At 32.6% G+C, this 72,089-nt stretch overlaps 6 protein-coding genes and 1 pseudogene across 6 annotated transcripts in view; 3 read left to right on the top strand and 4 right to left on the bottom strand.

Annotated features, from left to right (window-relative positions):
• Window positions 1–26,521: 26,521 nt before the first annotated feature.
• On the top strand, window positions 26,522–27,771 carry LOC123204777 (bidirectional sugar transporter SWEET5-like). Its single transcript, XM_044621576.1, has 6 exons — window positions 26,522–26,567; window positions 26,673–26,709; window positions 26,804–27,020; window positions 27,115–27,276; window positions 27,359–27,478; window positions 27,563–27,771. The coding sequence occupies exons 1-6, from the start codon at window positions 26,522–26,524 to the stop codon at window positions 27,695–27,697; spliced, it is 717 nt and encodes a 238-aa protein (XP_044477511.1). The 3' UTR covers window positions 27,698–27,771.
• A 14,501-nt stretch (window positions 27,772–42,272) lies between these two features.
• LOC123204137 (protein NUCLEAR FUSION DEFECTIVE 2-like) lies at window positions 42,273–43,566 on the top strand. The gene is made up of 3 exons (XM_044620707.1): window positions 42,273–42,458; window positions 42,553–42,644; window positions 42,961–43,566. Exons 1-3 carry the CDS (start codon window positions 42,393–42,395, stop codon window positions 43,364–43,366), a joined length of 564 nt encoding a protein of 187 aa, XP_044476642.1. The 5' UTR covers window positions 42,273–42,392; the 3' UTR covers window positions 43,367–43,566.
• A 1,981-nt stretch (window positions 43,567–45,547) lies between these two features.
• LOC123204674 lies at window positions 45,548–46,384 on the top strand. The gene has a single exon (XM_044621456.1). It carries the CDS (start codon window positions 45,618–45,620, stop codon window positions 46,101–46,103), a length of 486 nt encoding a protein of 161 aa, XP_044477391.1. The 5' UTR covers window positions 45,548–45,617; the 3' UTR covers window positions 46,104–46,384.
• Window positions 46,385–48,499: 2,115 nt separating this feature from the next.
• On the bottom strand, window positions 48,500–51,088 carry LOC123204814 (annotated as a pseudogene).
• Window positions 51,089–54,694: 3,606 nt separating this feature from the next.
• LOC123204065 (ubiquitin-conjugating enzyme E2-23 kDa-like) lies at window positions 54,695–58,606 on the bottom strand. Its single transcript, XM_044620612.1, has 7 exons — window positions 58,453–58,606; window positions 57,374–57,448; window positions 56,817–56,896; window positions 56,069–56,183; window positions 55,774–55,826; window positions 55,432–55,560; window positions 54,695–55,051 (listed from the first exon to the last, which is right to left on the bottom strand). Exons 2-7 carry the CDS (start codon window positions 57,415–57,417, stop codon window positions 54,918–54,920), a joined length of 555 nt encoding a protein of 184 aa, XP_044476547.1. The 5' UTR covers window positions 57,418–57,448; window positions 58,453–58,606; the 3' UTR covers window positions 54,695–54,917.
• Window positions 58,607–62,021: 3,415 nt separating this feature from the next.
• LOC123204111 (RING-H2 finger protein ATL48-like) lies at window positions 62,022–63,933 on the bottom strand. The gene is made up of 2 exons (XM_044620669.1): window positions 63,769–63,933; window positions 62,022–62,417 (listed from the first exon to the last, which is right to left on the bottom strand). Exons 1-2 carry the CDS (start codon window positions 63,842–63,844, stop codon window positions 62,245–62,247), a joined length of 249 nt encoding a protein of 82 aa, XP_044476604.1. The 5' UTR covers window positions 63,845–63,933; the 3' UTR covers window positions 62,022–62,244.
• A 7,998-nt stretch (window positions 63,934–71,931) lies between these two features.
• LOC123203902 (protease Do-like 9) overlaps window positions 71,932–72,089 on the bottom strand; it is a 4,787-nt gene continuing 4,629 nt past the window's right edge. Inside the window, exon 9 of the mRNA XM_044620376.1 lies at window positions 71,932–72,089. This exon is cut by the window's right edge and continues 333 nt beyond it. The gene's annotated coding sequence lies outside the window, so the exon portion shown is untranslated.

Raw genomic sequence — 72,089 nt, 5'->3', positions numbered from 1 at the left:
ATAATCAATTTATGTCTTAATTTTTTTACTTTTAAACATGACAATTCTTTAGTCGCATTCGGATGTACGAATTGATATGTTGACGTATAATTCTCCCAAATCAAAATCTAGGTGTACGCCACCAAAATCGATTAAAGTTTGATGTCTTTTCTTGTATATCATGTGGAACTTTATTTTAAAATCTATTTACAGAAATGGAAAAGGAATTCTTAGAAAATTAAAATTGAGGGCCACAATAAAGAATTTATACGCTAATTTTTTAAGTGACTTGAGGCTTGTTTTTTTTAAGGAATTCTTAGAAAATTAAAATTGAGGGCCACATCACGTTCAAGTGTAACTGTGGTAGTCCCACAGGGTACCCTTTGGACATTCATTAGCTTCCCCAGTAGGTAGATTTCCCCAGCCAAACATAGTTTACTATCTAGCCTGTATTAACATATAATATGCTAATATCTCTCTATAAGCTTATTCTCAAGCAACTTTTGGAACACTTAAAGTCTTGAAAAAATCTATAAACCCAAAGTATAATTTATTTTAGGACCTTAGGAATAATCCTAAGTAGTTGAGGTGTGTACAAGAATTGGTAGGTTTGAGTTTATTTAGTTTGATAACTCAAATTCATATCATCTAACGTAAAATTCAAAATTGGGCTATGATAAGATTTTATCATATCCCCATTAATGTCATAACCCATGATTTTGGGTGAATACAAAAAATCATGGGAAAATTGATTACATGATATACACATTAATGCATTAACCAAAAATACAACTCCCGTGAGTTGTGTATGCACATCATAGATGGGACAATTTCCACCCACACAGTATACATCTGAGAAACCTATGGGTTTCAAATGTATGTAGAAAAGTTGTCCGAGACATGTACAAGTCCTAGGCAAGTCATGTTTTGCGTATTTATATGTATGCCTCTAGCATTAAAAAACACAATATATTATATACAGACAACCTACCCATCGAGAGAGATTTTCCTTGGCTTTCACCACAAAACTATCCTCAAGTTCTAGCAAGCCTTGAGCATAGTCTTGCTTTCATTATTGTTACTTCATGTGGATACCAAGGAGCAAGCCTATGCTTGGCTCTAAAAGCATGACTCTTTCCATCAGAGAAAAATGAAGGAGCTATTTATACAGGTACATCCTAGAAACACCTTATATGTGTTTTAATTATATTATAAGGATGATCCGAAAAGGGGTTTAGTGGTATGTTTGTGTTATTTAATTAATTTTTAAATTGGTATTCCGCTGTTTAAGGCTATAAAATTCTTACAGTGGTATCAAAATCGCCCTCAAGGGATTAAATCACAAAACATATACCTATGAATTATTTAATTTAGTTGCATATTTGTTGATGTCGAATTGCATGTTTTAATAATTATAACTGACTATCATAAAATTTTTGTTGCAATTTTATGATTGATTTTATTTTACTTTAAATTGTTGGTTGATGTTTTATTCTTGCAACATGTTTGAGGCCAACTAAAGGCCAATTTATACTTCTTCACCTTTATGATATGTTTGTAACTAATACGAGATATGAGTTTATCAGGTGTCAAAAGGACTCTATAGGTGTAATATGTCTAAGAGAGAGATAGTGGAGCTTCATATAGTCAAGATAATTGGCTATATAGAATGGTTGTCATCACCAGGATAATTATAGACGATAACTTAGTTGTTGACTTTTTCTTACAATCCATTTTGAACTCATATGGAATGTTCATTACAAACTACCTTATGAGTGGAAAGAAAAAGTTTCTCCCTAAGCTCCTAAGGTTGCTTAGGATTGTTGAAGAGGAGTAAAAACGTTTGCTAATATGCTTAATGTAGATGTTAAGGCACACAAAGCTAAAAATAAGGCCAAGGCAAGCCTAAAGCCCAAAAATAGGCTTTTACTATGGTGCAGCATACAGATGGCATTGGAAAGGGTAAAGTTGTTTGCTTCCATTACAGTAAGGTCGAACATTGGGGAAATATTACAAGGCCTGCCTTAAGAGTAAGAAGAAGTCAACTAATTCAGGTATATTTGTTATTGAGATTAATTTCTCAACATTTATATCTTAGGTTGTAGACATAAGATGTTCTCACATATGTTCTCATATGCAAGAATTAAGGCAAAGTACATAACTTGCCAAAAGAGAAATGGATTTACGTGTTAGAAATAGAGCCAGAGTTAATGTATTAGCCATAGAAAATTATTTTATCAATTTGCCTTCTAAGTTTTTTTCTTTTGGAAATAAAGGATTGTTTTCATGTTCTTATCATTTCCAGGAACTTAATTTTTGTGTATGCTTTAGATAGATTTGGATATTGCTCCTCAATTGTTGGTAGTATTATAACTATCAGCTTAAATAATATTTATGGCTAGTTTGGTAAATGGTCTTTATGTTCTTGATTTAGATGATAAAATATTTAGTATCAAATATAAAATAACTAAACGTTATGATCTAAACACCACATATCTGTGGCATTGCAGGCTCGGTCATTTAGGATCAAAATACATTTTGAAACTTTATAAAGTAAGGTTTTACAATTATTTGACCTAGAGTCTTATGATGAATACGAATCATGTCATATGGGAAAGATGACCAAGTCGACCTTCAGTAGACACTGTGAAAAAACAATAGAACTATTAGACATCATTCATACTATTGTATGTAGACCCTTAATTGTGCAAGTCAGGAATGGGTATTATTAACTTTGTCTATTTAATAATGATCTCAGTAAATATGGCTATGTGTATACAATAAAAAACAAGTTTGAATGTTTTGAAAAATTCAAAGAATTCAAAAGCGAAGTGAAAAACAAACTAGATTTAGTATAAAGATCCTTTGACGTAATCAATAGAGTGAATACTTGTCTATTGAGTTTAAAGACTACCTAAAGAAACATGGAATAGTATCACAGTTCACCCTATTGGTACATCATAATATAATGGTGTATCCGAACAAAGGAATATGACTTCAATAGACATGGTCAGATCTAAGATGAGTTTTACTAATCTGCCTATGTCATTATAGGGTAATGCACTAGAAACAGTCGTGTACATACTAAATCGAATCCAGTCTAAGTCTGTAGGCAAAACTTCTTATAAGCTGTGGAGTTAGCAAAAACCCAATTTAGAATACCTAAAGGTTTAAGGCAGTAAATTTTATTTCAAGAAATTGACTTCAAATAAGTTAAGTTCAAAATTTGAAAGATGTATTTTTGTGGTGTATCCTAAGGATTCCAAGAGATACTATTTCTATCACCTAGACAAGTAAAATGTCTTCATTGCTCAAAACAGAGTTTTTTTTGGAAAAGCATCTTATCTCCAAAAGAACAAATTAGAGAAAGATTAAACTCAATGAAAATTTGACACCACAAGATATCACAAACATAAAACATGAAAGCGTGCCACTACAAGTGGTTAAACACTGTAAGGAGGTTGCTTTGTAACTAACTCAGTATACACATAAGTTGTATAGGTCCAGTCAAGCACATTACGAGCCTGAAAAGTTTGGCTACCTCTTGACTCACACAAAGATGTACTAGTCATTCAAGATTAAAAACCTAGGACTTACCACGACGTTATCACAGATCTTGAGTCCATTAAATGGCTTAAAGCCATGAAATCTGAAATAAACTCCATGTACCAAAACCAAGTAAGGATTATGGTACATCCACTTGAAAGGATAAAACCCGCAAGGTGTAAATGGGTCTTCATAAAGTAAATCAACAAGGAAGGTAACGTCTATACTTACAAGGCATGACTAGTCATAAAAAGTTTCCCTTATAAGCATAACATAAACTATGATGAAACTTTTTCGCCAGTTGTGATGCTAAAGTCTATTCGAATTATGCTTGTGATAGTCGTATACCATGACTATAAAATCTAGTAAATAGATGTCAAAATTGTTTTCCTTAATAGAAACTTAGTAGATGTGTATGTGTCACAACCCAATAGTTTTATTCTTGATGGACAAGTAAACAAGGTATGCAAGTTACAAAGATCCATTTATAGACTCAAACAAGCCTTTAGGAGTTGGAATATTCATTTTGATGAAGCTGTGAGAGAATTCAAATTCATCAAAAAGGAAGATGAGCCATGTGTATACAAGAAGGTCAATGAAAGCAAAGTAGTATTTATGATATTATGTGTAAATTAATTATTATGAATGACATCCTGAATTTGCAATCAATAAAAACTTAGTTATCCAAGTGTTTTTCCATGAAAGATATAAGAGAAATGGCCTTGGAATAAAGATCTACTTAGATAAATCACATAGGTTGCTTGGACTAAGTCAAAACACGTACATTGATAAAATACTAAAGAGATTCAATATGAAAGAATCCAAGAGAAGATATCTTCTAATGAGTCATGGCACATATCTCTCTTATGAAATGTGTCCCAAAACATATAAAGAGAGAGATAAAATGAAGTTGATCTAATACACTTTTATAATAAGATCGATCATGTATGTCATATTATGTATGAATACTGATGTCTCATTCGCTTTAACTATTTGTAGTAGATATCAATTAGATCCAAGAAAGTGTCATTGGACAACTATCAAAAACATTTTAAAGTATCATAAAATGACTAAGGATATATTCTTGGTTTATAGGAGACAGTTTGAGCTTATTATACAAGGATACAATAATGCCAATTTCTAAATAGATTATGATGACTACAAATGGGATTTGTATTTTTCCTAAATGATAGAGTAGTCAATTGGAAAAGCTCCAAAAAAAATACTACAACTGATTCTATAGTTGAGTTTGAGTACATTGTTTTATCAAATATGGCAAAAAAAGCAGTGTGGATCAAAAAGTTTGTTATCAAATTTGGCATAGCCCTATTTAGAGAAAAACCCTATAAAACTTCGTTGCGACAACAACAAAGCAATAGTATAAGCAAAAGAGCCACAGTCTCAACAATGGTTCAAACACATACTTAAGGGATACCACTTGATTGATAAAATCATTTAACATGGAGATATACAAATAGAAAAAGTAGATACTTATAACAATTTGACTAATCTATTGACGAAGTCTCTGTCATTATGGAAGTATGATAAGCATGTAGCTTTCTATGGTATTAGATATGTATCTTATTAGTTATCACAACTGATATTTAATGAAACCTTAGAAATTTAATTAATGAAATGACATTTATATTATTTGTTTTTTATTTAAAATAATTAATTGTCCTAAGAATAATTGATCCGTGACAAGAGTATCAATACTTGACACTTGATCATAAGAACCCTATACTCACATAAAGTCGTTGTTCTTAAACTATACTAACACTGGTATTACCATGATAAAAGGCATGAGAAATAGTGATAAAGTTATCATAGTATTCAACAACCTTATCATGAGATGGTAATAGTTCTCATGTGTCAAAAATGTTTGTTGACAACTTGATGCAACACATAGGTACACATTGTAAAAGTGTCTACTAAATTGACTCACTAAGAGTATTTCATATGAATGGTTGTTCTAGTGTCTATGAAAAATATCTTCTTTTTGAATTAAGGTACATATAATCCTTAGACTTGAGGTTACCAAAACGTCTTATACAAAGATTGATATAGTTTGACTCTAACCCAATGTAGTCCAGTCAAAGGATTGCCAGAAATGCGCTGATTGACCATATTGAGATTTGTATGAAGATTATAGCATATCAATAAAAAATTCGTCACTCTTGAGCACAAGCATTGATATTTCAGTTAGGTCTTACTAACAAATATCAATAACCAATTAAATCTGTAGCCACATAGAGATTAAGATGATGTTTAATTCAATAATATTTGGTCATTGATAAAAGTCAATCTATGTAATTCGAGTAGCCTTGAAGGAGACACTTAATCTATACATCAGCCTCAAGAAGATGTCTATAATAACATGATCGGATTGTATAAACAACCGTATCACTGATAGGCTAAAAAGTTATACGTTTACCCTCTACTAATTGAGAGGTCATGAAGGCAATCTTGATTATGTCCAAACTAATATTGAGTAGAAAGCCTAACACGAATCTGAATACTATTGAATTAGTGAGGAGTCTATGGGTTACATACAAAAAGAGTTGATGAACTATAGAGGAGTAAGGATTGTCCAAGTTGGATTCTATCTGGATTCTAGATAAAGAATTTAGACCTTTTGAAAAGTCTATGACCCCAAAATCTATTTTGTTGTACTTTGGGACCTTAATGTAATATTTAGGAGTAGTTGGGGTGTATGCAAGAATAGGCAAAATTGAGTTTATCTACCTGGATTAACTCAAATCCACATCACCTAATTTGAAATTCAAAATTAGCCTAATGATAGGATTTTATCATATCCCCACTAATGTCATAATCCTATGATTTTAGGTTGAATGCCAAAAATCATGGGGAAATTAATTAATGGATATACACATTAATATGTTGACCAAATATACAACTCTTTTAAGTATGTAAGTACATGCACAAGTAGGACAATTCCCATTAAAACAATGTACGCTTATGAAACCTATGGGTTTTGGGTGTACAAAAAAAAGATGCCTCAGACATGTACAAGTCCCATGAAGGATTTTGAGAAAGGATACTAGTGCCCTTAAGGCATACTTGAAGGTCTTGTACTTACCATTTGTCTTAAAGCAACATGAATAAGCATTTGTCCTATACCGAATGACCATTCAAGCTTACAAAAGTGCATCACGTGAACAAGGAGTTTTCATCTTCCCAAAGGATGAACAAATGTCTATGTGTGTATGAACGGTCGTTCATCGATGTATAGAAATACTATACCTCACTGGTTTCTATAAATTCTGACCAAACCAGAGTAATTCCAACATGTATGAAAACTTGCTAATCATCATAATTCATTCCTAAATAAATTCTACATAGAAATCACTAAACAACATCCACTTAATCAAATCATGAAATTTGTCATTCAATTGCCATATTTCAATCAACATACACATCTACATATGCACATAGGTACTTTCAATGTTATCTAAGTCTATATAGTGTTAATCATCTCAAATAATCATGCCAACATGCTTTATATTTGTCTGAACAATAATAGTACTCAAATTCACATAAATCAAATAACCCATCCAACTAATTAAACAAAAGAGCAGCCAATTATTTGTCCTCCGACAACAAAGCAAGTTTTTGCATGGCTTGGGGACTCCGATGTTTAAAATCTCCCTAGTTTATTGTGTGGTTCTCTGAAATTGTAAGTATAAAACAAGCCAAGTAGCCAATGTCTATTTTTATTTTGCAAATATAATTACATGAACGGTCATTCCTTCCTTAAGAATGGTCATGCTTACCATTTCCCATTTAATGGAAAATCCTAAAATCACCGCGACATTGGTCTTTATCTAATTTCAAATTTGACGAACGGATGAACAAGCGTCTTCCCAATCATGAATAACCGTTCACCTTTACACTTAGACAATTTCCAAATGTTTAACATGAAATGACTATTCTACCCTTCCTAGGGAACGAATAGGGATCCACCTTTGTAATATACAATAGTTCATGAACTTCAACAACATATAATCAACTAAATTCACATAAATTTAAAGGAAAATAATAAATTACCCTTAAACGTACCCGTAGGTGTTACATGTGGTTTGTAAATATCTCTGACATTCAATATTTATAAGGTTGCATCAAACACAATGAACTATAATCCTTTTATAAGGCTTAATACACTAAAAATGTAATAAACCATAACAAATAGGGCTTTACAGGTATTGAAAGAATACCACACATTGCTAGAATACAAGAAAGCTCCGTCACACACCTGCATGCATTGAAAAAATGCTCTAACATGCTAACACACTCCAAAAAATGTCTTGACATGCTAACACGTGTCTGAAAATGTTGTGACACATTTCCACATGCCAAACACAAAATATGCCACCATGTGTCAAAAAAACACTCTGATGTGCATACACATATCAACAATAATTAGGGTTGGATTTGAGCCAAGGCGAGCTTGAGCTTGGCTCTATTTATAATAACTGAGCTTGAGCTCGCGCTCAGGCTCATCAAGCTTGCTGTAAATAAGCTCAAGCTTGACTCCTTTTGAGCTCGAGCTTTAACTAACTCATTATTAAAACAATATTGTTTTAATATATATCGATCAAAACGACGTTGTTTTATATCAAAATTTTTAATTTATGAGTTTGACGAGCAGTTCGAGCTCGAACTCATTTGGGACTAGCTCATTTCGGGCTAATTCAAATTGAGCTCAATTTGAATACAGTCTTACCAATAATACCCATGCGCCCTCACAGACAGATATCACATGCAAATTAAATTGACCCAAATAACATTTGACTAGGTTGAGTCAAACTTGTTAACCACCCAAGTTGGAAAGTGGTTAGCTCAACTAGATATTCACTGAGTTGGTTTAGCTTGTTTAACTATATATTGGTTGACCCATTGACTAGTGAACTTGTTAACCATTAATGTGTTAGGTTATTGGATTTTTTCAATCTGATTTCAACCTGTGATGCACCTAGAGCCCTACATTTGATTTGTCATCAAGTTCGATAATTTTGATCACTGATCCTAAAATCACAAGGCAAATGACTAATATGAAAAGTCAACTCTCCCCAGTGGATTTTTTGGTATCTACTTATTTTATGAAAAGATCAACGAAGACAATATCATGATTCCAATTACAATTCAGTTCAATTTCAATCTGACTTAGGTAGGATTTATAATTCTAAAATCCTAAAAATTGGTTTTATGATGTTATATCATGGTTTTAAACCAATATTCAAAAGGATTGAACCCTAATTAACATAAAACTATAAAAACCCTAAGAACCAAAATTGAACCAATTACTTCAAAAATTCAATCACAAAATTAAGTTCTATAACCTACATTTACAAGCTCTGATGCCACATGTGAACTAAATAAAATGCCTAAAGCAATTTAAACTGTATATCTCTAATCAATTTCAATAATTTCATACAAAAGGTTATAAAGTACTATATTAGAATTTATAGGGTTTAAGACAAGCTTGATTAAGTCATTTAATGTAGAAATTGATTTGATACAACAACATTTTCGATCAACTATCAATCTGTGGAACTAGTCTTCCTTCCCACTAATACTTACAAAACATGATAACTCTTTTATGGGTTCGTATATCTTTTTTTTTTTTGTGAGTATATATTACTAAGACCAAAAGAGAAAACCTAAGCTCATTTTTTTAAACTATCTCCACATATGCAAGATAGGGAACAAGATAGCAATCTATACAAAAAAATTTCCTATCACTTTATAAACACCTCAAGAGCACACTATACATCAAGCCTCCAGACGATCACACATAGAACTACAAAAAAGATAGGAAGCACAAAACAAGGCACCAAATTCCCAAAGAAATTAAGGTAGTTGAGACATGTCTAGCCAGAGCACACCAGAATTAGAACTGAATTAAAACAAGAAAATTCCCAAACAAAACAACAATAGCATACCAAATTCCAGATATCATACTAGATAGCACTAAAACACCAAGGGTCAGTTAGAAAATTTCAGGTAAGGCAGTAATAGTAGTTTGGCAGAAAAGTAGCATCAAAACTTGGCAAGAGAAAGTTCTAAGTAAAGTAGTTGTAGTAGCAAATCTGAATCAAATCTATACATAGACAGCACCTAGACTCAGCAGGAAAAACACCAGGCCTTGTAATAGTAGCCAAAAAGAACTCACCTAGTAGTAAGGATAACTAGTAGAACATACTGCCCCAAAGATACTGTTGGAGATGTGTACACGTGTCTTAGTCTGCAGAACTAGTCTTTAAGAATATTTTATTTGTTGCTTGATTTTAGGAGTTTGTTACGATGTAGTTGTTTATGCTTAGAAGTCTTGTGAACGTGGTTGTTATGTTTTATCTCTATATATTCAGTAATGAAAGAAGTCATGAGAATCTGTTCTCTTTTATAAATCACTATCTAAACTACAAATTGGTATCAAAGCAATGTCTTGAGAGACCTGTAAGATTGAGTGATACAAACACAAACTTTCATAATGGAGGCCGATAACCAGTCATCTTTCAATCATGTTGCTCCACCAATTTTTTATGGCCAAAATTATCAAGCATGGGCTATTAAGATGACAGTTTACCTCGATGCACTGGATCTTTGGGAGGCTGTAGAAGAAGATTATGACATTCCACCGCAACCAGCAAATCCAACGATGGCACAAATGAAGAATCATAAGGAGAGAAAGACAAAGAAGTTAAAGGCCAAAACATGTCTTTTCTCTACCGTTTCAAGCACCATATTCACTAGGATCATCAACCTAGAATCAGCTAAAGACATATGAGACTACCTCAAAAAGGAGTATCAGGGCAATGAAAGAACCAAGAATATGCAAGTGTTCAACTTGATCAGAGAATTCGAGATGGTAAAGATGAAGAGGTCAGCAATGATTAAAGACTACTTTGACAAGCTGTTGGGCATTGTTAACAAAGTAAGGCTATTGGGTAAGGACTTTTCTAATGAGAGAATTGTTCAAAAAATTCTTGTTACTTTGCCTGAAAAATATGAGTCCAAAATTTCTTCTTTGGAGGAGTCTAAAAATCTGTCAAGCATATTCTTGGCAGAGTTAGTTAATGCTTTGTAGGCTCAAGAGCAAAGAAGAATTATGAGAAAGGAAGAAACTATGGAGGGTGCTTTCAAAGCCAAATCAGAAAGTTTTGAAGGAGGCAAAGATAAGAAATGCAAGGAGAAGAAGAAGAACAACCAGTCCAACAATGACAATAAAAATGTTGCAAGTTCACCCTGCCCACATTGCAAGAAGTCGAACCATATGCCAAACAAGTGTTGGTGGAGGCCTAATATCAAGTGCAGAAAGTGTGGCAATATGGGACATATAGAGAAAGTCTACAAAACGCAACAACCTGAAACAGCAAAAGTGTCCATAAAACAACAAGAGGAAGAACAACTCTTTGTGGCAACATGTTATGCCACAAACAATAGCTCAAGTGATTCTTGGTTAATAGACAGCGGTTGTACCAACCACATGACCAATGATCAAGCTCTTTTCACCAGGATTGATAAGACTCTCATTTCAAAAGTAAAAATTGGAAAAGATGAGTTTATCTCAGTCAAGGGAAAGGGAACAGTGGCCATTGAAAGCATAACAGGTTTAAAGCACATTATTGATGTCTTATATATGTCTGACGTTGATCAAAATTTGTTTAGTATTGGATAGCTAGTTGAAAAAGGCTTCAAAGTCATTTTTGAAGACAAATGGTGTTTAATCAAGGATGCAAAGGGCAAATATATGTTCAAAGTGAAGATGAGAGCCAAGAGTTTTACCTTGAATTTGTTGGAGAATAAGCAAACAGCACTTGCAAGTCATGTAAGCAACGTAGAATTATGGCACAAAAGACTTGGGCACTTTCACCATGCTGGACTTCTATACATTTAGAAAAACAACTTTGTGAAAGGTGTACTATTGTTGGAGGATAAGCTAGCAGATTGTGTGGCTTGTCAATATGGAAAGCAAGTTAGAAAACCATTTCCTAAAACAGCCTGGAGAGCATCATGCAAGCTGCAACTTGTACACAGCGATGTTGGAGGACCTCAGGCAACTTCATCCTTAAATGGTAGTAAATATTATAGTCTTTATAGATGATTATACCAGATTTTGCTAGATTTATTTTCTTAAATCCAAATCTGAGGTTGCTAATGTATTTTGGAAGTTTAAAGCTTGGGTGGAGAATCAAAGTAATTGCAGGTTGCGCACAATAAGGTCAGACAATGGAAAAGAATATGCAAATGGAACTTTTGATAAGTTTTGTGAGGGCGCAGGTATTGAGCACTAGCTTACAACACTTTACATTCCACAATAGAATGGTGTGAGTAAGAGAAAAAATCAGAGCGTCATAAAGATGACGAGGTGTATGCTTCATGAAAAGAAGTTACCAAAGAATCTTTAGGCAGAAACCGTAAGTACTATAGTTTTCCTATTAAATAGACTGCCAACTAAAGCTGTGCAAGAAAAAACACCGTTTGAAGCCTGGTTCGGTTACAAACCAGATTTACAAAATCTGAAAATTTTTTGTTGTCTCTCTTTTTCTTATGTGCCACGGGTGAAACGAGACAAACTTTATAAGAAAGCAGAAGAAGGTATTTTTATTGGATATAGCAGCACTTCTAAAGCTTACAGAATTTTCCAACCACAAAATGGAAAAATTATTGTAAGCCGAGATGCCAAGTTTATGGAAGACAAATAATGGAGTTGGGAAGAATCATCAAAAAAGCAGTTGCCAGTAAACTCACAGTACCTTGATGACAGTGAAGATGATGACCTAGTTCGTGGCACAAGATCTATATCTGATATCTATGAAAGAAGCAATGTTGCTGTGTTTGAACCTGCAGAATTTAAAGAAGTTGAAAAGGATGACAAATGGATTGAAGCCATGAGAGAAGAGCTTCGTATGATTGAGAAGAATGGCACTTGGGAATGGGTAGACAGACCTAAAAACAGAAAAATCATTGGAGTGAAATGGGTTTACAGAACCAAATTCAATGCTGATGGTTCTGTGAACAAACACAAAGCCAGATTAGTCGTGAAGGGGTATAGTCAAGTTTATGGGGTAGATTTTTCAGAAACTTTCTCTCCTGTTGCACACTTGGACACTATCAAGATGTTGTTAGCCTTGGTTGCACAAAAAGGTTGGAAACTTTACCACTTAGATGTAAAATCAGCTTTTTTGAATGGTTATCTTCAAAAAGAAATCTATGTTGAACAGCCAAAGGGATTTCTCGTTAAGGGAAAGGAGGAGAAAGTTTATAGATTGAGAAAGGCTTTATATGGCCTTAAGCAGGCTCCCAGGGCCTAGTACAGCAGAGTTGACGATTATCTTCAAAGCCTTGGATTTATTAAAAGTCCAAGTAAAACCACTTTATATGTGAAGAAATTAGATACTAACTTAATTATAGTGTCTGTTTATGTTGATGACCTACTTGTTACAAGAAGCAATGAGAAGCTAGTGGATGAATTTAAAGCTAAGATGTTCAAAGCTTTTGAGATGATTGATCTCGGTTTATTGACCTATTTTCTTGGCATGAAGGTGAAGCAAGGCGATAATGGAGTATTCATATGTCAAAAGAAGTTTGCAAAGGAAATTCTGAAGAAATTTCATATGGAAGATTGCAAAGACATCAGCACACCAATGAATCAAAAGGAGAAGTTTAGCAAAGAAGATGGAGCTGAAAAAGTTGATGAAGTGCTATATAAGAGTTTGATTGGTTGCTTGATGTATCTAACAGCCATAAGACCAGACATAATGTTCGCAGTAAGTTTGCTGTCAAGGTTTATGAATTGTGCTAGTGAAGTGCATTTTGTAGCTGCTAAATGTATTTTAAGATATGTCAAGGGCACAACAGATTATGGCATCAAGTATTCTTGTTGTCTTGATTTCCAGCTCTAAGGATTTTCTGACAGTGATTGGGAAGGTTCTGTTGAGGACATGAGAAACACAACTAGTTTTTGTTTCAGTTTTGGTTCAGGTATCTTCTCATAGAGTTCAAAAAAACAGGACGTGGTTGCTCAAAGTACAGCAGAGGCAGAATTTATTGCAGCTAATGCTACAGTGAACCAAGCAATTTGGATCAGGAAAATACTTGCAGACTTGCACATGAAGCAGATTGAGCCAACAGAAATTTTTGTAGACAATCAAGCTGCCATTGCAATTTCAAAAGATCCTGTCTTTCATGGAAAAACAAAGCATTTCAACATCAAGCTATATCACTTGAGAGAAAAGCAGAAATCTGGTGAAATCAAGTTGATTTATTATAAGACAGAGGAGCAGATTACAGACTTGCTTACCAAAGCCCTTCCAAAAGCAAGATTTAAAGATTTAAGAAACAAATTATGTGTCTGCAAATACTAAGGCCCAAAGTGTACACGTGTCATAGTCTGCAGAACTGGTCTTTAGGAATATTTTATTTGTTGCTTGATTTTAGGAGTTTGTTACGATGTAGTTGTTTATGCTTAGAAGTCTTGTGAACGTGGTTGTTATGTTTTATCTCTATATATTTAGTAATGAAAGAAGTCATGGGAATCTATTCTCTTTTATAAATCACTATCTAAACTACAGATACAAACCACCAATTGGAAGAAAGGAGAATAGAAAAGTAAAATCTTCCAACACAAAAAAAAAACTAGAGAAAACTGAAGGCCCAAAGAAGTAGTAGCAGCAACAACTAAGAATAAAGGTTTTGCACGTCTTTAAGGACATAAACTAGAGACAGCAAGGCCGGATGGAACCTTTAGAAGGTAGAGGCTAGTGAGCTCAACGCGAGGCAAGTGCTCTCAAGAAGAAGCAGACACAAACCGGGAAACCAATACAAGAGGTTACATCATAGCCGCAAATTGAAATAGCCTATAATCCATCCAGTTATAACCTACAAAAGAATAAACAGTTAGTAAACCCTAGTCTCCTTCATCCAACCCTAGTTCACACCTGTAAGACAAGAGGGAAAGTTCTAGACAGCCTTTTTACAAAGAAAGGAACTCCAATTTCACCTTTATTAAATGAATATAGGAATACAATGATAGTTCACTAGCAAGCCTTTATATAGATTTGTGAGACTGGAAAATAGGAACAAATAAAATGTTATCTTATCTCAGCTATTTATTCCTAAAGACAAGGATAACTCGTAAGACTAGGAACAGAATGAAAAATAAATTTGTTGAATAATTCTAAATAGGACATGTAATAAACTAATTTGTGAATTAGTCAACAAAACCTTCTTTCAACTAAAAATACATCTTGGAAGCTTCCAATTTCTTGTCGTCCTTTCATTTTCAGTCAACATTTTAATCTTCATGAAGTTGAAAGCTTATTCTCTCACCAACTCTTTTGTTGTCTTTATAATAACATTCACATCTTTCTCCTTATTCAAAAAACATCTCTTATCATAATACATAATTTGTAGCATTCAAACATAATCGCCCAATTTTATGCTTCAACTTCCCCTCCTCCCTATTCGTTGCTAAGAAAGAAACATACTCCTTCCACTGTCTTGAGACATAGTCCATCTCATAGTTGACAAGAAACTTCTTCCATACTTTTGTAGTGAGATAACAAGTAAAGAAAATGTAGTCCAAGGTTTCATTTGCTTTTTTACAAAAGCAACAAAAAGTATTAATAGTCATCCCCATTTTTTCTAGTCTATATTTAGTGTAAAGTCTACCTTTTATAGCCAACTAAGTTATAAATGAATGTTTAGGAATACGCTTTTTGAACCAAATGAGATGATGTCAAGTTACGTTCCTCCCTTTCCTTCTTAATACTTCCCAAGCTGATCTAATATTGAAGAAATCTTGCTTATTTGAATTCCATATGATTCTATCTTCACCCTCCCTTCAAGTCTAGGAAAGGTGGTGTTTTTATCTCTACCAAATCTATTGAGTTTGTCGTTGGCCATTTCCACTCTCCATTTTTAGTAATCTCCTTCAACTTAGCCTTTTTCATAGACTCCAATCTAATATTGATGGGGTTTGTTTATTGCTTTTATATTTTAGAGAGAGAACATATGTAACATCCCTCCTTAGAAGTACTACCCACCGAAGGAGGAATGTTACGAATTAATATTCGTAGCGTCTATTTTTTTTTTTTTGAAAAATACTTTAAAATAAACGCATCATTAAAAGTGTTTAGGAAGTATTCCAAGAAAACTAAAAATCTGGAAGCGAACAAAAGATGTATATACTCATATGAAGACTCATCTGAAAGTATCTGAAAACAGGGAGTAATCATATGTAACTGTACCATAATCTCAAAAGTCAAAAGTCCATAAGAACATGCTACTGTATGCATGTAATATAAACCAGAGATAACCTGCTCCAGCCGGATCTACCTACGCTGACCTGACCCTGCCTCGCAGCTACCTCGATCACCTGTACCTGCAGTCAGGAAAGAAAAGGGAGTGAGTGATAAGAACACTCAGTAAGGGGAAAAATTAAGTAAATTATCCTTTTTTCCTGTTCTAACTCACTTTTGGGACTCAACCCCACATCCTAACCTCTATAAGAGATTGAGGGGGTAATTTAGTTCACTCTTTACTATTTGGGTCATACTTTGTCCCATCTGGTGTCTATTTAATACTTTCTGGAAGCTAACTATAGGGATTTGGCACTTTTTTTTTTTTTAAGCTCAAGCTCTTTTTCTTTCACTACACTATTTCTGACTCTGAATTAAGCTCTACTGCGAGCATGCTCTACTGCGAGCGGACCCTACTGGGGGTCTATGTCCTACTACGGACGTGTCCTACTGCGGACGTGCCCTACTGCGGGCGGTGTAGTGTAAAGTGCCCCCTCATAGTTTATAGCATACATACGGGTCTTATATTTTACTAAATTTGCTTCCATTTAATTTTATTCATAACTCACCAGACATTACTCTTGGGACGACCCCTAAATTTTGAGTCCCAAATTCTTTTTCTTATTTTTCTTTCTTTTTCTTTCCTTCTTTTCTTTCCTTTCCTTTCCTTTCCTTTCTTTCCTTTCTTCTTCCTTTTTTTTCTTTCTTTCTTTCTTTCTTTCCTTCTTTCCTTCTTTCTTTCCTGCCCAGAATTGCAAAATACTGTTCACAGAACAGTCATTTAACAGGGCAACCTTCTTTTTCATACAATTTAACATCCCAAACGGTTTCTAATTTATACAAGCTATATATCATTGGAAAGAGGATTCAAAGATCTTTCCAACGACCTATAATAGCACTCATAACTCAATAGATAAGGCAGTCAAAACGTGAGCTAAACTCAGTGATAAAATTACGAAATACTGTTCACAGAACAGACATTTAGCAGGGCAGCATACTTTTTATACAATTTAACAGCCCAAATGGTTTCTAATTCATACAAACTATATATCGTTGAAAAGAAGATTCAAAGATCTTTCCAACAAGCTATAATATCACTCATAATTCATTCAATCAGGCAGTCAAAACAGCAGATAAATTCAGTGGCAAAAACTGCCTCCCCTGTTTTTCTTTAGTAAAACAGTCCTTTCGGTTTATACAATCTTTAACAGTCCAAATGATCTCTAATTCATACAAGCTATATATCATTGGAAAGAGGATTCAAAGATCTTTCCAACAAGATATAATAGCACTCATAATTCATTCAATAAGGCAGCCAAAACATGGGACGAACTCAGTGGCAAAAACTGTAAATATTCTGTAACTTTCTGCCATGAACAAAATCACATGCATAGACATCCCAAATGGCAAAACAACATTCCTCAACATCAAAATCAACATATATAATATAGATCTAAGGAACCAAAACCCTAAAACATATCACATATCAAGAAGGGTACCCCTTACCTTATTTCAAGTCAAACCTTTGCAAGTTGGTTTTCTCCTCTTTGTTTTGCTTCCTTTATCATCAAGACAACTTTAAATCAATACCAAAACACTCTAACATATTCACATAACATGCATATAAACATAGATGAAAGAAGAAGGAAGGAGATCTTTGGTTACCAAAGCTTCCAAGTGCTTCCTTTTCCTTTCTTCTTATTTTATCTTCTAATATTCCTTCAACTTCTTCCTTTGGCTTCAAGAAAGCAAAGAAAAGAACATGAAAGGAGGCTGCTGGAGTTTTTTTACGGGAGAAGATGTAAATGATGGAAAAGTCTTCTCTTTCTCTTTATATCTAAAGCCTTATCCCTTTCTCTTTTTCTCTTTTCCCTTTTTGCCCTTTTTTGCATTTATATATATATATATATTTATTTATGCATATATATATATATATATATATAAAGCACACCCCTACATATATATATTTAAAATGAGAAAAATCTCAAAATAGGGTCAAAAGACATAATTACCCCTGGAATATACCTGAGGGTATTACAACTCTTCCCCCCTCACAAAAATTCCGTCCTCGGAATTCACAAAAACAACTCTGGATGTTTCTCCTTCATGGTTTGCTCCATTTCCCAGGTAGCCTCCTCTGTCTTCTGGTTTGTCCATAAGACTTTTACTAAAGGAATCTGTCGGTTCCTTAGTTGTTTAATTCTTCTGTCAAGTATCTGAATCGGTTTTTCTTCGTAACTAAGGTCTTCTGATAACTTAATATCTTCTGTATTCACAACCTGGGAATGATCACCAAGACATTTTCTTAACGATGAGACATGAAATACATCATGAATCCGGTCCATACTCGTTGGTAAGGCTAATCTGTAAGCCACTTTACCAACTCTCTCAAGTATCTCATATGGACCAATAAATCTGGGAGCTAGCTTTCCCTTCTTTCCAAATCTCATCAAATGCTTGAATGGAGCAACCTTTACAAATACAAATTCACCTACATTGAATTCCAAGTCTCGGCGTCGATGATCTGCATAGCTTTTCTGTCGATCCTGAGCCTGTTTTATTCTCTGCCTGATCAGTTGGACATCATCAATCATTTTCTGGGTCAATTCGGGCCCAAGGGAGCGGGATAACACATCTCTCTCTCCTATCTCATCCCAGTGAAGAGGAGAACGACACCTCCTACCATATAATGCCTCATAAGGTGCCATCTGAATAGTCGTCTGGTAGCTATTATTGTAAGCAAACTCCACCAAGGGCAACATTTCTACCCACGTGGCTTTATGATCTAGGCAACAAGCTCTCAACATGTCTTCCAAAATCTGATTAACCCTCTCCGTCTGACCATCTGTCTGAGGATGATAGGCTGTACTAAATGCCAAATTAGTACCCAAGGATCTTTGGAGACTCTTCCAGAAAGCTGATACAAATCTTGTATCACGATCAGATACTATGGTCCTGGGTACACCATGTAATCTAATAATCTCCCTAACATATAATCTCCCCAACTGATCTGTGGTAGCAGTATCTTTGATGGACAGGAAATGAGCTGACTTAGTCAATCTATCAACAATCACCCAGATAGCATTACATCCATTCTGAGCTCTAGGGAGTCCACTAATGAAGTCCATGGAGATATGCTCCCATTTCCATTCTGGAATAGGTAGAGGCTGAAGTAACCCTGCAGGTCTCTGGTGTTCGGCCTTAATTTGCTGACAGGTGAGACATCTAATAACAAACTCACCTATATCCTTTTTCATGCCTGACCACCAAAAATGTCTTTTTAAATCTTGATACATCTTTACACCCCCAGGGTGGGCAGTGTAAAGAGAACTATGAGCCTCTGTAAGAATTTTCTGTCTCAAATCAGTTATCTGGGGAACATATACTCGATCTCTGAATTTGAGAATTTTATTCGATACTTGAAAATCTGTCTCAAGACCCTCTTGAACCTTTTGAAGTTTCTGTTGACACCATTCATCTTGTGTCTGAGCCTCTCGAATCTCATCTAGGAGAGTGGATTGAATCTCTAACCTGGTGAGGGCCCCAATCACAAGCTCAATCTGTTCTCGGTCCATCTCTCTCTGAATTTCTCTCTGGACCGTCAATTGTGATATCATTACATTTCTACTGAGGGCATCTGCAACTACATTAGCCTTGCCTGGATGGTACTTAATATCACAGTCATAGTCTTTTACTAACTCGAGCCATCGCCTCTGTCTCATATTTAACTCCTTCTGAGTGAAGAAATATCTGAGACTCTTATGGTCAGTATAAATATTACATTTTACCCCATACAAATAGTGTCTCCAGATTTTTAAAGCAAAAACCACCGCTGCTAACTCCAAATCATGAGTGGGGTATCGAGTTTCAAATTCTTTCAATTGTCTTGAGGCATATGCTATCACCTTGCCTCGCTGCATCAACACTGCTCCTAAACCACCGTGTGAGGCATCCGTGTATAAATCATACTCAACTCCCTCCTCTGGAAGTGCTAATACAGGAGCAGTAGTCAATCTTCTTTTCAATTCTTGGAAGCTTGTCTCACAGGCATCTGACCACTGAAATGGCATTGCTTTCTTCGTGAGGGTTGTAAGAGGTCTAGCTAATCTGGCAAATCCTTCCACAAACCTTCGATAATACCCTGCCAAACCCAGGAAACTACGAACCTCTTTGACTGTCTTTGGTCTCTGCCATTCAACTATTGCCTCAATCTTACTGGGATCCACTGATATACCCTCTGCTGAAATCACATGCCCCAAAAAGGTAACTCTATCTAGCCAAAATTCACATTTCGAGAATTTGGCATACAGTTGTTTTTCTCTCAATCTCTGGAGGGTAAACCTCAAGTGTTGTTCATGCTCCTCTCGACTGCAAGAATATACTAAGATATCATCAATGAATACCACAATAAATTTATCCAGGCAGTCATGAAATACCCTATTCATCAAATCCATAAATACTGCAGGGGCATTTGTCAATCCGAATGGCATCACTACAAACTCAAAGTGGCCATACCTCGTTCGGAAAGCTGTCTTGGGTATATCCTTCTCTATCACTCTCACCTGGTGATAACCAGATCTCAAATCTATCTTGGAGAAGACCACAGATCCCTTCAACTGATCAAATAAATCATCAATCCTGGGTAACGGGTACTTGTTCTTAACTGTGGCCTTATTTAGCTCTCTGTAATCGATGCACATTCTCATAGACCCGTCTTTCTTTTTCACAAATAGGATGGGAGCTCCCCAAGGAGAATGGCTCGGTCTGATAAAACCATGATCTAATAACTCTTGAAGCTGCTTTTTCAATTCTTGTAACTCGGCAGGGGCCATTCGATAGGGTGCTCTTGAAATAGGTGCTGTGCCAAGTGCCAACTCTATGCTAAACTCAATCTCTCTCTCGGGAGCTAATCCCGGTAGCTCACTTGGAAACACATCTGGAAACTCACGTACCACTGGTGTTTCCTCAATAGTTGGGCCTGACTCAACTTTGCTCACTATATGAGCCAAATATCCTGTACACCCTTTTTTCAACATTTTACTAGCTTTTAACATACTGATCATCAGACTCCGGATATGACCTTCACCGAACTCGAATTGATCTCCAGAGTCTAGGTTAAATCTCACTTTCTTCTTTTTACAATCAATTTCAGCTCCGTATCTCCCCAAAAAGTCCATCCCTAAAATCATGTCAAAATCTGGCATTTCGAACACAATCAGGTCCACTAGTAACTGTCGACCCTGAATCATAATACTCTGTCCTAGTAGCATCATCTCACTAATGACTGACCCCCCATCCGGCAACTCAATCATAATCCTCTGGGCTATTCTAACAGGTTGCAACTTTAACCTCTCAAGTAAACTCTTGGCTATAAAACAATGAGTAGCCCCACAATCAATTAAAACATAAATAGGAGTATCAAGATAGAGAATCTGACCCGTGACTGCTGATGGGTTAGCCTCTGCTGGGCCCTAGGTGATCGTATAAACTCTGGCTGTGGCCCCTCCTATAGGCTGTTGCTGCTCTACTCTCACTGGGGCAGCTATACAAAAACGAGCAATATGTCCAGGCTGACGACATCTGAAACAAACTGCCTGACCTGTCAAACACTCTCCTCTATGGTGCTTCCCACATTTCTGGCAAGCTGGTATCTCAGGTACTCTTTGTTTCTTTCCACTCTTCCAGTTCTTTTTTATGCCTCTGAACTGGAGAGGTCGTTTACCCTTCATGTCTCGCTCTGGCGGAGGGCCTCTTTGTGCTGAAGCTAAATCACTACTCACCGGGGGAGCTGGCATGGTAGTAGGAGGTGTAACCTTTTGCCCTGTAGTCTGACCAAACCTCCTCCTAACAAAAACCTCTGCCCTCAAAGCTCTATCAAGGGCCTCTGCATAAGTTCTGGGTGGCTGCGCCCCGGTCATAACGTCTCGAGCTATCTCTGGATCCAGCCCGTACACAAACTTCTGCATACGCCCCATTTCTGTGCTAGCTATCTCAGGGGCATACTGGGACAATTGATTGAACTTTGTGAAATATTCTTTTACAGAGTCTGTCCCTTGCACTAGACTGATAAACTCCTGGGCTCTGATACAAGTAACATCGGCGCCCCTGTACTCTGCCTCGAATCGGCGCCTAAACTCTGTCCATGTCATTTCTGAGACGTTGACCGTCTCCCTGACTAAGTTCCACCATATTCTTGCCCCTGACTTGAAAAGATAAGTGGCATATCTTACTCTTTCTTGGTCAGTCATGTCAAACAAGGCCATGGCACTCTCTACTGATTCCAACCACTCTTCAGCTGCTAATGGGTCTCTTGCACCATCAAATTTTTGAGGTTGGTGCATACTAGGGAGGTTAAAAATAGGATGCAACTAAGTCCTCACTGGGGCTGTTGTAGATGCTGAAGTAACCTCTCTCATATCATGCCCCTGGATTGGCGGCGTATGAGCCGTCTCACTTCCCTGTGTAGGAGCACCTTTATGCTCTCTCATCATCTCTCTGAAAATCTCTCGCACATCATGTGCACTGAGTGCCCCCTGGGGTACCTGAGGGGCTGCTCCTTCATTTTGGCCCCTCTAAGAGGGATCTACTGGTGGTTGACTCATAGCTCCTTAAAATGAACACATTAGTTTCATAAAACTCAACAGGTATAAATGAAAACTTAACTTACAGTGATCGGCTGCGAGGGTGGTCAGCGTGGCTGAAGGGTATTTCATCTCTGTGTTACTTTGATTACTCCATTTTGTTTTAGAAAACATCTTTTGGGTTCCAAAATCATGCTCTGATACCAACTGTAACATCCCTCCTTAGAAGTACTACCCACCGAAGGAGGAATGTTACGAATTAATATTCGTAGCGTCTATTTTTTTTTTTTTGAAAAATACTTTAAAATAAACGCATCATTAAAAGTGTTTAGGAAGTATTCCAAGAAAACTAAAAATCTGGAAGCGAACAAAAGATGTATATACTCATATGAAGACTCATCTGAAAGTATCTGAAAACAGGGAGTAATCATATGTAACTGTACCATAATCTCAAAAGTCAAAAGTCCATAAGAACATGCTACTGTATGCATGTAATATAAACCAGAGATAACCTGCTCCAGCCGGATCTACCTACGCTGACCTGACCCTGCCTCGCAGCTACCTCGATCACCTGTACCTGCAGTCAGGAAAGAAAAGGGAGTGAGTGATAAGAACACTCAGTAAGGGGAAAAATTAAGTAAATTATCCTTTTTTCCTGTTCTAACTCACTTTTGGGACTCAACCCCACATCCTAACCTCTATAAGAGATTGAGGGGGTAATTTAGTTCACTCTTTACTATTTGGGTCATACTTTGTCCCATCTGGTGTCTATTTAATACTTTCTGGAAGCTAACTATAGGGATTTGGCACTTTTTTTTTTTTTTAAGCTCAAGCTCTTTTTCTTTCACTACACTATTTCTGACTCTGAATTAAGCTCTACTGCGAGCATGCTCTACTGCGAGCGGACCCTACTGGGGGTCTATGTCCTACTACGGACGTGTCCTACTGCGGACGTGCCCTACTGCGGGCGGTGTAGTGTAAAGTGCCCCCTCATAGTTTATAGCATACATACGGGTCTTATATTTTACTAAATTTGCTTCCATTTAATTTTATTCATAACTCACCAGACATTACTCTTGGGACGACCCCTAAATTTTGAGTCCCAAATTCTTTTTCTTATTTTTCTTTCTTTTTCTTTCCTTCTTTTCTTTCCTTTCCTTTCCTTTCCTTTCTTTCCTTTCTTCTTCCTTTTTTTCTTTCTTTCTTTCTTTCTTTCCTTCTTTCCTTCTTTCTTTCCTGCCCAGAATTGCAAAATACTGTTCACAGAACAGTCATTTAACAGGGCAACCTTCTTTTTCATACAATTTAACATCCCAAACGGTTTCTAATTTATACAAGCTATATATCATTGGAAAGAGGATTCAAAGATCTTTCCAACGACCTATAATAGCACTCATAACTCAATAGATAAGGCAGTCAAAACGTGAGCTAAACTCAGTGATAAAATTACGAAATACTGTTCACAGAACAGACATTTAGCAGGGCAGCATACTTTTTATACAATTTAACAGCCCAAATGGTTTCTAATTCATACAAACTATATATCGTTGAAAAGAAGATTCAAAGATCTTTCCAACAAGCTATAATATCACTCATAATTCATTCAATCAGGCAGTCAAAACAGCAGATAAATTCAGTGGCAAAAACTGCCTCCCCTGTTTTTCTTTAGTAAAACAGTCCTTTCGGTTTATACAATCTTTAACAGTCCAAATGATCTCTAATTCATACAAGCTATATATCATTGGAAAGAGGATTCAAAGATCTTTCCAACAAGATATAATAGCACTCATAATTCATTCAATAAGGCAGCCAAAACATGGGACGAACTCAGTGGCAAAAACTGTAAATATTCTGTAACTTTCTGCCATGAACAAAATCACATGCATAGACATCCCAAATGGCAAAACAACATTCCTCAACATCAAAATCAACATATATAATATAGATCTAAGGAACCAAAACCCTAAAACATATCACATATCAAGAAGGGTACCCCTTACCTTATTTCAAGTCAAACCTTTGCAAGTTGGTTTTCTCCTCTTTGTTTTGCTTCCTTTATCATCAAGACAACTTTAAATCAATACCAAAACACTCTAACATATTCACATAACATGCATATAAACATAGATGAAAGAAGAAGGAAGGAGATCTTTGGTTACCAAAGCTTCCAAGTGCTTCCTTTTCCTTTCTTCTTATTTTATCTTCTAATATTCCTTCAACTTCTTCCTTTGGCTTCAAGAAAGCAAAGAAAAGAACATGAAAGGAGGCTGCTGGAGTTTTTTTACGGGAGAAGATGTAAATGATGGAAAAGTCTTCTCTTTCTCTTTATATCTAAAGCCTTATCCCTTTCTCTTTTTCTCTTTTCCCTTTTTGCCCTTTTTTGCATTTATATATATATATATATTTATTTATGCATATATATATATATATATATATAAAGCACACCCCTACATATATATATTTAAAATGAGAAAAATCTCAAAATAGGGTCAAAAGACATAATTACCCCTGGAATATATACCTGAGGGTATTACAACATAGTCATTTATTTAAAATAAGTTTATTAGACTCTTCCATTAAAAGTCCTATAGACTTCTGTAATCCACACTTATAACACAAACTAAATAATTATATATGAAATGTAGCAGACTTTTACAATATGATCAATTAATGCCCATGAAAAACTTATTATGGACTACACATTTAACTGATTTTTATTTTAATCAAATTAAACTATAATCAATGTGTCTCCACATAAAATTCCAGCATGATTGTAAAATTGAAGTTGATTAAGTTACTTAACTACAAAGGTCCAAACTTAGGGTTGATAATTTTCATATAGAGCCCTTCAAAAGCAGCTATTTTAATTAATTAGTTAGTTTTGTTGTTGTTGTTGCTGTTGTTGTATGGCATTTCTTAAACATTTGTCGTTGGTTTGAATATTGCTATAATTAAGACAACTCAAATTTGAGACTTTTTTTATTGTAAATTAGGTAGTTATAAGAAAGGTTGGCAATAATTTTGGTTGTCAATATCAGGGTCTACAATAAGTCCTTAATCATTTAAGGGTCTATTTATCATGTTGCTTTACTCAAATGAATTATATGAAAATTTGAGGATTTATCTATGATGTTGCTTTATTCAGATGAATTATATGAAAATTTTAGTTAACTAATTTCAAATGAGAAGAATTATATATGTTCAATATTTGAGCAATGCTATGTATACACATTCAATAAAACTATACACTTTGTGTATATAATTTGGGTATATAGATATTGTGTCATTATGTGATTAAGTATTACTTTATTTTTAAATTTAAAATTATTCAGTTACATGATAATATATCTTCTACATACTTAAATTACATATCAAAAGTGTTTACGCATAATTTTATTGTCTAAATTTACAGGTTAAATATTGATTGAGTATTAATTTTCAGCACGGATTTATATCACATTTCTCTTATATATAAATGTTGTTGTTTTAATGAAGGGAGAGACAAAGGTGAATATAGTGATTTACATTATGGTTTGTATTTCTCAGAAAATTATTCACAGCAACTGGAATTCTGAATTGAGATATGTATAAAGCTTTACAGTCAATTAAAGATTTCAATAACAGTGTAAAATTTGCTTACCTAAAAAAGATATTTAGAATAATAAGTGACTTTTAATTTTATACGGTGTCATCAATTTTTTTAAAAAATATTAATGAAGCACACTAAGTTTGTAAAAGAATTGTGGATTTATGCATGGACATTCGATATGTAAAAGGGCGTAGAATTGAGTGATTATAAGAGAGAGCGTAAAAACTTGGTAGCCATAATATTTACATATAAACTGAGACAAACAAAATCGCCAAATGCGTGTAGCCAAGTTTTTAGCTAAGCGCAAATGGCTATATAATTCGGCAATTGGTCTTCTGGTTTTTCGCTGTCCATTGTGTTTAAAACTGAATCCATAGCCATAATCTTTTAAAAAGCGCAAGAGCTTGAACATTGTCAATACAGACTTCATTTTCAGTAATTTTTTATTTCCTTGTACCAGTACTAAACATTAATCGTCTTCTTTTTCTTCTGTACTCGAAAATATGGCGATCGATAGAGGGACCCTTACAACCCTTGCAGGCATTTGCGGTTAGTCCTCCAGACCCTTGTAACTTTGCATGCATGCATGTGAATAAAGACTCGTTGATATATCGTCTTTGATCTGATGGGTTTGATTTCTTATAAATTTTTCAGGAAACATCATCTCTTTCGGCTTGTTTCTTTCCCCACTGTAAACTTTCTCCACTTTAAAGAGAAGTTAATTAATCTGTATTTTGGTTAATTAAATTCGATTAATTAAATATGTTTATGAATTAATATTGCAGCCCAACACTGATCAGAATATGCAAGCAAAAAGCAGTTCATGCGTTCAAGCCTGATCCATACTTGGCTACCACTCTGAATTGCATCATGTGGTTGTTCTACGGGCTACCCCTTGTCACAAAGGACAACCTGTTGGTTATTACCATCAATGCTGCAGGTCTTATAATGGAGTTGGGCTATGTCACCATCTTCTTCATCTATTCTCCCTGGGCAAAGCGCGTAAGGAATTATATATTCATTCATTCATTCGTATTATGATTTATAAATACACTATTTCTTTCAATGTACGATTAACAAATTTGTATAATTTCAGAGGAGAATTACGTATGTTCTTATCTTTGAGGTGGTGTTCGCGGCCGTTGTGGTTTTCGTCACCCTGTTTTTCTTCCATTCTCTTAAAGATAGAGCCATGATTGTGGGCATTGTGTGCATCGTCTTCAATGTAATTATGTACACTTCTCCTCTAACTGTCATGGTAAGTCAGTCAATCTTTCATCGCCAAATCTGATTATAATTTTTGTCCATTATTGTACTAACCGTGTTTCATTTTCTTGCAGAAAATGGTGATCAAGACAAAGAGCGTCAAGTACATGCCTTTTACTCTCTCATTAGCTAACTTTGTCAATGGCTGCATCTGGAGTCTTTATGCAATTCTTAAACGTGATACATATGTCTTGGTAAGATAACATTCAACAAGAAGAAGAAGTATTAAGTTGAAATCAGATATAATACTTTGTCTAATCCAGTACTCGTCTTTGTAGATACCCAATGCTTTAGGAACATTATCTGGTGTAGTGCAGCTAGTGATGTACGCAGTTTACTATAAAACAACAAATTGGGACGAGGATGATGAAGAAGATACACCACAAGAAGTCCAACTCTCCAATAAAGCTTGAACAACACTCCATTGGCAGCTTCCAGCTTTCTAAATTTTGCTAGATTTATACGCTCTGGTTTTGGGTGGGAATATGCATGCAATAAATGGATTTGATTTAGAAGAATTTTTGCTATCTAAGGTGATACATAGAATGGTCAATATAGTGCTCCTAACCGCTATTTGTTTTGGCTGGTTGATGCATTAGTTTTTGTGCACTAGTATTTTTTTTCTTACTTTTAGGCAAACTAGTTTAATTATTTTATGATGTGATTTTTCATGTTATGTTATATTGAAGGTGTTGAGTAAATTGAAAGATAAAAGTTTGTATCTAAGCCAATAAGAGTTGTAGGCCAGTGCCACTTATTTTCAAGAATTAATGAGGTTTAAAAACTTATTTCTTTTCTTTTAAATCCTTTCTACCCCAACAAGAGTTTGTCATGGACAAAGTGAGAATCTACTGGGGTTTGTCAATAATCTCAAACTGGTTCATTGAAACACATAATGATGGGAAGATGAACGTCTCTGTTAGTCTTAGAAGAGCACAATCATTCATCCTTGAACATAATGATGCCTTGTGTTCTGTGAGGATAATTTTCTTCTTCTGCATGAACAGATTGGGACAGCACAATTTTGGTGGGTTCTAGTCGTGGGACATGTCCACTCGACTATTCTTCAAAATGCTTTTAATGCATTCATATGAAAACAATAAAAATCATTCAATTTTTTGAGTTCATTTTCAAGATCAAACTGTTACATTTGAGTTCATCTTTCTTTGCGGAGTGATTTCAATGATATTTTGATTCTTTTAACAGTCAAATTAGAACCCAAATGTTCTAGTTTCAGGGGTTATACTTCATTCCTGTTGTGATTTGAGGAATATAATGTTTTTAAGGTATTTTACGTCAAAGCCGGATATGAAGCCACCGGATCAAACAACATACAAACACACAAACAAATGCTCGGAAGTCGGAACCAACTGATAATTATGGTTAATATTTATTCTTGTGTGTCACAAAGACCAACTGGTTATCTCAAAAGTAAACAAGAAAACTCCTCACTGTCGTCAATGACCCAAACAGATGTCTCCCGACAGATTTGCTATTTATCTGAAATTAGCACTTTCTAAGACTTTTGTCTCCAGAACTCAAAAAGTCAAAATTAAGCAAGAAACATTATTATTTCTAAATACTAAAATTAATTTAATTTTTAAATTAAATTATGTTAATAATTTATTGTTATTGCGTTGATTAGGTTAGTAAACAATTTCCGGGTTTTATGAATAATTCATCTAATGTTATGATGTTTATGGGAATTATTCTAAGTTAGTAAACAATTTTTAGGTTTCAGGATTACAGAAATAAGACAAAACAACATGAAAATACAAAGAAACCTGATAAATTTTCCGGTGTCAATTTTTTCCCTGTGGGTAACAAGGTTACTTCTATCTTATTAATTAAAGTTGGGTTATTGATATTAAATGTTTATGTTAAGAGTGTTTAAACAATAATTATAAAAGTAAGTTGTTGAATGATCTTGCATGAAGGGTAAGAGTCTTCATATCGTATTAAATTAATAGATCAAATAATGTCTCACAATAGTTATAAAAAAATGTTTTTAGAGAAAATAATATTTTATGAAAGATACAATGTTTTCATCATGGTTTTACAAGTTTTGCATGCATTGCATATAAAAAGTCATGAAGTTATGAGTCCACATGTGTACTCTAAATAACAAAATTTATATGTTAAAGTAGTAGTAGTATGTTGGTGCATTTCTATCAAAACAATACAACAACACACAAACTCAATTCTGAACATTACTATTCATTTGACATAGTAGCATTTTGTCTCTCAATTTTAACCAATCAAATTACCTTCAAATCTTACAAATTATATATTATTGGAAAAAGCATTTAAAGAGCTTTCAACGGTATAAATGTCAACCACAACTCAATCAACAACGCATTCAAAACTAGCTTCAAAGTTTGTTGACAAAAACTGAAAATTGCAAAACACACATTGTAAACAGTAATATGAGGCATACAACACACATTCAAGTCTTCACACTTTGGATTTCAAGGGAAACATAAAATGTAACCAAAACATAAAAGAAAGTTCTATCAACCTTGGGGTCTTCCACCACTAATATCAAGAATGATTGGATAAAGGAAATAAGATAAAAACCAACAAAGTTTTTCTTCAAATTTTCATTCAAAATGCTAACCAACCCTTTTACAAAGTATGACCACCTTTTATATAGGGAAGAAGTGGTGGCAAAATGGACTTTCCAATGCAAAATCTATTAATTTTTTTATACAAAAATCCCTTGAATTAAGCTAAGTCATGTATTCTAAACCAAGTTCATACATAATAATTAACTAAAGACAAAAGTGATTTGTTTTTTCCTTAACTTTAGGAATTATGTCTCCTAACTAAATAACTAAATTCTAACTTAGTTCCAATGTAACTAAAACCCAATTTTGGGCTCTTTGGGCTTCTCAAAATGATGCTTGGATGTTTAGGCCATTGATGGACTTCAACAGTTGCACTTTTGGATCAATTGGAGTAAACTATTCACTTGGACCTTGGGTGCATGTAATGAGATTATATCCAAAAGTGGTTTTGGGCCAAAAATGAAAAAGGTTGACATCCTTGGGCTGGTGTATTATTGGAAATTCATGCTCTTTAGCTTCTTGTATGGTAAGTAGGCTTGGAGTAGGTTTGGAGGCCCAAAGTGAAGAGGTGGTTGAATATGCATCATATGCCATCAAAGTTTTGGTTAAGCCAGGTACAACAACAAGAACATAAAATTTGTTTAATAGGCAATCCATCAAGAGATAAAGTTACAAATTTAAAGGAAAAACTGATTTTATAACTTAAAAATAAGGATATTTCATGTTTGATTTCGGGTCTTAAGAATGAGATACTCCAAAAGAAAGTTTGCATTAGAGATTGATAGGATTAGAGTTTCTTTATTTGAAGGGTTTGTTGAAAGTAGGGGTATGCATGGTTTGGTTTGATGTGGTTTAAGAACTTTTCAAATCAAATTGAAAAAATACAATTTGGTCTAGTTTATATTACAATTTAAACTATAATTATCAATATCCTATAATATGATACAAGTGAAAAACATATGTATAATAAGATGTATTGAATTAATATGATACAGTAAAAATATTCAATGATGCAATAAATATTGTCGATACAAATCAATACGTTTTTCTAGAGAAAATGATGGTGTAATAGGGGTATTTATGAAACATTTTTAAATATAAAGGATGTTTTTGATATTTTCCAAAATGATAACGTGTAAATTTTATTTTTTTATTATTTTATTTTTAAAAGACACATCATATAATACAATATGTGGTATATGATATAAAAAATCAGTTTTTTGATATAAAATATAATACATTATTCGACTACTATAATTAAACCTTTTAAAATCATATATGTGTGTGTGTGTAAAATTTAATAAAATTAATTTGATTATAGCTTTCTAAAACATAATATAAACATGTAAAATAAATATAAAATATATATACAATATACATTTAAAAAAATAACCAAATAAAAATTAATAAAAAAACAAATTATACACTTAATTGTTTATTGAAAAATTTTGTCAAACATATATATATTTATTTGTTTGTTTAAAAAATAACTATTTGGTTCAGTTTAAAAATCGTCCAAACCATAACCCAAATTGGAAAAAATGATCTCAAAAATTTTCAACCCAAACTAAATCATTTTACAAACTAAACTGTAATTTTTAAGTAATTTGATTCAGTTTTACGGTTTAAACTGAATTATGCACACTCCTAATTGAAAAGTTAGGGATGATGTGTGAACTAAATAAATTGTTTAAAACAATTTAAACTGTGGATCTCTAATCAATTCCAATAATCTCATGCATAAGGTCATAAAACACAACATTAGAATTCATAGGGTTTTAGACAAACTTATTAAATCATTTGATGTAGAAATTGACTTGATATACAACACCACTTTCGATCAACTATTGATTTGTGGAATTGGTCTTCCTTTTCAATAACACTCACAAAATTCAACAACTTTTGGATAAGGTTTGTATATTGTTTATGTCTTTTGGACAAAGAATCTAACTGTAATACCCTTATATACGGTCCAGGAATCATAATCTCCTTTCTATATGTTTATATTTGAATTTGAATTGAATTGGGCAAAAAAAGGAAACAAATTGTGTGTTTGGCCTAATGTATGACCGTGACCTATGGAAGGTCACACCCACACGTTGTGTTATAGGTGTACGCTCGTACCTCATGAGAGCTACAACTATTCACCTTTGAATTTAAAGACTCCTAAATTTTGTACAATTCCAAATCGAAGAGGGATTGCCAAATATATATAAACCTCTTTCCCTTTTATTGAAACCTTAACATTTGCCACTGCTCTTCTCCCAAAACATTAAGAGAGACATTTCTTATGAGAGGAGACACATCCAACCACTATAGAGATGAAATCTAGTATGGCTAGAATGGTTGAAGAACATGGAATGGATAAAGAACCAATGGCAAGCTCCCTACAAAGAATCTAGGTAAGTAGATATGGTTTTTCGTTTGATTCATGATTCGGTTATTTCTTATGTTAGTTAAATGAATTCTTTGAATAACTATAAATAATTCTAAGAAGTCCTTGCTGTGTAACTATGAATTTTTTGTTCTCTTTAAAACAATTACAAGTTGTTCATGTATGAATTCATTTTATTGTGCCTAGTTTGATAAAGATGATAGAGCCTTATATTGCATGGTTTGTGCATAGGTTGGACTCATAAAGAAATTTCAAGGGCATATGCCCGTGCTTGACACATGCATACTCGTATGTTCCTTTACTAATTCAAGATAAATTTCAAAGAAGATAAACCATAGATGTAGGTGACATACACCCATATGTCAAATGGTGTATATTCGTATGTCTTCTTTACATGTATATACACCCATGATTCTTCATGGGGACAACTATACATAAGATGGAATAAAAGTATGTATGTGTGTCTATTTGATGTACCCCTATACCTCAATTGATTTCAAGAATGGGCACTCTAGGATTTGACCTAGAAATGATCATACGTCCACATAAAAATACGTATGCTTGTACATGACCAAAGAAACACCTATAAATAGATGAGAAAGTACAATTGTGACTTGGTTACATATAAGTTGTACATGAATTAGGAATTTGATGATTTTGATTAAAAATTAAGGCCCATTGAGGTGTCAAAAGATACCCAAAGGGTAGATACCCAAGGGAATAACTAGATATTATAGAGAGAAATCTAAGTAGTGATTAGGGTGAAAGTTAAAACGAGCCGAGGTAATATGAGACTCAAGATGCATGCATGTTAGACATCTCAGGGTCATTACAAGAGGGGATCATGAGTGCATACTCCCTACACTACCCATAGTAAGGCATATCTCCAATAGGACATTATACCCACAAGAAGGTACTAGCTCACAGTAGAGCCCAATTATGATAATGTTCAGCAATCCAATAGTGGTGTAAATGAGTGAACTGCACAATGAGTTGCTCATATGGCCAAGTGTCAAATCTTTATATTTTATCTAGTTCAAGTGACCTAATGTATAGTTATAGGACATAGCTTTCAGATGATAGTGCTTTTACTTAGAGATGATATGGTCACACCAATTAAGAATTCGAGGAGTAATTCTTTAGTAACCTTGTAAGACATAGTTTGACCCAAGAGTTATGATATATAGACTAAACATTCTCAAGTTTAGTATGAGCTATAGATATGGAATATAAACTCATTATTATCCTAATGGGAGTTTAGTGACAAATACCAGATGATAGAGTTATTATAGGTCGAGAAAAGGGTATTTTGGAGATTATATGAAAGTAAGTATTAAAGTCTCTTACTTATTAGGTTTTTTATCGCTCGCTCCTCTACTTTCATGTGTATAAATATAGGTGATTGTAATGGATGCAAGACAAGCAATTAATGGTATTTCTGCTATTTTCAATTTATGTATCAGAATTTTATGTTAATGTGTTTTGCTACACCTTATTTGACGTTCTAGATAATGTAGTTATGATTTGGACTTTTTTTATATGTTTCAGTCAGACAATAATAAAATGAGGGTATTTTGGTAATTTTGTAATGTTATATGTTATTTTAAGTATGTTTTAAAATGAATGTATACTCAAGTAATGTAAATAATGATATCTTCCTCTGAAGGGCAATACTTTTAGATGGGGGTATTACAAATTGGTATCAGAGTATGATTTTGATATCCAAATGATGACTTAAGAATATGTGTGTAGCTAAGTCGAGTTAAGAATTTAAACCCCTCATGCTATGCTAACCACTCTCGCGGTCGATCATTGTAAGTAAAATTTTATGTTACTTCCTAAGTTTATTGTAAGTAAAGTTTATGCTAAGAATATGTGTGTGGCAATGAAATCTCTATCCAACTCAATATGAGGCAACACTTTAGTATCTACATGAAACACAAACAAAATGGAGGTTGAAACTAGTCACTTAAGATTGTTATAGCTCTGTGAATAAGGAGGGTACTTTGACAAATGGGCGTTCGACTATAGTGTTTAGCAAAAGTTTTGAAATTATATTTATATAACATAATAAACGGTCATTCATGAGACATAAATAGTCATTTATCTTTGATCTTTATATCATACAATTAGTGATTTATTCAAATTAAGGACATGAATTTGGATAAAGTTTTTATCATGATTCATGTCACCATAAATAGGCATTCATGGTCCATAAACAACTTTCCAGTTTAAACAATTTTTTTCCAGTTAGTTAGTTTCATTGGGTTTTACCAGTTTTTTAATTAGTCAACAATTAGATAAAACAAGATTAGATTAATGACCAATTCCCAATTGAATTGATCAGTCCAATTTGGTTTTGATAACACTGGTTGCCAAAGTTAATAAGGGGTTTGGGAAATCGGTGCACTAAATTTGGTCAATTCTTGATTCAACCAATAGAGCCAATCTAATTTAATAACACTGGTTGTCAGTGTTAATAAAGGGCTTGAGAAAATGGTGCACCAAATCTGACCAATTCTTTGCCGCAATTGTGTGTTATCTGTCCCGGCAGTGGCAGTAATTGCAAACAAAGATCAAAGCAGTAGCTAAGGTTCATTTGAAAAAGGGCAAAATGATCATCACACTAATTTTTCAAATTTCGAGAGGATATATTACTTTTATCATCGAAATTAGATTTTAAGTGAAAATGTGATTTACATGAACCTTTCGTTGAGAATACACGTGTCCCAAAAATCACAATTCTTAATTTATTCATTTACAAAACAAGCGGTCAATCAAAGTGATGTTCTATGCTTTAAGAAAGACTACCCTGAGACAAATCGAAGAAGAATACCTAATTATCTACACAGTACAACACCAGGGCGATAGCTCTAATGCTTCACAATTGACCTACTGCTTGCGCAGCCTGAAAATTTTAGCCTGCCCCAGGATAATTCCACACAGCAGTGAGATTCTCCTACCTCAAGACGTGTAATATGAAATAGTGCTTACCAAAAACAAAATATGATACAGTGGAAGTGGCTCAATGTCCAGATCTTTAGGATTTATGGACATAATACACAGACAGTGAGGAAGAAAGAAATAAAACGCCAGAAATATAAGAACACCAAGATCAGCCTCTTCGCCAACAGGTGCTCGACGTGGGTTCACCCAGTATATCTGGCTAGAACACCATAAGCAATACATGCTTGCTATAATCAGAAGAAGTTCTATTGACTGAAATGATTCATCTCTAACTGACTTTAAGGGCTTTACTCTGCATAACAAAATTAACAAGCAATAAAGGTGGTCAACAACCAAATAAATTTCTGAAATGTAACTAAGCGATTGCATTTTCCCAAACCTGTGTATATAAATGAAGCCACCAATTAAGCAAGTGCACAGAAAGCCAACAACAAGTACAGCATCTGGGTTTATAGGTGCTCGACCCTCCCACCAACCAGTGCTTAATATCCAAGTATACATTGCTGAATGACCATTTTCCTATGCAGTTAAAGATATTTGATCCATTTATACGATTAGTAAAAAAATTCCATATGAACAGAAATTGTACCAGAAGTGACAAAGAGAAGAAAAAGAAAATGAGAGGAAAGGGGTTCAAGAATTGGCCTTTGATTCAAGCCGAAAAAGCTTGAGGAGCCTTTGGTTAAGGTAGATAAAGATTATTTTAATAATCTATCTTTTATAAATAATTAAAAGTTTTCGGTAATCTTCTATTATCAATGATGATGTAGTCGCTTATTTAATTATCAATTCTATCTTAGGTGTTAAAAAATCTTTATTTATTATTTTTTGAAACAAAAATAATTATATTCAATTAATATAATAAGTAATATAAAAAATATTTTAAAATAATTATATTTAAAGGTATTTAAGTAAAATCATATATTAATATTACTTTATTATCTCTAACCAAATATAATAATCATTTATATCTATTCATTTTCATCATTTTTTATCAAATATAGTAATAATTTATCCTTATTAATTTTTTAAATAATCTATCTTTAAGGTAATTTTTTAATTATAGTAATAAAACATTATCCAATCCAAACATACCCTAAAAGTTTATCGAAATTACTTCCTGATGGACTCTCTTATGTTACCCTTGGAAAAATTCCCACCTATGGGGGTTTTAAAAGTTTATATCTATTTATTCCATTTCAAATAGCTAAACACCAAATCACTATTTTTCACCCAAGATTTGATGAAACTACAGATTCTCATACTTAAATTTGAAAAATTCAATTTCCCACGTATCTTTTAAATTTATTAATATAATCAATTAAATTTTATATAAATTTACCAAAAAAACCATCAAATTAAATTACACTTTGCCCCCAATTTTTTAAAAATAATTTTGTACTTTAATTTATATTAATTTTAATTAAAAATATAAAAAAATGATAGTACAAATATAGATTAGAGTACCAAAGACCTATAATCGTATGTTTATAATCAAATTATAATTTCTAATAATTTTAGGCTGGTATTAAGATTTTTAAGACGGTTTTTTAATTGTGAAAAAAGATTGAGGTGTTTTCAAAGTTTTTAAAATTTCAATATATCTCTTAGTAATTTAAAAAATAATTGTTATACTCTCAAAAAAATAAACAAAACACAATAAATTAAGGGTATAAATATTATATTATAAACTATTAAAAATATAAGTTTATTTTCAAAATAATAAAGTGAATATAATAATTTTTGAAACAAAATAGGAGAAAAATATTCATTTGCCACTAATAAGTTTTTTTTTATAAAATAACATTAACACCGCAACAAAATTTTTCATAGTTTAGTTTGATAGGGGTTTCGTTGTAATAATTTAAATTTTTTAGACAAAATAACATTTAATTACACGTCTTATAATATTTGGATAAAATGATATAAATATTCATTAACTATTAAAACTAATGATTGATTTTGATAATAGATAAAAATTTCACTTTTCAAACTTAGAGGATTGGGATTGTCATTGGCCAAACGACTATTTCCCACCCAAATTATACGTTTTTGTTAAGTTTCCCCCCATTAACTTTGAAAATACCATCTACCCACCCATGGGCTGTTAAATTTAACGGAACTCTAACCCCTGAAAAATTTATCTCATTTTCCCCCCTAAAATTTTAAAAACTAACAATTTTCCCCAACCCAAGTTTTAAAAAACAGCGTTTTCCCCCTTAGGGTTTTCAATTTTTCAAAGTTAGTTTTCCGGCTCCATTTCTTTCTCTCCGGCGACCTCCAGGCGACTCCTCTTCCTCTCCGACACGACCTCCTTCCGATGATTATGCTAGGTAAGGTCATCGAGTCATCTTCATCGATGGACGAAGACGAGGTCTTCATCGACGACGAAGACTCCTCGTCGACGAAGAGTCTTCGTCGTCGACAAAGACCTCGTCTTCGTCGACGACAGTTTCCAAGATAACCGTCGGAAGGAGGCCGCACCGGAGAGGAAGAGGACTGGCCTAGAGGTCGTCAGAGAGAAAGAAAAGGCGTCGGAAAACTAACTCAGAAAATTGAAAACCCTAGGGGGAAAATACAGTTTTTTAAAACTTAGGTTAAGGAAAATTGTTAGTTTTTAGGGTTAATTTGGCCAGTAGAAAGTTACTGAAAATCATTACCCTAAAGCATTAAATTAAAGTTGGACATTTTTTTATTTTTGAGTGACATAAATAATATTTTTATCCAAAATTAAATTTTGTTAAAAAATTTGACAATGAAAAGACAAAATAATTTTATCATATATTAATTTAAAATAAAAATAAAAATACAATTGTCTTACAAATTAATCTCAAATATTTTAAATATGACAATTTAACTCTTAAAAAGTAAAAAAAAAAAAAACTTATAAATTAATCTTAAAAATCTTTTTAAATTTATATATATGTTGAAACTACTATGTAATCTCAATAATTGTAATAGAACATTTATACTTATAATTTATTATATCATGTTCAATTTTGTAGAGGTGTAACTGTCATTTAAATACTATTGAAGCATATTAATAGTTCAAATTTTTTCAAAGGACCCTAAATATTTTCAAATTTCCAATAAAGACTTGAAATTTTTCAAAAAAAAACCTTAATATTTTCAAAAATTATAGTTTACCCTCTGGTATACGATGATACGACAAAAACTGATCTATAAAAAGAGAGAAATGAGTGATGATTAAAAAAAAAGAAAATAGATAGGTTTTTATATAATTTGAATATTTAAAGGGTTTGTTTTTTAATTTTATTAATTTGGGGTTATATGACAATTTTAAAAAATAAAATAGTAGGGAAAAAATAATAATTCATTTTCTAATAATTTTTTCTTTACCATAGTTTGAAACTTGGGTGGAAAATGTAACTCAATTAACAATAAAACCATGTGTACTTTTGGATATTTTGATTATATACATTAAGTTATTTTAAATTAAAAATATTCAATTATTTATGATATTTTACCTAAATATTCAAATAGATACCATGACCACTCAGATAAAACTGAAACTCAACAACTTCGCAGAATCATTCATTTGCAATCCAAGAAAGAGAAAGAAGAGACAGATTCAGAACTGTAAGCTGACACCAAAATCGAACTCTGAAAAAACAGATTCAAGAATCTCTAACCAGCTTATTTCTTTTTACTTAGGTATGATTCGTCATCCACTTTTCATTGGTGAATGTGTTTTGGTTTTGTTAGAAGTAAATGTTTTACCCATTTATTAAAATTACAAAACTATTATTAATACTCAAATTATCAATATATTTTTATCAGTTTAAAAATATATTACTTAAGAAAATATCAAAACTCTAACCAATTTTAAAATATTTTATTTTGATTAGAATTTTGAGGATATAATATCTTTTTTCTAAATTATTGAGGGGAAAATTGAAATTTTAAAAATTTTAAAAACACCTTCAAACTTTTTTAAATTTCCAAAACCCCTTTGAAAAGTTGCTTTGACAGTCCTAACATTATAAAAAATTGTGATTGCCCTAAAACTTTTGAAAAGGAAAAATAGAAAACTCAAATTAAAAATAAAAAAATAATGAAAAAGAAAAATTTTATGCAAATTAACTTACCCGTCTTTTCAATTAATGAAATTAAAATAGAAGTGTATATCTTTCCGATAAATCTTGGGTGGGAATAGTCTTTTGGCTAGTCCTAGCCACGGGCCGATTTAGCTCATAAACTGAATTGAAACTGGCCTGTTGAAAACTAGAACTGGAACCTTCAGAATCAAAATCGAAATTAGATTCCAATGGTTTGATTCTGATTTTTATTTTTTTAAATCATCAAACCACTGGTTCATAATCGGTTCATTAACCGATAGTTAAACCACCTATTCAAAGATTCATGAATCAATTTTTTTATTTTTTAAATTAAAAAAAGAACTTTATTTGCAGGGACCCTGCAAATGTTTTGAACCATGCAAACTTAAAACATTTGCAGGGTTTCAAAACATTTGCAGGGGACTCCCCTGCATTTCTGCAATAATATGGCCATATAGACTTAGGCCTGTTTTTTTTTTTTAATTTTTTCATATAAATACTACTCAATCTTTCAACTCTCTTCTTTTTTATTCTTTTAATCTTTTAATCAAATTATCTCAAATTTAATTAAATTTTCTCTTTATTTTTATAAATTTCAATTTTAATTTTTATAATTTAATTATTATTATTTTTCTATTATACAATTTCATAATTAATTATAGAATTTATCTCTATAAATTAAAAAATCAAGTTCAAGAGGTTACGTAGGAAACTTAATTGAAAAATTATATCTAAGCCTTTTTTTATTTTTTATTTTTAATTACTATAATTATTAATTAAAAAATAAATCAAGGTCATGAATTAGAACCGACGATTCAATGTCGATTCCAAACTGTGGCCATGAATCGAAACTATTGGTTTTAAACCGGTTACAAACAGTCTTGTAACGGTTTTGGTTTAGGATTCCTATTTTTTGAATCGTGAATCAACAGTTTCAAACCAAAACTGCTATGGTTCGAATTCATGAACCGTGGCTAGGTCTACTTTTGGCCAATGCAAATGAAAACCAATTATTCAATAAAAAAGAAAGACAATTATAGTAAATCACAAACCATATTAAACTCCAAACTTTACCTCAAATAAATGGTCAAGGAAAAAGTGAGATAAAGAACCAGCGCAGACCAACAATAAGCACTGCCTCCTTGACAGGGGCACCTGCACCATATAAACCCAATACCTAATGAAACGCAACTCAATGATAAATAAATTAATTAAATCTCATCGGAAAAATAAACAACCCACCTACGCTATCACAGTAGAAATCTAGTCTCATTGAATGCAAAAATCAGTAATACATGCAATCCTATGAAGAAAATCCAAACAAAAAAAAAAAGACAAAGAAGATAATTTTTTAAAGAATTAGACTCACCCCAGAATCCGAATCAAGAAGTCCTCCAAGTAGCAAAAACCTGGAGAGCCAAGAATAGAGAACACACATAGGGAAGCCGAGAATCAAGAAATAATAAAAAGGGTGGTGAATGGCTTCGGCTATAGCGGAGCCGAACGAGTCAGAGAAGAAGGAACCGACCCATTCGAAGAAGGGGCCAATGTCGGGACCGAAGAAGGCGTTGATGGTGTAAGTTAACCCGTGGTGGGCGTTGAACCGACTGTTAGAAACTCGCATAAGTCCCAGCGCCGATCCCATCGCATACATCATGTGTGAACCTGGGCCTGGCATCACTGCCCTGTAAACGGAAACTCCGATTAAAACGAGAAGATCACCACTAATTCAACCCTTCAAACTGGTTTCAACGCCTGAAAGAGCAAGAGTTGCCCTCTCCTATCTGAGTTTCAACATAAATCATGACTGGCGTTGGTCATTAATTGAAACAGAAAAAGATAAACAATTTCCTATGAAGAGGGATTAGAATATAATAATCTCATGTGGGGTTCTGCAGAAAATTGTAAGAAACGGGGTTGGAAAACAGGGGGTGTTGGCTAGTTGATGATGGTTTGATTTGACCTGCTTATCTTTAGCTGCCTGCCTCAGACACCCGAAGGACTTAAACTAGAGCACAGCACAGCATGCATGTAGCTTTCGCTCCATTTTTCTATGTTAATTTTTAGGCCGGTTCGTTTCCCACCCAATATTTGATGAAATGACGGATCACCCATTAAGTTTGAAAAGAACTAATTTTCTACCCATTTGGCAAAATTAACGTTTAATTTTAACTGTGTTTTATGTCATCATTTTTAAATATTATAATAAAAGTATATTATGAGATATGAATGTTATTTTTTAAAGACTTACTAAAACTAAATGAATATTTTTTTATTTTATTTGAAAAATTATCATATTCATTTTATATATTTTGAAAATAAAATAAAACTTAAATAAAATTATAATATAATATTTACATATATTATTTATTATATATTTTGATTTTAGAAGTGTAACTGTCAGTTTTGAAATTATTGAAAAATTTATTAAAATTTTAAAAACTTTTTTTAAATTAAAAAAAACCATTTAAAAATTTTTTAACACTTCTAATATTTTCAAAAATCATAATTTACCCTTTATATATATGATTATATGTAATTAATACTTTTATTTATATTTATATCAGTAATTTTTTAATATTTTTAATTGAATTAATATAAATTAGGATATATAATTATTTAATAAAATTTTCAACAGGTGAAAATTTTAATAAAATTTTGAATGGATGAAAATTTGGTATTTTAAAACTTAATAGATAAAACCGTTATTTCATTAAAACTTGATAGAAACTAGTCATTTGGCCTTATAATTTTTATTTTAGCCATATTGTCAACTCTAATATATTATACCAATTTGCCTGCTCAATCCCGAATGAAAAGGCCACATAATTGGGCAAATAACTATTTCCCACTCAAGGTTAATGAAATGACTGATCCCAAATTTTAAGTTTAAAAAAATCAATTTTCCGCCGGTTTGTTTGAATGGATTCAATAGTTTTAAAAATTGCTCAAGCAACCTCTTCTTTACTGTTTTTTATTGTACTTAAAAGTATCTTCCCGCAGCAAAGGGAAAGTCATTTCTGGTAGCAGCGATTTTACACCGATAGGAGTAAAGAGAAGGAAACGATTCGACTTCGATCACGACAAGTCAGCATCAAGAATGTCTCGTCGTCGCTTTACACTCTTCACCGCAATCTTCCTCTTTGCCTTCTCCGTTCCTTTTCTGGCATATCGTCGCTTAAACCCTAATAAATTCTTTTTGCTCCGTTAACCTAACCAATCTACAAATAACTAATCAATTGTATTTTTTGTTTTTGCAGGCTGGTGCAGCAAAGGATCCTCATGATCAAAGGCTTAAATACTTATCGTCGCCATTTGAAGCCGCTTTGGAAATGCTACAGAAGCAAATCGGGCAAGTTCGATATTTTTTGTTCAGCGTCTTTTCCCTAATCTCATTTACTGAAAAAAGATTTTAAAAAAAATCACCGCAAGTTTTTGATGTTCTAAGATTCAGATTCAGCGTCTTTTCCAGGGCAACAAGAGTATATTTTACATACGACTCAGATTGTGAATTTTTCTTTTACTTTCTTTCGATTTCTGTCAAAGAAGTGGCATCATATTTTTAACATGTTTTACATTGTAGTTAGTTAAGGCATTGAGAACTAGAACAACTGGCTTTTTTCATCTAATAGAGTCTTATTCGTTTTAATTCCTCCTTCCATATTCAGCTACAATTTCAAGAGAATTGAAGTGCTTCGTCGTGCCATGACCCATCCTTCCTTCTCCGAAGAGAACAATAGGGCATTAAGCATTCTGGGCGCCAATGTCATTGAAACATCAGTGTCACTTCACATCCTACGGAAAGACATTGAGATTTCACCAAAAGATTTGAACCGCCGTATTTCAGAGATCTCCAATGTGGAATCTTCTTGTGCAATTGATGGCCTGCGATTGGGGATACATAAAGTGATTAGAGTTTCCCCCAGGACTAATTCTTCAATTCCTGCAGTTGTTTGTGGTGCTTACAGAGCAATCTTTGGTGCTATTGCCATTGATACTAACAAATCTGATGATGCTGGAAATGTGTTCTGGATTGTTCACGGTGGTGACATCGGAAGAGCTCTTGCTTTCTAAGTTGACGTTTCTGCTATCTGCTGTTCGAAGAAGTTATGCTGTGTAACTTGGGTGCTTTCATTTAGTGGAAATGCAGGTAACGCCTTTTATACATATATATATATATATATATATATATATATATATATATTTGGAATAATGTGACTGATGATACTGTTTGGTGAAAAAATTGGAAGTAAAATGGGCCTATTAAAATGCAATTTTCTGATGTTGGTGGATCTCTTTATCATGCTTTATTCTTTATGATGATGATTGAGGATTATTTTCTTTGGCTTTCGGTTAAAAAGAAAAGTTAAAGGTTCTTGTATTATGTTGGTGGATCTCTTGTGAAAGTTTAAAGTTCTTGTATTATGTTGTGCCCTTTTATGAAGTATGCCAAAATGTTGGTAAATGGAAGACAAAACATTTCTGAAAGGTAGCCAATTTTTCAGACTTTTCACCCCAATTAAAAAATATGCGGAGGATAATGTTATATGTATATAATTTTATGTATATAATTTTGAGTATATAATCGGAGATATAAATAATATGTCATCATAAAATTAGATATTATTTTATTTTTAATTTAAAATCATTCAATTTTATAATAACGGATCATTTATTGTATATTATATATATATAGTTTTATTGATATGTAAAATGACCAGATTAAGCTCGGTGTCCGTGCCAAGGAGCTAAGGCCAATGTTGATCACCTTTTATCTTTAAGCATCAACTTGCAAGTGCAATTCTTTTCAAGTTAGTGATTTTCTGACCAAAAATTGATGAAGAAGCCAGAAATAATGCCATGTGAATTGATGAAGTAATTTTGTGCTTGTTGTAATGCCAATGTCTAGATGGAGACTTCATTGCGGCAACCCTGTTGAAACCTGAGCCTAGTTTTATGTTTTATGACCAAATATTTTAAAATGTTTCCAGCCATCAGATCAGTTTAATTTTAGGCGTGCTCTCTCTGTACCAAATTGTTTTGTTAAAACAGAAAATCTGAATTATGATAGAGAAACAGGCAGTAGGAGCACATGCAGTTGGGTGGCTTGTTAGGGGTTGAAACCATGCATTGAATTATGCTATGGGCATTAGGATTTGATTCGAATCAAGTTTATTCAATTTCAAACAAATTTGAAATGTGTACGGCTCAAACAGGCTCGAGCTCAAATTCGAATTCGGTTTGAGAGTTCAATATTTTTTAGTTCAAGCTCACGTTTTAAAGGTGTTTAGTTTGTAAAACTCATGAGTCTGAAAATTTGATACAAATCAATTAAAATGATGTCGTTTTGATTAATAAACATCAAAACGACATCATTTTAGTATTGAATCAAGTTTAAAACTAGATTCAAGTTCAAACTTAAGCTCGATTCCTCTCAAACATTTTTGAAGAGAGTTTGAGTTCGGCTTGGCTTGAATCTAACCTTAAAAGGTGTATTTAGTTCAAATAATCTTTTATTATTGAAAATGAAATATTAACATATGTTAAATAACTTTTATGTGTGATAAAAATTGTTTATAATAAATAATTATTGTGTTTAGTAAAATATAATAAATAAAGTATTAACATATTATTTTAATTAAATATCCTAAAAAATATTAAATATAATTATTTTAAAATATTTTTATATTATTTATTGTATTAATTAAAAATATGTATATTTTATTAAATTAATAAATAATAATAAAATTATTTTAATAATTTTTTAATACTAAAATAATAATTTATTACTGTCACATATAATATAAAATTAATAAAAAAAATTTATATAATATACAATAAACTAAATAAAATAATGATAATAATAAAATAGATATTATATTGAATCAGATTCGTCAATTCTTTTTCTATGTGCCCAATTTTTCAACAGTGTTACTCTATTGTTTAATAATCAGATTATTATTGTTTAATAAAAACACTGTTACTCTATCCAAACGACGACGAATTGAGTGAATGTAAAATCGGCTAGTCAATGATTAGGTTCTGTAATGACGTCAATTAAACTTCATTTTAGTCTTAATTATTTGATTTAACTGTAATTATTACTAATCTTGACAGCTGGCAAATTCCGTGTGGGAATCGCATTCCGACTATCGGCCTCATCCAAAATCTGGGCCCTTCATCATTACTAAGGCTGAACCAAACATTTTCTACTCGTCTCAGCTGATTCAGCCTCACTTCAAAGCAAACGGCCCGAACTTTACAAGTGTAATTACCACAATGCCCCTACAATAATATAAAATACAAGCCCGCATCTCTGAAAACAATGGGTGCCCATCTTTTGTATATGGAGAGGGTTGAAGAAGAATCAGCAGCTGTTATGGAAGACACATCCAACTCTCTTCTCCGTAACACGTGCTGCTGTTTTAATTTCCCGTGTTTCAAATCTCGTCAATCCTCCACTGCCGGATTGCCTTGGTGGAATCGAATCCAATCACAGAACCGCTGGTGGACCCCAGCAGTCACCGCCTTTCGAAGAGTCCGAGAGTGGTCGGAGATCGTGGCCGGGCCTAAGTGGAAGACTTTCATCAGAAGATTCAACAGAAATAAAAGTAATAATGCTCACGGGAAATTCCAATACGACCCTCTGAGTTACTCCCTCAACTTCGAAGAGAACTGTAATTTGGACCACGATAATGATTTCAGCGGCTTCCGGGATTTCTCGACCAAGTACGCTCCATGTAAGTCGTCATCGACGGCAGCGACGCCGTTAGTGGGCGTTCGAGGGAGGGACGTGGCGGCGTTGGCGTGAAAATCCGCGTGAGTTAAAGGAATGAGCTGTAGCTTGGTTGCGGCGCTAAGGTGGAGCGATTTTATTTGTTACTTTAGTGGTGGCAAATTAATTAATTAAAAATTATTAGTGGTGTAAAGATAAATAATAATGCGATTGCGTGTATCTGTGTATGGTGGTGTTTGATATATTTTTATTTTTTGTATGTATCTTCTAGGAAGGGAGATATTTTTTTTTATTCCATCTCGTGAGAGTTAAGGTTAATGATTTCTTATTCATAAAATTGAAGCTTCGTCGTATTATTATAAATGTTTTATTTTATTAGTCTACGATTTGATCGGTCAATTAATTTATTTTATTATTAAATTATTATATTTTTTTAAATAATATTAAATATTTATTATAATTTTTTAAATATAAAATATAATTTTAAATATGTATTATATAAATTTAATTTTGTTAATTTTAAATGATTTTTTAATTTAATGAATTTATTAAATTTTAATTTAATTATCTGATTCGTTTAATAGAATAATTTATAATTTAATTGATTTTATCCGATTGTAAAAACTCTAATAAATATAATTATAAGTGCTATATCATGGCCTAATCTAAGAGCCTAAGGCAAGGCTAAAAGCTTTCAAACTTGAGCCATTTTGATGCGTCCCTTTACAAGCAAGACTCCTATGCCAAAGGCACGGATCCTCGTGGAGAGACAAGCAAATGGCATACTCAGACGGTGTGTGAGAATATTTTATTATTAAAATTTTATAAATATAAATAATTATTATATTTTATTAAAAAAAATAAAAAATATTTTTATATTATTATACTTAAATGTGATAGGATATTGTTATCATAAAATATTTTTTATATTATTTATTATATTAATTAAAAATATGTTATTTTTCATAAAAAAAAATTTAATAAATAAAAATATAAGTATAATAAAATCGAGAGTACTTTCATAATTTTTTAATTTCTAAGATAGAAGTGATAATAAGATTATCATCTATATTATCTGTCATATTACTATTAGTAATAGAAGATTACCTATCATAATTTTTTATTATTAACAAACTAAATAAGATAATATAAATAATAAAATATATATTATTAAAATAACATTCTTTTATTATAAATCAAACGAGTTAAATGATAGTATAAGAATATTAGATCAGATAATTCAACCAAAGTTTTTCCGCTAAGGATTAGATTTTAGAAAGACATACAATACAAACAAAACTTTATTTTATTGATAGTGGGTGGGAAAGAAATTTCCTTGCAACAAGAGAGAATGACACTAGAAAACAAACAACAAACAATTCTATTTAGATATATGACCATGTGGTCAACAGTCAAGGGACCTATAAAATTAGTAAAACCTAAGAGGAATCACTCATATTGCAATAATTCAAAGATTATAAAGAAGGTCGAAAGGGTTCACAAGGTTCTAAAATTATGAATCCATCAGGTAACAAGTTGTCATATTGTAGTTGAATGCTTGTCCAAAATTCATTTGAATACTTTTGCAAAAGTAAATTATTCAGGTTGTAAGGGTCTTGGGAATCTTCAAAGTATTGATATGATCCATTGGATGGTCTTGTATGTTCATGGTCTGAGGTTGTTCATGAGTTGACATTTGTGGTTGAGGTCATAGCTTAAGTTTCAAGAGAACTTTGGACCAACCGAATGGTGGTGGAGCCTTGATGTATGTGCCAAGTAAGTACTTATGTGATATGTCTTCTTAGAGTGTTCTGAAACAATTTTAAGGAAACATTTCCCACTGTGCATTTGATGAATAAGAAGGCCATATCTCTGGTGCTATGGTATTGTTGTATTTTGCAAGATGTTGTTGGAGGTCTCTGAATTCTTGAGGGTATTGAAAATGTTTCTTCTGGAGACTACATGACAGAAGGTTATATCCTGTGAGCTCTAGATACACTGTGGATTAATTATTGCTTGTGAAGTGTTTGGAAGCATTTGACAAAATTATTTACTATGGGGATAATCTCTACCCATTCTAGCCATTTTGTCATGTCTTTCAAGATTGTACCGATTATATTAAGCATATGAAATCCTGGGTCCAATGAACGAACCGTAACCACTACACTAAATAAATCAAGAGGAATATAAACTCATGCTCTCATACTTGACATCCCTTTCATTTGCCATGGTAAAATAGTATTGGCTAAGAATACACCATAAAAATTAAAGAACATCTACTCATAATTTCGTTTTAGGGTTTGTGATAAAGAAGAGAGTCATAATAGATGAACACTCAAATTGCCTAAGATGATGGACTTTTCTGTTGTATGACCTTAGACTGATAGGAGATCTCTGGGCCACTAATTGATACCGCATTATGTATCTTCTTCTGTTGTGTATCTATATTTGTAAACAAGCTTAGCATTCAAGTCATAGATTGATCAACTGGCCAAAAAATACACTGCAGTAACACAGACAATGAAATGAAATATTGAAAATTGTTGAATATATGAATAAATCACAAAACTATATATACGTATGTATATAAACAGGCATTTCCCAGCAAAATTCTTTCACATCAAACATGTTGCTGTAGTCAGTTGCTTGGTTCAGCATGATTCCAAGCCTATGGATCTCTCTTCTTTCTCTTGTATTGCATTGATCATTTCAGCAATCTGATTCATGGTTGGCCTTTCATTTGGAGAAGGATTTATACACTTCAATGCTACTTGTAACAAATTAACCATCCTCTCTTCATTTGCACCTTCTAAACTCAAGGCTCTGTCAAATATTTCAGCAGTCCATTCCTCTCGAACCACTGAATTCACCCATTTAGCCAAATCAAACACTCTATTCTGCACTAACTTTCCTGTTAGAAGCTCAAGAAGAATCACGCCAAAGCCATAAACATCGTTTTTGAAGGTTTCATTTTGCTACAGTTGGATTGAGCAAGAAACGATTGGTCTTGATTCTCAATTTCCGTTAGGCCATATTCACTCACACATGATTCCATGTTGTTATTGAACAAAATGTTGGTGGATTTCAGGTTACCATGAGCAATTCCATCTTCATGAAGTTTGTCGTGCATGAATGCAAGAGACTCTGCAATTCCACCTACAACTCCTAGTCTACTTCCCCAGTCAAATGATTGGCCATTTTCGGATTCTAAACACAACAATGGTGCATGGTTATATCCGTAGTAGTTAATTGCAGCTGGTATTTCGTTGTATAAAATTGATGAGATTGATATTATAATCTATAAGGACAGAAAGGCTGAAATCAACTAATCAGGACTAATTAGAGTTCCAACCTATACCTGCAGCATTTTAAGCAGCCCAGAAACTAAAAGAATTTCTTCAGTTCATTTTAAGCTGAAGTTTGATTTAGCACTGAGTCGTTCTTATTCTATTGTATTTTTCACAATGTCATAACAGCTCTAAATTTCTTAAATAAAATGAGTAAGTTATGCATAAAAAGAGAAATTACCATGAAGAAGCTTGAAGAGACTGCCATTGGGCTGATATTCATAAACCAAGAGCCTCTCTTGTTTGGAACAATAATATGCAACTGGGGGCAATACATTCGGATGCTTCACTTGGTCTATCTTCTCCATTCTTCTCTTGAAGTCTTCACATGAAATGGCCCAATCTTTTATCCTTTTCACAGCCACGATCTCCCTGTTGTCAAGCATGACCTTGTAGAGACTTCCATGTTTTCCCCTTCCAAGCAATTCAGCTGGAGCTTGAAGCAATTCTTCAAATCTTAATCCCTTCACTACAGGACTCGAAAAAACTACAAGCGATGATGGGGCAATTCCACCCTCAGCAATTGCAATGGAATACTCTGATCAATTCTCACCAGTCTTTGATCCACTTGTAGTACCACTAGGCTTACCGCTACCAGTGTCCTGTGCTACTTTCTTTACAGCATCTGCCTTCGCTTTGGGCTTCTTTGTCCTAGCAATTCTCAAAGAAAAGAACAGTAAAATAAACAGACCAATGATAACATAGCCTGAGTATAAAAGAACATGATTATTTGAATCTTTTGCTTTCTTCTCAGGTGGGGGAGTTGGTGGACAAGTACTTGATAGTGGCTTTCCACATAATCCAGGATTACCAGAAAAGCTATCAGCATTGAACCGGCCTTTGACATCAGGAATTGGACCACTGAAGTTGTTGTTGGAGACATTAAACTCTTGAAGATTGAGAAAATCGAAATCCGGTATTCCTCCACTAAGCTGATTATTTTCAACATAGAAGGTTATCAGGCCTGAAATCCGAGACACATCAGGAAGCTCGCCAAAGAAGTTATTGTTGTCTATTTCAAGCGTTTTCAAATTACTCAACTGTGATAGAGAATCAGGAAGCTTTCCAGAGAATTTGTTCCCACTTAAAAAGAGGTGAGTCAACTGTTTACAAATCGAAATGTCTTCAGCTAAAATTCCAGAAATGCTGTTTGCTTTCAGGCTCAAGACAGAAAGGGAGCTTGCCTTACAGACGGAACTGGCATCAAGAATGCCTGTGAGATTAAACCCTTCAAGAACAATTCTTTTAACAAACAGCTGCGTTGCATCATCACAAGTTACACCCACCCATTTGTCATCGCAGGGGTCTGAACTCGTGTTCCAGCCCCAATTCGGAGCTCTTACAACATTACCTGGTGAAAGTTTCTCCATGAACAAAACTAGTGCCTCTGTCACTTGCTGTAATTCAGAAGCTGCAATTGGGAAAAGAAGAAGGATCAAAATTGGCAGTGCCCAGAAGGAAGTTCGATCCATCCTTGATGGACAAGCTGAGTGTTTGCAAAATGACACTACAGTTTGCATTCTGCTTAATGAAGCTAAGAGTGATCACTGTTCACTAGTAAGACAACTGGGAAGAAACATATATGATGTCGCTGCAAATTGTCAATTAGCTGAATTTACAAAGATGACTTGTAGCTTGTAGTTGTGACTTGTCGAGGACAATAAGGACTTGCGGACATGAGGTAGCTAAATGGGCCAAATCAACATTGCAGAATCTGGAAGCCGGCAGACTGAAATAGTCAGAATGTAAGATACAATGTCACTTTTCACTGTCTTCTTAGTAGTTATTCATCCTTGTATGTATCTATAGACGATACAAATGGACCTTTCTCATTCATCCCTATCCATTAGCTTCAATTAACCGGACTAGAGAAGGGATGATCGTTACAGAGAGAAGATCGAAACCCTAGAGGAAAAATTGTGCTTTTTCAAACCTTAAGTGGGGGTGAGGAGTGGAATTGTTAGATTTTTAAATTTATAAGGGAAATGAGATAAATTTTTATTTTTTTTAATATTTTTATTAAATAATAATTTTATCTTTAATACTAACTACAAAAATTAACAGGATGAATGTTTGAGATTTTTAAAGTTAATTGGGGAGAGAGAATGGGGAATTTGGGAAAACACTAATCTTTGGTGGGAATAAGTCCTTTGGCCTATATAAAACTATATTTGACATAATTTTTCAATAAACAATTACGTATACCACTTATTTTTCATATATATATTGTTATTTTCTTTACATATTTATTGTACATATATTTTATAATTAAGTCAAATTTATAAGTAAAGATATAATTATAACAAAATCAAAATTACATTTGTAATATTTTAATATCTAAAGTAAATATAGTAATTAGATTATTCTCCAATATTACATGTAATATATTACCATTGATAATAGAAAATTATTAAAATTTTTTATTATTTAATAAATTAAAAAAATAATATAAATAATAAAAGATAAATCATCAGAGTAATATTTAAATATTTAAACAAAACTTCCCTAACAAAACAATTTTTTAATTGGTTGGAACCAAATATAATTTCATGCAGGTTGTACTCCTTGATTCGAGTAGTGTTCTTGTGCTTTAATCAACTGTAACCTACAACTTTCCATGGTTTGTGCACATGAAAGTAATAATGTATTGGCCACACCCCCCCCCCCCCCCCCCCCCCCCCCCCCCCCCCCGCAAGGTTTGATGTAATTTCAATCTCTCGCATACTAACTTTCAAAAATCTAAAATCTTATCCATAAGCCAAAATCTATTAAAACTCTTAGTTAGATATTAAAATAAAACCGTAATTTCAACAATAATATTAAAAAAACATGATTTATTATATTTTTATCCTAGGTTTTAAAAATCAACAATTTTATATCTGCCTAAAGTTTTCAAGTTTTAAAAAGTCATATTCCCCCCACTCCAAACCTAAGTTTTATTTTTCTTCTCTCTCCAGTGACGACAATCGACAAATCCATCCTAAATCGTCGTCATCGAAGTCTTTTGGCCAAGATCTTTGTTTAGGTTTGACTATCTCATCTCAACGTCGGCAAAGTCAGATTGTCTTTGTCTCATCTCCGTCACTCCAGTTTGCATATCTCTCTGTCTCTCATCCTTATCTATCTTCATCTCTTCATCAACAGAGAGAGATGAGGACGAGTCGTCTCTCCATCAATAGACAAAGAGATGGACTTCGTCTCATTTATTCATCAACATCGTCTCTTCGTCCATTGACAAAGAGAGAGAGTCAGCTATGGGCTAGGGTGGGAAAAGGAGGCCACCATCGCCGAAGAAGGAAGACAAAGAAAACCTAGGTTTTAGGGGGAGAATGTGACTTTTTAAAATTTGAAAACTTTAGGCAAGGTTGAAAGTTGTTAATTTTTAAAACTTGAGGAAAAAATATGATAAATCATTTTTTTAATATTATTGTTAAAATGATCGTTTTATCTTATATTTAACTAAAAAATTTAACAGAAATTAGATCATAGGTAAGACTTTAGGTGTTTGAAGATTGACGGGGTGAGAGTTTGAAATTACATCACATGTGGGGTGGAAACAAGTCTTTTTGCCTGATGTATTATATCAAATAACATGACCACAAAATCTAACTTGATTCGGATAAGTCTTTTGACCAATAAAAGATTATCCTATAAATTTTTTTATTAAAATTAGTAAATATAAATAATTATGGTATTTGGTAAGAGGTAATAAATAAATAATAAGATATTCTTTTATTTAGACCCAAAGACATATTCCGATCCAAGGTTTAGTGCATCCCCAAAATCTCACTCTAAGTTTTGAAAACTCAAATATTCACCTATCAACTATTAAAGTTAATCGAATCAATTAGTTACAGAGGTAAAATTGTCTTTTAATTAATAATATTAAAAAATATAAAATTTTATATTATTTTCCCCCTTTAATTTGGAAAACTAATAATATTTTTTCAAACTTAAGTTTTGAAAAGTGACATTTTCCCCTCTAGGATTTTATTTTTCCTTCTAACATTTTCGACCACCAAAATCCATCTTCGGTTCTTCAGCAAGATCTCTCTCCCTACTGACGCTTCCACTCCCTCCTAGGATTGAGCAACGCAATCCCTCTTGCGATTTGATCGCCTCCTTTGGCACAAATTGAAGCAACGCACGATCATGTCTCTGCCTCTTCAACTTCATCTCTCCAAAGTTGTTTTCGTCTCTGGACGAAGATGACTCTTTGTCTCCATTGACGAAGACGATGGCTTTGTCTCCGTTGACGATGTTGGCCAAAGCTTAAGAAGAAAGGGGAGGAAGAGAGAAATCGACAAGAGATAGCACCAGAAAAAAGAAAGAAAATTAAAAAAAAAAAAACTAGAAAAAATATGATCTTTTAAAACTTAATATTAAGAGAAAATTATTAGTTTTCTAAACTAAAGGGAAAAATTAATAAAATTTTATTATTTTTAATCTAAGGGAAAAAAGTATATACCACCTAATCTAAGGGAAAAAAGTATATATCACATGTCTAAATTAAACCCTGAAATTTGCAATAATCTATCACAATTCAGAGAGTTGCTACTATTGGAACACTTGGTTAAAAAAATAAAAAATAGCTTCAGCTCCTTGAAAGTTACATGAATAAACAATGCGAGCTTCCCATTTAAACATCAAGAATGACAGCAATTTTACTTTCCACAGGCTGAAGCTCACAGAGATCTTTTGAGATAAATGGCAAGATATGTTCCTGACTTTATTCATAGATACCATCTTAAAGCACAAATGTGCAACACATATGAAGAGAAATCATATCCGGTAGAATGAATAAAAAACAACATTCTTTACTAAGTAAAACGAACAAGTGCGAAGATAATCAATTAATATAACAATTATTAATTGATAATTTTACCCTAAAACTAACTGATTCTGTTAATTTTAATAATCTATAGGTGAGTATTTGAGTTTTCAATAGTTAACAGGTATCAGTTTGAGTTTTCAACAAATTTTAGGTGAGAATAAGTCTTTTGGACTTAAATATTTTGACATAATTATTCTAAAATATTTTTTTTATTTTACTTGTTTTATTAATCAAAATTAATATATAAAATAAAATTATAATAATATCAAAAATATTTTATTAATTTTTTAATACTAAAATGAACGTGATAATTAGAGTACTCATTCTATTATATGTCACATCATCATTGTTAATAAAAAATTACTATAACCTTATGTTACTTGACAGATCATGCAGTAATAAAAAATATATAACCCGAATAATCTTTAAATGCCTGAACCAAACATTCCTCAAAGATAAAAAAGGATGAGATAGAAGAGCCAATGTGCAATAAAAAAATAAAAACTACTTTATTGTATTTTATCTTCAATATGGGCACTCATATTCTTATATATTAAAAGAGAATTCAACTCCTGTCTTTATGGCGGGCAACATCTCTTGCATCCCTTGGTATTACATGCTACAACTAGAATATAATTGAACAGATGGTGGTGTTATAAGGATACATCTGTGCTATATCAAGTGGTTCAATCCAAGCCTCACAGATCATTATGGATCAGCATGGCCAGCAATATCATCATCACTTGAAGCATTTCCTTCGTCTTCCGTAATATCCTCATCACTCTCATCTTCAGCTGTAGAGTTCCCAATATTCTCCTTCTTAGCATATCGCTCACAGTATTCTGTTTCCAAATACAAGAATTAAGATTGTTATATATGCACAATGATGAAATAATATACTTCTGAAACAGAGCAATCCACATTTTTCTCATATAAATTAGTCCCAAAAAGCACTATATATATGTGAAAAATCCTGAGTAGGAGGTCCCTATTATGTGACGTATTATTTGGATCTTGATGATATTACAGTTATCTAGAGAGGGTTGATCTCTCTGGGCTACTGCTGAAGTATGATTGTACCGTTATAAAGTTATAGTGTCGTTATATTCCATAAGTTGTTGAACAAAAGGATACATACATACATACATATATATATATAGAGAGAGAGAGAGCGAGAGAGAGAGAGAGGAAAGAGTGGATCTATTCTAAGCAGAACTTTCACCTTTCACTTTTTGATCATACTGTTTTCGGTCCTTCATCATCAGTGAAGCTGCATCACCATTAAGTGGGTCTGAAGGATTTGGGTAAAGGAGGAGTTGCGGAAGAAAAACTTCAAAAATGTTCAATAGATCTGCAGCAACAGAAATAGTGGCCAAATGTGAAGATTCCTAGTGAAGAAACCAGAAGTGAGACAGTTCCGGAATTCCTTATAAGAGGAGTGAAAAACTATACAAAAACCATGTATATGTAAAACAGTGAAGACAAATAAAATAAATTTCCATGAGTATAAGAAAGCAGACAATCTAAATCATATAAAACAAGAAATTTCATTATTGACGGTTACCAAACATTGGGCTCCATGATTGGTTGATAACATCCAAGCATACAGAACCAGACCTGTGGTTCATAAGAAATACAGAATAGTCAGATTATCAAAGGATTTTGAAAAAAATTAAAGCAGTCACTTTCATCAAACTTATCAAAACAGTTTCAAGTTCTAAACATATGACATTTTCCATTTCTGTACCTACATCGGATATGTCATTTCTTTATTAGGACTAAATCAACAACCTATTTGAGGCAGTTTAAAGTTGGAAAGAACAATGAGAAAATTTGCTTCTGAAATATGAGTTGCTCACATCTCATCAACATTTGGGTGGTATATCTTGTTCACAAACCCAATAGAAGGAGACTTATATGGATAAGCATCAGGAAGTTCAACACGAATTTTCCAAACTCCACCTTCATAGAGGCCTGCAAGCATCACATCCATATAACAAAAAGAAATTTAAGACATAATAGTGAGGTTTGAACAGTCAATCACACCCTTAAAAGAGAGGGAGTTATTATTAAATATTGCAAAGTTTTTAGCCGGTAAATAATATGTCCTGATTGATTTTAAAAATTTGACTTCAAGTTCTTCAAAACACATATAAATCATCCTCAGATCGGATATCCAGTATCTTTCAAAAGAAATAATTACTATATAGCTGTGGCATCAACCACCTAATCTAAGGGAAAAAAGTATATATCACATGTCTAAATTAAACCCTGAAATTTGCAATAATCTATCACAATTCAGAGAGTTGCTACTATTGGAACACTTGGTTAAAAAAATAAAAAATAGCTTCAGCTCCTTGAAAGTTACATGAATAAACAATGCGAGCTTCCCATTTAAACATCAAGAATGACAGCAATTTTACTTTCCACAGGCTGAAGCTCACAGAGATCTTTTGAGATAAATGGCAAGATATGTTCCTGACTTTATTCATAGATACCATCTTAAAGCACAAATGTGCAACACATATGAAGAGAAATCATATCCGGTAGAATGAATAAAAAACAACATTCTTTACTAAGTAAAACGAACAAGTGCGAAGATAGTACTTTCTTTTGGACCATGGAACTCCACGTTAAATTCATTGAGTCCATCGTTGATAGTCTCCACATTGTAATCACTCATCATCCTGAATAAAGAAAGGCATTAAGTAAGAAGCTTAACAAAGAATATCAACACAAAACATCATTGAAAGTTGAAGCTGCAAATTGAATATGCCAGTAAGCTGTAAGAGAATTAATATATAATAAAGCCAAAAAGAATTAAGAGATTGATTACGGAAATAGACAGTCAGATCCAAATCTCATTACTTATAAAAAAGGATCACATATTACCTAAGCGAGATGGTAAACAGAGAAGGTTGATAAATATAAAACACAGATGTAAATTTGGAAATGCTACATAAATTAAAAATTTTTGCTCTTCAGACAGTCAATTTGCACCTCATTCAGATTAATCTTTACATGAGTACCAAACACCACTGGACCATAATCTATCATCTCATTAAAGTAATATTAAATTGTACAACATACATATAAAAAGGAAACAAAAAACATGATAACATATACCAGAGTATATGAATAAATAGTGATATTAAGAAACTTACAACTTCATGACATCCATATCTCTCCTTTTGCTTGGAGACGACATTTTAATCCTATTGAAAATTAAAGAGCGCAGCCTGTTGTATATCCATTAGAGGACAGAGAAATCAATATCATCTTATTTCTAAGGACCATAAAACCTCATAATAAAGAACTACTAAAGAAATAACATGTCATATATCTGCCAAAAATATTCCAATCTGTTCGTTAAAAAAAAAAAAAAAACCTCTAAACTAAACGAGATAACAACAGAAATCATCCAAGAATAAGGGCTGAACAATCAAAGATCCAGAAGGTCCAAGTAATATCAGATACCACAGATTATATCCAATGCCAAGAGCAGCAACAGAATAAATCTGGTAAGTGAATGAAATCAGCATATAGAGACATGTCGTGAAACAACCAATTGCTTTGTCGGACATAAATATCGCTTCAACATTTATTAAACCCTTATATAACATATTCAACATATCATCAAATCTAATGTTAAACAAATAACTGAGTTACATCATTTATACTATGATTCATTTACACTTCAAAGAACCTTTAAAGTACATACAGTTTAAGTTCAAGACTCTGATAAACACATAATATATTAAATCTGAACTTCATGAATACTCTTTTAGCATGTACTCACAAAAATTAATGAACAACAAAATTTTCAACCAACAAATTCATGTTCTGCAGAAGGCAAATTAAACCAATATTTAACCGATAACTAAGATCATTAAGAAGCAAAGCACAAGACCAAATTTACACCTCACAAGATCAAATAAGGTCATGAATAGAGGCTAATCCACAATGCAGCCATGACAACCACAATATTGAACACAAGAACCAAAAAATGAGATTTATAGCTTTCAACAAGAACTAATCTTAGACGAATAAGCTCAAAATCCTGCATCCATATATTTCTGTAATCAATCAGAGGTGCAAGTGATTAGAACATTAATTATCGTTCCATGTTAAAGAAGTTCGATGAAGGCCCAAAAATTAATAGAAAAACGTAATTGATTCTAAGATCTAGGCCTCGAAACTAACCAAAAGAAAAATCATAAAAGAAACGAAATTGTTATCTTACAAGAGCGGATTCAATTCGGTGAAATCAAAAGACGGCCTATACGATTTCTGATGAGCAGTCGTAAGAAACAAACAGAAAAATGAGGAAAAGAAAGGCAGAGAGAGAGAATATTTGGGGGTGATTATCAACACTCTATTCTACAAATGATATGCAACGTGGCATGCAAGCTCTTTTATATATTTAATGACAGTAATTGAGAAATTATTGTAATAAATCAATTGAGACTGGATCGAATTTTACTTTTACGCTATGTCGTCCTCCATTTATCATGAAGGGCAATGTCATATGCTTTGTTTGAAGTATATAATTTGATTTAGATAATATATCATCATATAATTAAATATTATTTTATTTTTAAAGATAAAAAATTATTTTTATTTAAGTTTTAACTCAATCTCAAAAATATATCTACAATAGTTCAAAAACTCAAATACTTATCTATGGACCAACTATAATTAAAATTTTTAGTTAAACGCAAAGATAAATCGTCATTTCGATATAAATATATACAAATAATATGTACAAACCTGTGCAAAATCAATAATTTATAATTATATAATTAGGTATTACTTTATCTTTAATTTAAAATCTTTCAATCAAATATTGATATATAATTATCTATATATAAAATTGTATACATTGTTTATACATATAATATTACTTATAAAAATAAGAATTGATATGCTAAAAATTTTGTGTTTGTGTTTTACGGTAACAAATATGTGGGTGGTAGATGCAATCTCAGTGGATCACATTGTATGTGAATGGTAAACTTAAGATTTAACTATCACATTGTCGAGTACGTGGATTTATGGATAACATTGTTAAGGTGAATATGTTTTTGAAGTTGTGTTTTCAACTTATAAGAGACAAAGACTTAAAAATATTTATACAAAATCAAGGGTTAGTAAAACTGGTGAAATATTAAAATTTTTATTATTTAAGCTTTTATCACACGCATGAAAACAGTAGATAGACAGATTTAAGGGTACCCCGTCCATATTAGTTGGACAGATAAACCCATGACACAATGACTGAACCCACAATTACTTAATCAGATAAGTTAAAATTTCATAAACGTGACAGAAGCTCTACCGAGTTTTGCCACAGACCAACACCTTTATGCCAAAGATTTGCGGCAACTTTTCAATGAAGCTGTGAAAAAGACCAGTTGTTAATTTGAATTTTAAAATCCTTGAGGAGATAATCATGGATGTAATATAACAAAATGGTCGTTTTCTCCTTACCCTTCTCCATATTTTTGGATTTCATGCGACATCTTGAAAAACAGCTCAGGTTGGAGTCGATTAAGCTGGTTATATCACAGTTTCTGTCCTCCCATGATAAGTTTGCTGGAAGATTGCCAGAAGCTTTTGAAGCTAAAAAGTTGCAGAAACCATCTTCCCATGCAAGCATCCTAGGACTTACCAGATATACTTTAGACATCAAATGGGGTTCAGTGATCGAGCTTTAACAAACATTGAGGGATTACCAGTTCCTCCTGTTCACTCTTGGCTTGTTATGAGCACCCTTTTGAAGTAAATCCCAACTGTTATACAACCAAAGTAAAAAAAAAAAAGACTTGGTTAATGAATACATATCCTTAATTCATGCTTACCCGGTCGTGGATGATTTTGAGGTAATATTCTCCAGAAAATTGCATAAATCCACAGGGAGTTTTCATGACACAAGTTTCTCAATGAGTGCTGAAGGAAATGACTAGCGACAACTGAATTACTGTCAAATTAGTACTCCAAGACAGGTAACTTTCCATTTTCTCTCCAAGCCAGACAGTTGATGCTGCGTAGTCAGGGCTATGCAAACTGCCCGCGGCTTTTTGATGGGAATACGAACTTATCAATTTATTTGATACCGGAGCACATGGGGATGATAAAGTCATGTCTTATCTTTCCAAAATAAGGCTAGTTGGTTCAATGGGTTGGCTAACAATAAAGTTACAAGAGATTCCCACGACAGGAAGCTTGGGTGGGCTTGTCTGACTTTCCATGTGTTGCTTGGTGCGTTTGAGCTAAGTGGGAGTTGGCATTGTTAGGCTGCTGAGTGCTGGCTGGCGGTTTAGAATGTCTAAGATGCAGCAGTTAAATGGACAGGACCCTAGAAATATGTTGTGGGCAGTTTTGTGTGCAAAAACTACTCTGATCAAATTCAAACACATGTAACCACTTGTAACTGTCTTATCTATGTGTGCTTATAAATAAGAGAATGTGCCCTACACCATGTAATAATTCTTGATACAGATTAATAAGGGTTGGGAAAGAGTTGCCCGTAAATGCTATGCTTTGTAATTTACTTGATGCTATTGTTGTGTTGATTATGCTTGTTGCCTTGATGATGATTGCTGCCTGTAAGTCATGAGCGTGCACCATTGCTGCACTCTGAATCCGCCATTGTTTGACTCTTGCATTATTCTGACCATGACCCTAACACATTTGAGTAGTTGTTGAACCAAGTTAGACAGGACTTGACAGCACCATAGGCGTCAATTGCAAGCAGAATCAGTATCAAAGGATTGGCCCTGTGACACCTAGCCTCATGTACTATGCGGTGAGGCAGTGTAACATAAATCTGTCTCTCTCCTTCTCTAGTATGCTCTCGCCTGCCCTTTTCTGACAATTATTAACAAATCCTCCTACTTACACATTGAAATAATCATTCATATAATTAAAGAGTTCTTCTTGCGCCCTGCAACGTATATATTTATGCACCCATGTTGATGAACTGTTAACCATCATAAGAGTCATCTCCAGCAAACGTCCGCAGCGGCCAGAATTTATTATTTATAACTCTATTAAAATGGCCATATATATATATATATATGCAAATCCCTGAAATGAGTAAAGCATGGAACCATGCATATCGTGGGTCAATTGGAAAATGAAGAAAAATGATGCCGAAATGTGTTGTACCTAGCTCGCATGGACAAGAAAGTTAATGCTCTGAAAGTATAAGGTGGTGATGGTGGGCTCAATGTATGAATTTCCTTGATCATCACAGCTACGCTGGATTAGAATTTTGCAATTTTTGATCAAAGCATATTCTTCACATCATTTTCCTGCAGCTGCTATATCTAGCATGCTGAATATCTTATAGTATATTTTTATTGACCATGATAATGGTCCACGTATTTGAAGGATATGACTGAAATATAAGGTTGCTTCAAAGAGACGGCTGACAATAATTCAGAAATCATTTTATTTTCAAAGGTTTCTGCATGTAGCAGCAGAATTATGATGAATATGATAAACCATGATGGGAAAAGTCCAAAGTGATGAAATTTTCTTGGGTGTGAGTAGATTTGTGAAAAACCAATCTCATCAACCCTCATAAAAAAGAACATGAAGTTCACAGAAACCATGGAAAATCAACAGTTCTTACAGTCATGCAATTCGATTAAAACATTACTTTATGAACCAAGGCACATATTCATTGAAAATAAATCAATGTTTATGGAACACATTTTCCCAATGAACCAAAAAAGGAAAATGTAAGGGAACTCATAGAACAGAGAATTACAAGGCTCAACATTAGATGATTAGATGCAGAATAGATTAACTAAAGACACTCTTTTTGAGGTTATTTTATTTGAGCATAAGCATATAAAACATAATCAGTCCTTGGGAGTACAATAATGTGACTGCAACAATGTGTTACCTTGAATTTGAAGAAAGAAACATTGAAAGACAACTGAGATGCATCAGGGCCTCAAGTAAATAATTTCAATCATTATGAGAATTCATATAACAAACGAGAAGAATTCAAAAGCATTTTGGTCTAGCTCGATTTCCATGGATTACCTCCATAGTAATAAGCAGTGCCTACCATGAGGGCCACCGTAGCACCTTGGACAACCACTCTTGCTCTCATTAACTTCTGACCCAAGTGAGAATTGCCTTGTCTGAAACTAATTAAGCCAGCGGTGAGCACTCCTGCTGTCATAAGTGCACCTGTGATACATCAAACAAAGTTGAAATGAACACAGAGCACTAGTCTAAAACTTAAAGAGCACATTCACAGTCTTGTCTCTTGTCTTAGTTGAAAATGAAAGTATAAGATTTGACCTAGTTTAGACAGCTTAACCATCAATACTTGCAATGCAGCCCAGCATGAAACTCAAATTCTTATCTAATATAACCTATCAATCTGACAAGATTCAGCTCTGGGTCATCAAATCAGATGATAAATGGAAAGCTAGGATGATTTGAGTAGATTTCAGGTTCAAAATCTCACCAAACAAAAGGCTACAAGTAACAACAGCTGAAATGGGATAATAATACAAATGTAACATGATCTTCGAGAGCAATCGAAAGGAGCGACTAAAACACCACACCAAGACAAAAAGATAAAAGAAATAACCAAAGTGACTGAAACACTTGAACAGATAGAAAAAAAGTATAGAGAACATGATGCAAAGTAAAAAATCTAGACCTTTTAAGCATCAAGTTGGAAGAAAATCCTTTCTAAGAAGGATCCAAATAGGTTAGGCTCAAGTAAGCTTGTCTGAAATTTAACCAAGAGCACACAGATTGATCCATTCAATGTTCCAACAAAACAAGTATGAATATGATTATTCATAGCCTATTCGGCTAAAGTCTTCAATCTTGTGAGAAACTCTATAATTAACCCAAAACAGTTGGTTCGGCAACAAGACTGCATGCTGCCAATTTATGTACCAACTCAGGGATCCAAAACTACATGTAACCTTACACCTATAAGTGATCCACTCTCAGACAAAAATTATACCTGCTATTGCCACCAAAATTTTTATTGCCTTCTCCAAGAAGCAAGAAAAAAGCATGACAGTGGAAATTTCATCTTTTACAAACTAGTAATTTCAATGCCCGCAGCACCAACCCAACATTTTAAGAATTCATCTCATCTAAGTTTCGGTGGACTCATTTTGGGGCAGACAAAAAATAAAATAAAATTTCAAAATGCAGATGATCTAACTTGTGCGATATGAAGCGATCCAGTTTCCATCATTAATGGACTTGGGATAACAATTTACGCAAAAAAATTAAAAAGAAAAAGCTTTTCATTTACTATTGATTGACACAACGAATTCTAAAATCAGCGAAGTAGATTTTGTATATTATCTTCAAAGCCACCTATTTGATCTTTAATTGAAGAAAATTTGTGCAAAATCCATATGGTAAGAATCCCAAATCCATTCACAAAATTTGCGATAAGCATAAACAAAATCCACATTAACATCAAATGTCGATTAACAAAAAATTAGACACACAAATAAGGGACAAAATAAATAAGAAGAAAAAGTGTGATGGGAACAAAATATACCAACAGGAACAAGAGGGTTTCTGACTCGCTTCTTCTCCTCCAATATGTCCTCCAAACTGGGTTCCATCGCAACCATCTTTTCCGTTCAACTGATTACGAACTAAATGTCGGGGTTCTTGGTGGTAATTTCATTTTGGAATCAAATTGTGTAAATATAATAGGGTTGTAGATTCTTTCTAAGGCCATTAATTAAAGAATTGTGCTATATTTGTAATTTTACACATAAATAATATTATATTATTATATGAGTAAATTGATAAAAATTAAAAATAAAATAATATTTAATTATATAATAATATATTATTATTTATCTATAAAAATTATGCACACAATATTATTATTAATTAAACTGGCATATATACAAGGAATTAATATCATCGCACATTTTAATTTAACAATAAAACTATGTATATTCATTTTAGGTACACAAATATATACATATTTATATATGTCATCATGTGATTGAATGATTTTGAATTAAAAATAAAACAATAACCAATCATATGATGATACATATGAGTGTGTATATATTTATATACCTAAAATGAGTATACATAGTATTGCTCTTAATTTAATCCTAGTGTATTTATACAAACCAATATCATACTATAAATTCTAAAAATTCTCATTTTCACAAGTAGTAAATTCCAATTTTAAAATTCAAAACAAATGCGAGAAATTTATTACATCTAAATATTTATTCGAACATTGATTTTAAATTTCATTTATGTGATAATTGTATATTGTTTTTTTTTTTTTTTGATTGTTTTGAATTGATTTTATTAATTTGAAATGTCTTCTCAAATTAAAAATGATAGAAACCAAGTAAATATGATTTTTAGTTGGAAACACATTACCGGCGAACAATCATTTTACAATGTAAGGGTTAATTGATATTTTATGATTTAGAGTTAATTATTGTTTTCTCGTATGCCAAATACGCAATATGTTAGAACTCTTTGGTTAGATAAGAATTTTTCAAACAATTATGTTTTTTAAGATTATATTTGTTAAATAAATTATTTATGAAATTATATATTATCATTATAAAATTATTTAACATGTTGAGTTTTGTTATTGTTTTGGTACGGTACATAGAGAAATGGATAAAGAATAATTGGTAACTAAATGGAATATGTTGGAAGGAAAAAAATGACAAAAATATATACAAGCACAACATACAAGGGATTAATTCGGTTAATAAGCAAATATCTTTATATTGATCATAAGTGGAACTCTACATATAAACATGAAACCAAAAAATGTGAACAATAGGTTGTCTATTAACATTGTGAATGATGATAACATTAATTGTTTTACTAGTCTTTCTCAACAGTTGAGAAAATTCATTCTTATTTATGTGAGAATTATCCTTAAATCAATAAATGCATTCTCTTAAGACCACCAACATTGATGTTCAACATTCAAATTATGATAAATAGCCATCAAAATGTTGATGAGGATGATATGACGAATATACACAATGTCGATATATTATCAATTGTAAAAGATTAGGTATGTGAAGGGAAAGAAAATGTTTCAACTAAGGATTTCTTTGACTATGGTGATGAAATTAATGATATTCTCATCAAGAAACTTTGTTGGACTAGAAGATGAATTTTCATGATAATACTGAGGGTACGAGTAGTTTTCCATTTGTAATTTTGTTAACTTGCATGTCTAAGGTTGTGACTGCTCCTAGTGCAATTCATTGGTTACCTCGTGTTTAATGCCCAATGAGCGAAAAGTGGCACACAGTCTTTCGAAGTGATGACATTTTCACAAACAAAGATGTTTTATAAGATGCACTCAAATGGCATGCTTTTGAAAAGGGATCCCAATATAAATTTTATGAATCTACAAGATCTATATGGGAGATTATAAATATTCATGAACAATGTAGATAGCATGCACAATGAATAAGGTTAATGGATTGTGACTATTTTGAACTTTGTCGTATGAATACTTAACATATATATCCAAGGGATTAGATAATGTCACGTTATAGACAAGTAGGCGAACGAGTATTAGGACAAATATTTATAACAATGTTTTGTTATGATTGATCATGTAAATCAATCGAATGAAATCATTTTCGATGTTACAAACATGTATAAAATTGATATATCATAAGTGCAAGCATGAAGAGGAAAAAATTAAGCACTAAAGGCATTGAGAGGTACACTAGAGGGGTTATTCATGTTGTTACCCAAGTATTACTATAATTTAATTCTTTGTAACCTTAAGTTAGGATTATCAAACATTGCAATGGATGATGAGCAATAATTTAAGTATTTTTTCATGAAAATTGGTTGTTCTATTCGGACATTCTAAGGTAACATGAGTACAATGTTTCTATTGATAGTATCTTCTTAAATGGTAGATATCTTATGTATCATTAACATTCTAAAGTAAACATTGCAATCTACTTACATCACCGAATTAAGGACCTACAAATGTGATTATTATATATTTTCTATTTTATACTATCATTGTAGGATCGAATGACCTAAGAGGGGGGGTGAATTAAGCAATTTTAAAACAATTTTTACCAAATTTGAGAATTAAAGTAATTTATTTAAATCAATAAATGTTGTCTATTTTTAATCTAATTTATGAGAATAACTAAAATATTTCGAATAATCAATACAATCAAAATAGCATAACATAAAATATGAGTTTAAGGGAAGAGAAAATCAAACACGCAATGTATAGTGGTTCGGCTCAACCCGGCCTACGTCCACTCCTCCAAGCTTTCTCCTTTTGAGTATTTCACTAATCTTTGATTGACCAAAACCTCAACCAAGCTTTTCTTCACAACCAAATAGCTTTCAAGGTGCTATTAACCTTTACAAATGTTAAATCTCAATTTCTCCTACTAGAAATTTTCTAATCTCTCTAAGAGTGAATCTCACTCTTTTATAGTACGAATTTTAGTACGAAATTGAAATATGATCTCTCTCAAAGAGTGTATATGAAAGTTAAAGCTTAATACAACCCAATGCAAATAAAATTACAAAGTGTATGAGCAAGGGTTTTGATTAGAGAAAAGAATTTGCAAGTGAATAGCTCAAAACTAATTTGCTCTCGAATATGTGAAAGTTCTTGGTGGCAAAAGTTCTTTTCGAACGAATTTGATTCGGTTTATATAGGGGAAAATAAGGAAAGTTACCGTTGTGCACAAATAATAGTTGTTTTAGTTTTCCAAAAAAAGCACAATTCGATCAACCGGATGTGATGTGGCACTCTCATGGTGCCTATGTGGCATTAGCCGTTAAAAAATTCAAACCAAAATTCGATCGACCGAATTTTTAAAAGCCAAAATACATGGCTTCTGGACAATTCGGAAGCTGCCATCGAAGAATTCGGTCGATTGAATTCTATTCCATTTTACCCCCTGAATTTTCAAAAATTATTTTGACCCCTAAAACTTTGAAAAGTGACAATTTAACTCATTTTTTAAAATTCTTTCAAAACCAACTTTAAGATATAAAAATGTAGATCACAAAACTTCATCATTCTAAATGAATTAATAAACTTTGGTGAAAAAATCGGCTTAACCCAATAAGTTTGAAAAATGACATTTTAACCCAAAATGTGAAAGATATGAAAATGAGTTTTCAAGTGAGCTATCCTATGCAAATAAATATTCTAATCAAAACAAATGCTCCAAATTACAAATATATCTACCTAAAACTTGAGTTTTTTCTTCAAATCTTCAAAAATTCTTCAATTGAGTCTTCTCTTTCGTTTCCATCTTGAAACTCTTTCAAGTGCAGTAGATAAATATTTGCAATCTAAGCTCACACTCAAGTAAAATCATTAGTTAATATGTGAAGAGACATATTAGTTTGTTATCATCAAAATAAGAGTATAATGACTCATTGAGTCAACAATCATGTATACATAATTTGTTGATGAGTATGTTCTTGCATAACCTACTAACTTTCTAAGTTTATGTTTTATTAGATGTCTTTATTCTTGGAAAAATTTACTTTTAATTATGATTGTTTTTATGTAGAACTTTCATTAGAGTTTATTCTATTTCTTATACTTCATTCTATCATGTTTACATAATTTGTTAATGACTACAATCTTACGTAACTTATTAACTTTTAAAGTGTATTAGAGAATGAATATGTCACCACACAACCCAACAATAAGGAAGAAAGTTTGACCTTGTTTGATCCAAATAAGAGGACAAGAAAGAAGGAAAAAGGTAAAGATGTTGGGCTTAAAAGGCAGTGGACTAAACAGGAGGACATAATATTAATTGAAAGTTTCCTCATTGTTAAAGAGAGCCTACATTAGAGGCCGAACAATAGGACTTTTAGAGTTGAGTATCTAGTGCAACTAGAGAAGAAAAAGAAGGCTATGCTTCCATTTAGTGGATTGAAAGTTATAACTCACATCGAATTTAGAGTAAAATTATTGAAAACACAATACAATATCATAAATAAGATGATTGAGAATGGAAGTGGCTTCGAATGAAACAATGAAGAGAAATGTATTGCTGCTTCGAAAGATGTGTTTAATGATTGGATTAAGATAAAATTGAATATTTCTTATTTGAAATATATTTTCTTATATTTCTATTATGACTAATTTTAAATTTTGGTTGTTTAATTTTTTGTTGAGTCATCCTAATGCGAAGAATTTAAGGCACAAACTTTTCCCACACTATGACTCGTTAGTCATCGTGTTTGGAAAACATATGGCCATTAGTGCAAGAGTTGAGATAGCAACTGATGTTGTGGAGGAACTTGATACAGAGAATTTAGATAACAATGAGGATACAATGGAAATTGATGTTGAGTCTGATAGTGACAATAATGTTCAAGAGAAAAAAGATTTAGTCGGATCAAACTGTCAAACAATGAATGAGAGAGTAAATCAAAAGACTGCAAGTAACAAGAAGAGAAAAAGAAATGATGAAAGCTTCTCAACATTGGTTGAAGAAATTGGTAAGTTTGGGAAATCTTACAAAGCTATCCAACAAGAAATACACGAGATTGCCTCTTATTTCAAAAAAGAGGTTGAAGGAAAAGATAGAAGAATGAGTTTGTTTAATGCTTTTAGAATTGGATGACTTTAGTAGGCAAGAGTTGCTCGATGTTGGAGAGCATATTATAAAGGAGCAGCACAAAATTGATTATTTCTTTCAACTACCTATGGATTTCAGGAAAGAGTATGTCATTAAACAACTAGTTGAATGTCATATGTATCATCCCTCTTTTGATCCATAAAACAATCATCTATAAGGATATAGATATCTTGATAGCTTTTGATATGTAAATAATTGATATTATATTGTTTACAGTTAGGTAATACCTATGATCGTTTGCTATGTTTTTTTTGTTGGAGGCAAAATAGGTTTAAGTTATGTAATTCCACTTCATAACTATATTTTGTGGGATGTTATGCCAATGTAATGAATTAATAATGTCAGTAATGTTTCCAGCTCCTTTTCCAAGGAATTACATGATATCTATATTTTGTGGGCTAGTATGTCTACATAATATCTATATTTTGTGTACAAGTAACTGCATCATAATAGGACTTGGTTAAGTGCATGAAATTTTTTTATATTGCTAATTGTCTAATTGTTAATTGCTAATACTTCCTTTTATTGTGCTTTTGTTATTTAGTAATGTTTGCTATGTGGTAACTTGTACACCTATTCATATGTTCTTGGTTTTGGATCATTGTAAATTTTGTGATTTGCAGAATTTCAATGTTGTGGTTAACAGTTTTGTTGGTTAGTAAGACATGTACAAGAAAAATACATGATTCATTCAAATTTCAAGTCTAACATAAGATTTCATTATATATATTGTGGCTTTAATTTTAGTTTTGCATTTAGTTGTTTTGTTGGTTAGTAAGACGTGTACATGAAAAATGCATAATTCACTCACATTTTAAGTCCAACATAAATGGTGGCTTCAATTTCAATTTTGTGATTAGTGGTCTTGTTGGTCAGTAAAACATGTATATAAGAATGCATAGTTCATTCAAATTTCAAGCATGGTTTGTAGAACCAAACCAGATTGATTGGTCAATCCAATCGAACTCCGAACTAGCTAATCAAATGGTTACTATGTAAGAAAAAACCGTTTTGAGTATATTTTCGAATTGAACTGCAGCTAGACCAATGGTTCATCACTGGTTCATAGATTAGGGCAGTTCAAGGCAGCTCCAATTTAAAAGAGAATATAAACTAAAAAAGAAAAATTGTTAAAAACCTAATTAAAAAAGTGATTATGTTTTTTCCACTTTTTATACTAGGTCGCCCTAAAAAAAACACACCCAAGCTGTCTAGTAATCAACAATGACCACCATCTTGACTGTGATGACACTTGGTTGTTCTCCCTTACCATGCATGACAAGAAGTCAATGGCAGTGGACTTTTCTATCAAAGTCTTCTTCTTTAAGTTCGACTTTTCCTATCGATAAATTTACTGTGAACTTTGAAGTTCACCATGGCTAATTGGATGAAGACTATAATTCAAATTTGAACAAAAATAGATGACCTAAAGAACCCTAATCGATGGTAGACAAATGGAGAAAAAGATGAGACACTTTTGGAATCGGAAGCTTTTTATTTAAAATGACCTAATTCATTCTCGTATATGGTGTACAAAATGACAAAAGCAACCCATCAATTTCTAGATATTTTTGTTTAAACCCTGCATTCTTAATATTTTATCCTTATACATAGATTTAAATTCAATGCATAAATAACAAAATTTTTTTAGGTTTTATACAAAACTGAAAATCTAATTGAACAGGCTGGTCAAAATGGTCTAATTAATTTGACCATAACCAGACCATAAAATGGTTTATGGTCCAATCCAATTCTTAAAACATTGATTTCAAATCCATCATAAGATTTTATTATATAAATTGTAGCTTTAATTGCCATACCAAGTTATAACTTTATTGTCCTTCTTTGTATTGTTTGAAAACTTGTTTACAAAATGTAAGAAAAATTTTTATGAATATATATATATATATATATATATATATATTTATTTATATATATATATATATATATATATATATATATAAATAAATAAATATATATATATATATATATATATATATATATATATATATTTATATATATATATATATATATATATATATATTTTTATATATATATATATATATATATATATATTTATTTATTTATTTATTTATTTATTTATTTATTTATTTATTTATTTGGTGTAATATTTTGAGATTAATTAATTATGAGAATTGATCCCATAAAAGAATCATATGTATTATTAATACGAGAAATGTTTTAGAATATGCATAAGAAAAATATATTTTCAAACATTACAAACATTAATTTAATTAAATACAGTATTAATTTATGTTCAATAATTGTTTAAAGGTATTTAGGTGAAAATGCATTTGGTATTCATTCATTATTACCAACCAAACACAATACTCATTTATAAATGATAATATAATAAAAAAATAGTAATAATTTATATTTAGTAATCTTTTAAATTATCTATCTTTTAGTGATAATTTTTCACTTTTGAAAATAAAACATTTTTTAAACCAAATGCCCCTTCAATTAATGTGTCTATTGTGCATTAATTAATTTCACTTGGTGGAAAACCACTGTGTATATAACAAATTGTATATTATAAAAATTTTTAAGTAAAACATCGAAATTTGGTGGAAAGCCACCAGACAAAGGACCGGATGTAAGCCCCTCTTGGGAGGGGATGTCCAAAATAACATCTATCCAGGCATCATGGAACAAGAACAATTAATATTTACCCCAAAAAATTGTATATCATAAACACTATGAAACAATAGGTTGAATTCCCCTGTCATCGCCAGACTCAGAGGATGAGAGTTTTGGTTCGTTTCTTAATTTATTTTAAAGGCATTGTGTTTGGGAATGTCGTGACATGTGGTGTAGCAGCTTGATGCCTTAGAAGAAAAGGACCTGTTTTTGTTGCCTTGTTCAAGCCTGTTAGAAGGTAACAATCTCCTTGCTTATTATCTTCCATTGGGCACAAAAGTCCTGCTTCCGGCACCTAAAAAGAACAACAGATGAAGAAACCTGACACATTCAAAAGTTGAAACATGCTATATTCTTTCCCGTGAGGTTGGTTAAAAACAATCACACTGAGACATGACTGGTTCTGACACTTTTTGGTTGCATTCATTTTTACAAACAAACATTATATAATCTCTCAATATTACAAATGGCTGAGATATCTCCAAATTTTTATATATGAATGAACAAGACAAAAGTTGCTGTCCGCTCAAATTTTACAACCTGCATGTTTTCTCCA

This window comes from Mangifera indica, chromosome 20, assembly GCF_011075055.1.
Source record: "Mangifera indica cultivar Alphonso chromosome 20, CATAS_Mindica_2.1, whole genome shotgun sequence".
Classification (NCBI taxonomy): Eukaryota; Viridiplantae; Streptophyta; class Magnoliopsida; order Sapindales; family Anacardiaceae; genus Mangifera; species Mangifera indica.
This window is presented reverse-complemented; position numbering and strand designations above follow the sequence as displayed.

Bases quoted from the DNA above. Each gene is read 5' to 3' on its own strand.
- LOC123204674 (XM_044621456.1), top strand. From the start codon at position 45,618: ATGGGTGCCCATCTTTTGTATATGGAGAGGGTTGAAGAAGAATCAGCA.
- LOC123204065 (XM_044620612.1), bottom strand. From the start codon at position 57,417: ATGTCGTCTCCAAGCAAAAGGAGAGATATGGATGTCATGAAGTT. The intron at 56,184-56,816 runs GTACTATCTTCG...TGATGCTTGCAG, and splicing joins GTTCCATGGTCCAAAAGAAA to GCCTCTATGAAGGTGGAGTT. The intron at 55,561-55,773 runs GTAACCGTCAAT...CTGTTGCTGCAG, and splicing joins ATCATGGAGCCCAATGTTTG to ATCTATTGAACATTTTTGAA.
- LOC123204137 (XM_044620707.1), top strand. From the start codon at position 42,393: ATGTCTCGTCGTCGCTTTACACTCTTCACCGCAATCTTCCTCTTTGCC. The intron at 42,459-42,552 runs GCATATCGTCGC...TTGTTTTTGCAG, and splicing joins CCTTCTCCGTTCCTTTTCTG to GCTGGTGCAGCAAAGGATCC. The intron at 42,645-42,960 runs GCAAGTTCGATA...TTCCATATTCAG, and splicing joins ATGCTACAGAAGCAAATCGG to CTACAATTTCAAGAGAATTG.
- LOC123204111 (XM_044620669.1), bottom strand. From the start codon at position 63,844: ATGGTTGCGATGGAACCCAGTTTGGAGGACATATTGGAGGAGAAGAAG. The intron at 62,418-63,768 runs GTATATTTTGTT...GATGTATCACAG, and splicing joins AAACCCTCTTGTTCCTGTTG to GTGCACTTATGACAGCAGGA.
- LOC123204777 (XM_044621576.1), top strand. From the start codon at position 26,522: ATGGCGATCGATAGAGGGACCCTTACAACCCTTGCAGGCATTTGCG. The intron at 26,568-26,672 runs GTTAGTCCTCCA...TAAATTTTTCAG, and splicing joins AACCCTTGCAGGCATTTGCG to GAAACATCATCTCTTTCGGC. The intron at 26,710-26,803 runs GTAAACTTTCTC...TTAATATTGCAG, and splicing joins GGCTTGTTTCTTTCCCCACT to CCCAACACTGATCAGAATAT.